General features: G+C 39.3%; 3 protein-coding genes across 7 annotated transcripts in view; 2 read left to right on the forward strand and 1 right to left on the reverse strand.

Annotated features, from left to right (window-relative positions):
• Positions 1-12,703, reverse strand: part of lhx3 (LIM homeobox 3) — a 14,993-nt gene extending 2,290 nt beyond the window's left edge. The window contains exons 1-5 of one of the 4 annotated variants that reach the window (XM_080875538.1): positions 6,219-6,505; positions 3,988-4,159; positions 3,659-3,858; positions 2,045-2,196; positions 752-923 (exon numbers count right to left, since the gene is read on the reverse strand). In XM_080875538.1, the coding sequence (XP_080731664.1) occupies positions 752-923; positions 2,045-2,196; positions 3,659-3,858; positions 3,988-4,159; positions 6,219-6,315 (793 nt within the window). In that variant the 5' untranslated portion in view covers positions 6,316-6,505. Of the gene's footprint in view, positions 1-751; positions 924-2,044; positions 2,197-3,658; positions 3,862-3,987; positions 4,160-6,218; positions 6,506-8,728; positions 9,177-12,589 lie in introns of those variants that run through there. The other 3 variants (XM_080875540.1, XM_080875537.1, XM_080875539.1) reach the window with 3 other exon arrangements.
• A 12,851-nt stretch (positions 12,704-25,554) lies between these two features.
• On the forward strand, positions 25,555-52,900 carry gpsm1b (G protein signaling modulator 1b). The gene is made up of 14 exons (XM_080864302.1): positions 25,555-25,799; positions 38,010-38,231; positions 39,701-39,836; positions 39,948-40,090; positions 41,196-41,319; positions 43,306-43,421; positions 43,648-43,803; positions 43,891-43,999; positions 44,090-44,204; positions 46,063-46,133; positions 46,227-46,397; positions 51,228-51,390; positions 51,558-51,763; positions 51,887-52,900. Exons 1-14 carry the CDS (start codon positions 25,738-25,740, stop codon positions 52,085-52,087), a joined length of 1,995 nt encoding a protein of 664 aa, XP_080720428.1. The 5' UTR covers positions 25,555-25,737; the 3' UTR covers positions 52,088-52,900.
• Positions 52,901-54,495: 1,595 nt separating this feature from the next.
• Positions 54,496-60,260, forward strand: ak1 (adenylate kinase 1). Of its 2 annotated transcripts, XM_080864742.1 has the most exons (7): positions 54,496-54,624; positions 57,821-57,855; positions 58,474-58,509; positions 58,616-58,779; positions 58,972-59,088; positions 59,179-59,370; positions 59,471-60,260. In XM_080864742.1, exons 2-7 carry the CDS (start codon positions 57,849-57,851, stop codon positions 59,534-59,536), a joined length of 582 nt encoding a protein of 193 aa, XP_080720868.1. In that variant the 5' UTR covers positions 54,496-54,624; positions 57,821-57,848; the 3' UTR covers positions 59,537-60,260. The 2 variants fall into 2 exon arrangements, with proteins under 2 accessions (XP_080720868.1, XP_080720869.1); XM_080864743.1 differs by lacking the exons at positions 54,496-54,624; positions 57,821-57,855 and adding an exon at positions 58,297-58,372.
• Positions 60,261-60,948: the final 688 nt, after the last annotated feature.

Raw genomic sequence — 60,948 nt, forward strand, 5'->3', positions numbered from 1 at the left:
CAGCTTCCAGTTAGCTAATGTGTTTGTTCTCCAGTTACAACAATTCATCATAAACATCCAGTCAACAAAGTACTTTCTGCAAGACGAAATTTTACTGCAGCACTTTGTGATGTGCCTGGAATATCAGACACTATATTCTTATTTGAATATCGTCACAGCTTCATGTATCGAAACGTGAAAGGAAAGCAGATTTTTGCTCTAAGTAAGCAAGTAAGACACATAGTCACAAAGCAGAGCAAAATAATAATAAAAAAAATGATGATAAAAATACTATTTTATTTTATCATCTGGTTTTTTTGTAAATAGCATTTGCAAAAGAAAGCCAAGTTAAACAGAAATGTGTTCAACTTCTTTTTAAAGGAGTCAGCTAAATGTAGCTGGAGTGGTAGATCTGGTGCCATTGTGTAAAAAGCTCTTCAATCTCATATGAGGAAAAATTCATTTGAGCCGGTCATCACTTTCCACTGCCTATCAATATTCCACAGTTCAACAATAATGATGGGTCTATTCAGTTTCCCTGCTTTATTATAAATATTACTCTTTACATACTTGCTCATGTGAAAACATATCATAGTAGGAAGGCAACAAGTGCATGTAATGAATTTAATTGTGAGCATGCTGGCTCACCTTTATGGCAGTTACACTTAAAATGAAGGAGCCATCTTTATGTTAGTAGTAGAAGTTGTGCTTTTCTTAGGGCACATTTAAAAGAAGCTGTCTCTTCTCTCAGTTATTGCATTGTTGACGCTACCTGTGAAGGACACCTCTGCATCACTGTCCATGCCCTCCTCCTGGATGCTGTCCTTGTCAGATTTGGAGCTACCCCGTGACCTCTTCATATTGCGAAAGTACTGCCCCCATCTTTGGCGCCCGGCATCTTTCTTCAGCCTTTTTTCTTTAGCTCGCCTGTTCTGAAACCACACCTGCAGGGTTAAAAAAGAAGAAGAAGAAATTGTTTTTAGTCAAAGTTGCGATACTTCATGATAAATCATTAGATACAAATACAGTGTCTGACTGATTAAACTAATTAAATCATTTTCAGCTTGTTTTGTTTCTATCATTTATTTAATTTTCTCAGTGTAAAAGACTTTGAACAAGTAGCCACTTTTTTTTTCATCGTTATGACTTCTAAAGAAGTCAAAGTCTCCTACATCTGATGTCCTCAGCTCCTTACGTGATGCACATACTATGCTTTAAAGCATTAAAGCAAAATTAATGTTCAGAGACTGTCCGGACACCACTTCACACCCACTTCAGCTCAGGTGAGAGACTTGAGCAGTGACACCGAACAGTAATCCTTTTTGGTGTTACTGCTAGTGTCCCCAGCATCAGATTTATCATGCATTTAATTAACTTCATGACAGCTACAAGTCGTCCTCAACTTAGAGCAGACAGGTTATCTCGCCGGTGACTTCTAATATTTGAAATTTTGTGGCTTTGCTTTTGATCCGCTCAAACTCTGGCTTACAGACAGCAGTATATGTGCAGCCGGTAGTCTTAATTTGTCTGTAATCTCACTGCCTTCTGGTGTCTGTGAAGTCTGATACTAAATGCAAAAACTTCTTTTTTCTCATTCATTTTATCTTGCACACAAAATGTATTCATTTCAGTCACGAGCACAGAAAGCAGTTTTACATTCTTGTTAATGATATTCCACCCTGAGTGAACCCTCTTCACCCCTTCGCTTTCACTGAATAATGAGGAGCATTTTAGTGGCTTCTGTCTCTACTTTTGTCCTTGCAAATAAAACAATATATATGACCACCACCCAGCAACCAGGAGGGGGCTCTTCAGCAGCAGACAATATGCGAGGGGCCCTCTTAGCATTGTTAACGAGCTTGCACTTAAACAGTGCTGACGTTCAGTCGGACTTCATTTTACTCCATCTAGCCGTAAATCCGCCCCCCACGCCACCCAGCAGGCACCCACACATATATGCACTTGTTCGTACAGTACACTTGTGCCAGGTCAGCTACAATTGTCCCTTGATAATGAAGTCAGGACACTAATGGAATAGCCTTTAATGGATAATAATGTACTCTACCTGCACAACCCGCATATCCAGACCCGTCTCTGATGACAGCTGCTCCCGCACATGGCGGGCTGGTTTTGGAGAGTTATTGTAAGCGTTCTTCAGTGTCTCTAACTGTTTCGCAGTGATGGTCGTTCGTGGCCTTTTTGCTGTAGAATCGGCCTCTGAAAGACAGATGGACAACATACAGTGTCAGCACTGGGCAGGCGTTTTTTTGAGATTCTATGTGGATCTGAAAAAGTAACAATATTTGTTACTAATATTTGTAAATGTGCAAAAATATTTAAAGACAAATTCAATATTTTTAACTGTACAACAGCTGTCAATCAATTTGCTATAAAGAAATAAGCTCCAGTCTAGTCCATCCAGCTAATTCTGTACAGACATCCTCAGTTGCCAACATTACAAACTCTGATAAATATACGTACTTATTACAGCAACCAACAGCACATAACCTGCATAACATCCTGTCTCCTAATTTTACATAAATAGATAAATTCCCTTCAGCTCATAAACCCTAAATCTGGATCCCTGTGCATAACTGCATCATGTCTGCACATCTGTTTGCCAGCACAGCAAAATACAAAGCCATCATCCAAATGGATGCTGCCCAAGTAATTGCACCCTGTCATTAGTAAAATAAACGTGTGTGTTTTTGGTGAAAACTTGTGTTCACTCACTGCATAAATCAGCACAGTAAATTCAAACAAACAGATGGGGAGATAAAAATCGGCCATGCCCACTCTGCCCTATCACGAATGAGCCTGCTGGGACTCTCAGTAATATGAGGTAAAGCAGAGCACTGATACAAAACAGAGTATCTGGTGAACGTGTTTTAGGCTGTTGGCCTGCGCCACCTCATATCATTTCAATGACTACAAGTCAGCTGTTCATTTCAAACCAGTATAAACACTGCATCTAACACTAAAGCTCAAATTAATCAGTGCCCCACTATATGCCACGGTTAAAGCAATGTTTTTTTAACAGCTATAATTGCAAACTTTTACTCTGAAACAGCTTTAGTGGTCTTGAAGCATGTTTAATTTTAATTATGGACTTTTTTAAAATCAAAAACTATCATGTAAGGGAATTATTTTATATTTATACACATGAATAAACGTTAGAAACTATTCCTACAAAAAATAATAAGTGGAATGTCAATTTGCAGCATTTGCAATGTAAAATTCATCCATGCAGACATGTATATATTGCAATGACTGTAGTGGAGAACAATTCCTGACGCCACTGTATATCATTTCCGTGCTGTAAATAATCCTGAAGCCCGCACAAACTCATACACGTGTATTCTTCTCTCACGGTCAGACATACATGCATCTCTCTCTTATTGAGTCTCTCCGCCCACTATAATAAGAGTTATTGAAAGCTGATCCTTTCAAGTGTAGAGTGCAGATGTAATCCTCCTGACCTGCGCTTTATGCAGTTTAGTATCGATCGGTTTGGAGGCAATGATGCAATTAGCGCAGGTGGGTCAAAGTTTAAGGATGACGTCTGTCATGGCAGGTTGCTTAAAACAAGCAGACACACAAAGTACAACATGCCGGAGCCTGGAGTCTGACCAACTGATTTGCCGACCGTTTCCCGATCTGTTACATATCTGCAGCTCACCTCTCTGCTTGGCGGTCTCGTAGTCGGCCTTGCAGACCAGCCTGCTGTCCTCCATCAAATAGTACTCGTCACCTGTCGCAAGTTGCCGCTTGCATACAATGCAGGCAAAGCAGTGCAGGTGGTAGACGAAGTCCTGCGCCCTCCTCACCACCTGTGTGGGCGGAATCCCCTGCTGACATGCTGCGCATTTGGTCCCGAATCTCCTTTTGGAAACAGAAGGTTGCCATCAGTATACATCTCATCCAGCAAGCCATAAATGGAAATTGAAAAGAAATAATTAATAACCAATGTCTTATTTAGCACTGGTTTATTTTCTGAAAGCTGCTCACTTGAAGAAATCGTCTTTGCAGTAGACACTGTCACCCCTGGTGAAGCACTTGTCCGCCAGTTGTGCCTGGCAGTCGCTGCACTTCAGGCACTTGCTGTGCCAGTGGCGATCAAGCACTTTGAGAATAAAGCGATCGACGATGTGTTGATTGCAGCCTGCACACATTGGGATTTCTGCGGGAGACAAGATGGAATCACAGCATTTTAGTCTGTTAAACGAGACGAGAAATGAAAGGAAAAAAATCACGAAGGGAATCGGTGCGCAAAATGACAGCCGGGCATGCTCATTGTGTTTAAAGAGACTCTGAATAATTATCTCCTAATGGACACAACTGTTTAATTATGCAAGACTCCCAATAAGAAAACGTCCCGCTTTATAGATAAAATAAAGAGCGGGAGGGTCAAAACACTGTAAATATAATGATAGTAATTAGATTTTTCATTTCACCTGACCCATTCTTCGCTTTTTAGCCCTTTCATCTATTTGTGTGTGTGCGTGTTTTTTAAAAGTATTGGCACATTTTTTTTAATAGCATCATTTATGTCCTGTTCATGCTTATGATCTAGGCCTAAAAACACTGGCAATCATTGATTTTATATATGTATTATTTATTTTGTTGTCGTATGAAATAACATAAAATTGAAGTCAGTTATTAGTTGTAAGCTAAAATTTAATTGGACAATTCATTTGGTAATTACGAGGATTAATTGTTGGCGTTTTACAGACGCCCTCTTTGTCTTGTTCACTTTTGAAAAAAAAAATTCATAGAAGTCACGGAAAAAGGAAAAAGGAGACTATAATTTTTCATGCATTAAGTAGTAAAATCGCATTTGAAACCGAACAATTAGGCACATTTAAAAACTGAATAATCAACGATTACATTAAAAGTGATGTGTTATAAGCTATAAAATGATAAGAAATCGGCTAAATATGAATGTTTTTAAACTGCTTTGTGAGGCACACGTCGACAGTTTGTAACAACATTCATTCGTTTAAGGTAAAACACACTAAAACTGAAGAAAATGTGCATGGATTGAGATGTGCATACACGCTAACAGCGATTGCTGGTTTGCCTGTAAATTTCCCATGTTTGACTCCCCGGATAAAAGAGAGGCCTCACATGACCTGACACTAAATTTTAAAGTATTTTTTATAATGTTCCTTCAGTGTACTTCCCACTTATGAAGCTATAAAATGAATAGATTTTAGAGACGCTTTAAGCGTTTAGCATTAAAACTGCACAAAGGCAAAATAAGGACAGCTACAATGGCAGGTAAAACCTTACGAGTCCTCTTTATTATTAATTAAAAGAAGCTCAACCACTTCATATTCCATCCGTGCAAGGAATCGCATTCCTATTGTTCTGTTGCGGGCTGCTCATAAAATATGAACGAACCATTTCTTCTGGTATCACCAGCAAGCTGTGCACAAGTGCGGTGGCAGCCACATCAAGAACAGGTGTATCCAGGTCATCATTAATTCAGAGAGCTCTGTAAAACTAGAAAGCTGCGGCCTGTAGTCTCACGGCACACACCAACATGGTGTCCAAGCAATTTGCTCACCTTGGAGGGCCCACTTCAAAATACTAAAATGATACACGAACATCCCAGCTGAAATTACACGCATCACGTCAGCAATCTGATAACTGATCAAAATGAACGGTCATAAATATATAACCATGTTCGCGCATTTAAAAACAAAAACAACAACTTGTGAATGTTTACAAGAAAAAAATGCCCAGTTTATTTCTGACTGCAAAATATAGAAAACATAATTAGAGATTCGAACGGTGGATAAATCTGAGTTAAACCGGATTTAACCTCCACACAGAGCATCAAACGAAATTTGAAAGACAGTTCAGGCAGATCAAAAGTTAAAACCCGGTGCTTACGATTGCTCCTGCAGAAATGTGGAGCAACACGAAATGACACGCTGTCAGTCCTGGAAGGTTTTATTTTCCAAAATAAAAGACTGCAGCTGTGGAACATCACCAGTTATGATAGCGCACGCTCAACAGACAGCAATCCCCGTGCAAGTCCCGTGGCCGTATATGACGGCCTTTTTAAAAGGTGTGTGTGAACACATGCCACACACACACACACACACACACACACACACACACACACACACACACACACACACACACACACACACACACACACACACACACACACACACACACCCAAACGTATGTGCAAAACGAACAATGTGATTATATTTTGCCTTGGTTACCTTTTTGCAACTCCTCGCTGTGAGCCAGCAGAGCGAACAGCATCTCCGCGTTATTTGGTGCCTCTTTTGGAGAGTTGAGCTCAGCATGTCCATCCATTGCTCATGATTAACACTTACATTAAATCAAACCTGCTTTGCTTGTGTCTATCCAAACACACATACACACACTCACACCGGACGTGTTGTCAAATTCGAGCTTGCAGGAGCCCGGGATTGAAACACAAACGCGCGAGAGTCCAGGAGAGCTCGCTTTTATGCTTCCCCGTGCTGAAGCCAGGGCTGTATTACGCTGCGCCGTTTCCTAGGCGACAGGGAGATGGATTAACATCACCTACTGAGTACCTTACCCCGGATCCGAATAAACAGGAGGTTAGGGGAGAAGCTAATAGCTCTTCTGTGCTCAGTGAGGCACTATAATGTTGTAGCCTATTACTTTACAAACATGAAGAGAAAAGATCGAAAAAAAGCACTTATTTTTATTGAACTGAAATCTATTTGTCTATATGATAGATAGTCATATATGTTTTCATGAAAAAATAATCATACAACACAATATTGTGGCAATAACGTTTGATATGTCTTCTTTAAACGCTTAAAGTTTTGTTTTAGGCATAAAAATATCGTAAATACTGAAACACCTGGAAACTTTTTTTCACTGGGTAATTGTAATGATTTAACTATTTCAGATGCTACAACTGCAAAAAAGAAAACATACAAAAAAAAAAAACCCTGCATGTGCAACCTGATCACATACAACGACCATAGCGGAGCGTGCCTAGAAAAGGTAAGTATACTAAGTCTCAGCTTTTATTTTTTTAGTAAGTTTTTTGTGTTTCTTCCAATTAATTACATTTTGTAATGTAAATTATTTATTTATGTATTTATTGGTTCATGTTCTCCTAAAAAAAAAAAAATTACTGTGATTAAAACTGCCACACGACTAAGTATACGCCTTAATTCAGATTCCAATGCATGCGTAAAAGAGAGAATAATAGCTTTTAACTAAAGCAATTCCATCTATTTCATAATAATAATAATAATAATAATAATAATAGAGTAAATTGTATGATTTCATGAGTGCTTTCTTTTTGCATTCCTCCGCTCGGTCAGATTTTTACATTCATTGTAAATATCTTACTAACTCACGAACACATGCATAACTGAGCACGCATACGCAATCTCCATGTCATGTTGAGTGTCTGCTTGAAGACAAGTGTTTATTCAGGGGAGAGATTGGCTGTTCAATAACATGTTGATCGGGCCAGCACCCCAATGAATTTTATTGACACTGATCTTTGGCACAAAAGAGCGCCTGGGGAAATCTCGGGTAGTGCCACAACCGCCAGGACCCGCTGATGAATCTAAAATCAATGTCCCATTTGCCTGTATTTCAGAAGTATATGAACGACGTTTTGGAGAAAGGTGTGGGGTTCATGTGTGCCCCTCTTACTTTTCAGCTTTGTAATAATATTTATGTCATATTGATCGCTCACTTTTGAGGGGGTGAGCCGACAGTAATGTGGCAACAAAGCCATAAAATGACTAATAAAGGTTATCTTATCAGAGAAGTGGCAAGTCGGTTAGGAAAAAGGTTGCAACGTTGATAAAACATGTATTTAAAAAAAAAAAAATCAAAATACAAATGTTTAAATCTGTTGAAACATGTGGCGGAAATCGGATTGAAAAATATTTTAAGATTTGAATGATTCTTTATTTCAGATAACATAAGTGACTAATGCTACAAAATTGTTCCAGAATCTAGCGAAATGAAGAAGCATCGAACATGAGACTTTTCTGGACACTAAATAACATTTCTAGACTACAATCTACTAACAATTCAAAGCCTAAATTCCATTTCCCCCCCCCCATAACCAGCCCCCAGTAGCGGCCTCAGGTGTCCCACCTGTCAGGGCAGGTGGGACACCTGTTGAGCATGTGTCGTGTTGCTGGGTCCGCTGGTGGGAGCGACTTCTTTCCTACTGGCAGTCTGTCGTGCGTCCTCACAGAGGCTGTTATTGCCACAGCGGGCCCAGTGCTGTCCCCATATCCGCTTCCTGCGCCATGAGCACGGGCGGTGTGAAATGACAACACGCGCATAACATCTGTTCCTGTGAGTCTCCAACAATGAAGACTCATTACGGATTCATAACGTCTCCCACACGCAGTGCAGAACAGGCGTCTCTAAACAGTCTATATGCACCACCGTGGGTTGCCCAGCAGTCTTCCTGCAACTTTTTTTTTAGTGCAGTAACATAAATGCCTTATTTATGTTAGGTTTTTTTATTTAATTTTTTTTATTTACACAGGTTTGCACCTATTTATATATTTAGCGTTACAGCGACTGTTTCATGCTTTCACTTAAATTAATTTTCAGTCCTGCTGTGCCGGACAGGATCGTGACGAATTCACGGACCCACGGCGCCCAATTAAACTGTATTTGATAGCTGTGTTTCTCCAAACCCTTTGCGTAATTTGCATCAGTTGTAAAAACAGGCAGGCTGTTTTCTTACCTTGGCCAGAATTGTACCGGGAGAAATTCCCGGTGTTTTGACAGCTTGATCCCGGGTGTTCAAGCAGCATTCTGAAGATGATCCAAAACGAAGACTCACGTCTGTGATTCAGCAGCAACAACAACAAAACCTCTAACGCGACACTGAGAATGTGGATTCAAAACCCCGCACTGTCCTGGAGACTTATCCTCTGGAGATGAAGCTGAGGTTTGTTCAACTCTGGATGAATTTCGGCAAAAAGTTAAAAAGAACTTCCGTGGACCTTTTCCCGTTCGACAGCCAGCAGGAATTGAAACTTTGAATATTCATCAAGTTGATCTTGAACGTTGTGTCGATACCATTGAAATGAGAAGTGGGAAAGTGAGCCTGCACCCTGCAAAACCTACTTCAGCTGAAATAATCAGCGGTCAGCGCTGCCTCTGTCCAGGGTGCTGAAAGGGGAGTTTCCCTAAACAGGCTCGAGGGGTGTGTGCCGCTCAGATATCCCCAGAGGCTATCTTTAAGCGCGCTCACACACGCGCGCACGCACACTTGCCCTCCCCCTCTCTCTCCCTCTCTCTCCCTCTCCTTATCTATGTTGTGTTGCACGTGCCTCTCTTTCAAGGCGCACAATGGGGCAATTGGGCAGTGCTCTTCTCCATTTTATTTGATTAAAAATAGACCGGCACTGCATTAGGTAGATGGAATGAAGATGCCATTATGTAAGCTTATTAAAGTAAACTCACTTTAAAAAAAATAATGCTTGAATTAAACACATTTTTCCTTCTGGGACTAGTTTACTGAAATAAACATCAATCGCCTAAAAACAGAAAACAATACATAAAATAATTCAACATGTTTTAATAAGCTGTTTTTCTCCTCCAGTGTAAAGTGGTAAAAAGGGGCATCGCTAAAATGAATTTTTTTGGCTGGTCTCGTGACTGTGAACTGGTCCCATTAGCACCATATGAGACATAACTACACTGAGCAATTTCCTACAGCTTTGATTCAATTTTCCTCGCCCAGCACCCCAGCCCCATGAGTGGTGTAAGCCAATTAGATTCACTACGCTGTTCATTAGTCCACTTGAGGCAATTAGTCCACACATCAAAACATCCAAAGAAATCAACAAGTTCCCCCCCACCCCCACCCCTCTCACATTCATCATAACTGAGCATCGCCACATCTCCTCTATAACCTCCTATAAACACTCACATTTATTATTGCATGACATTAAGCTCAAAACATGCCTGCTGGATGCTTGTTTTCATGGGTGACTTTTTGTTGTTTTGTGGGCAGTAATCTCTGGTCAACAAGGCTGCACGGATCCCTGTACAGATTAAGGGAGAACTGTAAATCTGGAAGGAGCTGAACGCAGTAACTAGGCTCCTAAAGCCAGTGCAGCATCAAAGGAGCTTAAACCAGAAGCACAACAACAGGGCTGCTTTCCTTTTGCTCTCATCAGCTGTCTTCTCTGATTGTGTTCTGCATTATAAAATTATGTAATTACATATTTATCACATAGGATATAAAACAGATCTGGGTTAGGAACAATTAATAATTGATTAATATCCCTATTAATTCTACAATTCTATTATTTCCGTATACTATAAGTGCACAAATTCTCTATTTTTGGAGGAATGTGAAGCATACACTCATGAGCGATTAGAAATCCATATCTAAATTTGTGTCACTACAGCTTTTTCCATGGGCACTTTCTTTTCTCTGCCAGTCTTTTTGTGTTATTCTATCCTCAGCTCCCTCACACGAGTATTATGATGATTATCCAAAAGATGCCGAGGCTCTTTTCCCTGTTTGTTTGGCTGCTGTGAAACCTCAAGTGTCATCACAGAAAATTGGTAAAGTGTAATACACCTGGGTCCTACTTAAGAAAGCAGCTGCAATCAGCTCCTAATGATTCCATATAAGACTCTGCCTTTTACACCCATGAGAACTTTATTTTTTTATTTTTTTATCATCTCACAAGTGCCACACAAATGAGGGCTACTTCAAAGCACACACAGGGTGCTTCACATGAAACCTCTGTTGTCCTTCAAGTGGAGGCACTTTTCTGAACAAGCGAGTGTTTTGGTGAAGGACACAAATTTATACTCAGATCTGTTAGGTTTCAAACGTAATAGAAAATCAACTTCACTTATACTTGAATTCTTTTCTCTAAAATGATTCCAGTTGGAGTGGTGGAAAACCCACCTCGCTCCTCCACTAACTATCTATCTATCTATCTATCTATCTATCTATCTATCTATCTATCTATCTATCTATCTATCTATCTATCTATCTATCTATCTATCTATCTATCTATCTATCTATCTATCTATCTATCTATCTATCTATCTATCTATCTATCTATCTATCTATCTATCTATCTATCAGAGCTTGTTTCCCTGAATAAGGATGATAATAATAATAATAATGATACTACTACTACTAATAATAAAAAGAAGACACAGAGTTGAAGAGCTGACACTTTAGATGCGAACTAATCATAAACATGAAGATTCTGCTGTATGTTGTATCACATTATCACCAAGTCACAACATATTTATATGCATCAGTTTGTGCTGTTTTAAACTTAATGTAATTTGTACTAAGCCCTTAATGGATATAGAAGGGAAAAAGTGCACTTTCTGATATAAAACTAGACTATTTTGATTAATTTGTGATCATGGATGTCGAGTAAGTTTAGCATCTACAGAAAGACAGCTGTAAAAGAGAGCTCCAGGGGAACTAGGAATCCTTTACCTCTTACTTACTTCTGAATTAGACAGAAGCATCACTGAATTTGTAAATTTTGCTTGTCCTACTAGTACTGCTATTACTACTCAACTACTCAAAAAATAGAAAATGGAATTTTAATTTTAATCAAACTATGTATATGATTTTAGTATGCTGTAAAGTTAAACAGAGATCAAGCCTGTTTGTTACATGGAGTAAATTTTGTTGCATCTCTTTCTTTTGTTTTGCTGTGTATAATATTTTATCACAGTAACAAACATTTATTGCATCATTTCTTGGCAGGGTCTCAGGGAAGAGTCTACCAAAGACAGAGAGAATATGCTGGCCCTCCTCACTGGAGTGGTGACACTGCTGCATCTCCAGAAATGAAGAAAGGATGAACCACATTTATTACAGTTTTTCTCGATTGGCTTGGCTCATTTCTTGAAACTGAGATGACATTCTCAAAACCATAAGGTCATTTGGCCAAACAGTCTTACAGTTCTGCCCAACATTATAGCTCACTAGCAAAATCAAATATCTTTCCCCAAACTCTTCGTCCATGCTTCAAAAGCAGATTCCTTTTCCATATAAAAGGCCAGTACAGTCAAAATAGCACAGATCCTTCTCAAGTGCCTTGGCACATGTGCATTCATTTAGTGCTCTTGTCAAAATAACCTGGATGGTTTAGCACAACACCATGGATCCCCTGCAAAAGCTCATATCTCTCCCAAAAGAGTTTATCCATGTGTCAAAACTAAATATCCTTCCCATATAAATAGTCAATGCCCCCAAAATGCATTATACCTTTGGCATTGTTTAAGCACTGCAAGTCAAAATGCTTAGACGTTATGTCACTGAGGCACAGGTCCAGCAACAGAATACCACTATGAATAAAACTAAAAGATTTTACAGTAAAATCAGCCTCCAATAAACCACTCATACTCAAGGAAACTGTCAACATTGTCATTCGTACAAAGAAATGTTAACATTAGAGAACATACTGTGAAAAGAAAACATATACAGGATTCTGTAAATGTGAACAGTTATAAACACAAACAAAAAACAAAAAAAGCACAAATAATTACAGTACTCTAGGCCTACACACACACCAACACTGAATAGTTCAATAGCATAGTTCTGTACCTGTTTTCCCTGCGAAAGGTTTGGATGATGGAGGAGACTGTGGACCGAGGCACATTAGGCTGCACTCGGCGACCTGCCTCTGCCATTGTGAGGCGATGGTTTATAACGTGGTCAATAAGGGTGGCCCGGATTTCATCTGGGACATCATGGTGCCTCCGTGCTCCTCAGCCTCTTCCCCCTATTCCTCCACGCATTCTCACTCCTCCTCTTCCTCTTCTTCTTCCTCCTCTTCCTCGAGCAGGAAGTTGCTGTTGTACTTGGCGAGGTGCTTCCATGTTCACACTGCAAATGAAACTGGCCCCAGGCCAAGCTCTGTCTATATACTTTTGGCAGCAGTCATAATCATAGACAACACCTGTCAGGTATCTAAAAAACCTGCTTGATTGGTCATCTGAGATGTGGGAAACTGCTCCTTCGTTAGTTCTAATTTCACCTGATTGATTGTCAAGTACTGTCATAACTTTATCAAATGTTCCAAGATATTCTTTCATGGTATTATATCTTTGACTAATTTTGACAGTTGAACAGACAATTGTGCATATGATGACTTACACAATGAAACCATGCTGATATGTTTTGGAGTGAGTAACCATTTCACTGAAAAATCAACAAATCAGTTTAGATCGCCAAGATCTATTTATTTGGAAAATGTGCTAAATGTGGGCTCATTGTGCTAACTGTAGCTACTTGTACATAATCATTTGAAAAGAAGCACAGAGTCACCTGAGACATGTACTAAAGCATTTGCAATTTGATAAAACCAATGAAAAATGACATTCTGTTGTGAACAATTGCAAGGTGGTTTGGAGATTTGTCCATGTTATTTTGAGAATGTCATCTCAGTTTCAAGAAATGAGCCAAACCAATCAAGAAAAACTGTAACAGGAACATCAACTGGAGAAGAAGTACGAAGAAAAGGGGGGGGGGGGGGGGGGGGGAAACACTAGGAATAAATGTGTGAAGATCTCCAGCAAAAAAATAAAACTGTCTATGTAAGCAGGAGGAGAAGAAACTGTAGGAGCAACTAAACACAGAGCTGCGGTTTGGGGAAGGCCTCGAAGGGGACTGGTGGTTGGTCCCGGGCCTGGTAAATCACCATGTACTAAATAGAAGTGAAGAAGTGAAAGAACTGAAAAGGGCTCGGAGGGTGGGGCACGGTGTATCTATGGTTATATGCATCAAATAGATATGGATGAATTAAAGGCAATGTTAGGAGAATTCATTCAAGTTCATCAAGTAACAAAAAAACTCCTGTTTGTAGTTTTGTTTTAGGTTTTCTCTTTAAATAATGTTTTAAAATCAAATCAATTCACAGACTTACAGCAGTATTTTTCACTTCTTTCCCTTCCTCACTCTGAAGTCACATTACATTCATTCAGCCAACTTGTGTGCTCCAGGCTGTAGAAGTGCATCTTCGGTTCAGCCGGTAGTATTTGAAACCCATCTTGGAAGAACCCTGTCTAGTAGCTTTTCTGTAAAAGACAGAAAACAAAAGAAACATGGATGACTATTTAATTGAGCATGAAAGTGAGAAGGCAGTCAAAAAGCAAAGATGAACATAATCAGGGACATGTGGAACTGATGCATAATGGGTTGTTGTGACTAAAATTTGCACTTTCCGTGGATTTCGGTGATTGCTAAAGCTTCCAGTATGTTTACATGCACAAGCAAACAAACAAACAGTAACAAAGACCACATTCACAGAGCAGAGTTGATTACATTTCAGCCAATAAACGTAGTTGTAAACTTCACTTAGCAGAATTCTTCCCTCGGTCATTTATAACTCCAGTAAGATTTGAAGTTAACAATCCTTAAACGATATCACAGAAATGCCTTTTTATAGTGATAGAACCAAGCTGTCAAATATTTTCCATATATTTGTAACAATAAAATTCTGAGTAGTTTTCAACACCACGAAAATTGATAAAGTCCTTATTCTAACTTAAAAAAATAGAGGTACAAAGAACTTAATATTTTAAAAATAAGTCTCTTTAGTCTTCTACCATATGCTGACAAAAGGCTTTTAAGGATTTCTCTGATATTTTTTGAAACTTTTGAGTTTAAAGAGGATCCAAAATATTCTCAGATGCCCTTATTGCAGCACACAATGCTTCTATGATCCTTTATTCAATTTTACATCTTTGCATACATCCAGAAACGTTACTCTGTTTTCCTTCCTTGTGTCTATTTGTATAACTACTTATGCACAGCTGAGTTGGGGGGCTGAGTGTTGCTGCAGGGGGTCCGTGTGCACCAATGCCACCCCTCTGACACCAGTCTGCCATTGTGCTCCTGTCATGATCGATCATGTCCTCCAAAGACTGGCCTTGTCCTGGAGGGAGGAGACCAATCACACGCCTCATTACCCAGGCTTGGTTACTCCTATGCGAAGTAGTCCCAAGACACCCCAGCCTGTTGCTGTCTGGAAAGAAGTAGGAAGAGTCCAAATGTGTGTGAGGGGTATAGAAAAAGAGAGAGAAAGATAAAAGATTAGCAGGATGATGTCAGGGAAGGCAGCAGAATCAAACCGGAAATTGAAAAGTAAGCCTTTACAGCGAATAACCCAAAAAGTTTCCGATTGACTGAGTAGACCCTAAGAGCATCTAAACATACTGAAAATAATAATTTAGTTAAAGTTACACTTTCTGTGCCCTCTGAGCAACCATCCTCTATTTTTCAACCACAGCCAGGAACTCTCATTGTTTTGAAATGGCTCCATCTGGCAAGGTTTCACTGACCAGGCGAGCTGAGGGTCGTTCCCCTAGCAGCTGGCTAAACTGCCCAACCGCTTTTCTGCTCAGCCCGGCGACTAACCGACACTCTCTGGTGGCTTTGCTGCTCAAACATACACAAACACGCACACACACAATGCTGCACAAGGCTAACTGTCCACTGGCCTGCCAGTCTTGAGGTCAGCTGGCTTGAGTTGAGTTTGGGGGGGTGTATGCTTGAAGGGTGGTGTGGGGCAAGATGGGTGACACCATTTAGCCCTTTGTTATATGCCAAAGAGAAGGAGTGTTACATGTGTACTGCAAAGAATGGGGGAAAAAATGACAAGTGCTTTAAAGCTCTATGTTTTGATTGATTGTGATCATTCATTTATATGGTTAACTCAACAGCTGGCCCTTAAGAACTGAATGCAGGTTTCATTATTTGTGTGTGAGGGTCTATGCTGCGCTAAAAAGCCTGCCAGTGCCGCCAATCAACCCCTTTGAATATTGATATGCTAATGACGAACAACACAGGGAACAATGCTTGAATGCTACCACTGGAAAGCGGTACAATGGCACTCCAGTCAGGCTCTGACACTTTTACCACCCAACATGTGTCCCTAGTTTCATGCTCAGACAATAAAGGCCAACAACTGTCTGTCCATTTATACAGGGGATTCTGTTACTCAGTGCGGATGCACTGTCTGGGGGTCCTGACTGGTTACATTGTGTTTTAGCTGTCTTTGTCCAAGATGGGAAACATAAGCATTGTAGAGCAATGATAAGCCACCCCAGAGGCAGACATAATGCCTACGAAGTCAGAGGTCAAACCTTTCAAGCAGAGCCGAAGCTTGACCTTGCGGGTCATTCCAGATGTTGACCTGCCTCAGGGATCTATCTGGTTTGTAGGTGGCATTTTTTGAGAGGAAATCAGAAGTTTTAAAGAGCTTACCAGTTATCTAAGCTTTAAAAGGGCAGGTTATGCCCATCTAATCAGGTTTGTTAGCCCAGATGGGAGATCCAAACTATGCATATTGATATGTTTTGATCAAAAGAAGCATCCTTGCTGCCAAGCATACCATCTATAATCCAAGGGTCCTGTTGGTAGATTCTTCTTTTTTTCTATCAGAACATCAAATATATCATGTGTGTGATGTATGTGTGACTGAGATTTGGTATTTTGTGCAGGGACAGGAGAAGCTGAGGATGGAACCAGCTGATACAACACCTGAACCACATCCTTATAAACGTGAATAGAGTACCACTTATTAAATCTCCTCACTCTATCACTGTCTTATCCTTTTATATTGCAATAACTAGATGGAAAGTAGAGAGTGAAACAGTGATTAGTGGCTATACGAGGCAACAGCGACCTTGGATGATGCTCGTAATCACTCTACTGCAAAACGAATGTATTTATTATTAGTAGTTTATTTGCTGATTAATTATACTCCATTTCAGAGCATACCAGACAGCCATCCTGCCATTAGTATTGCATGGGTCAGCCATTTTAAAGCTAGCATTTATCATTATGTCTCTGCACTATTAGTTGCTATTATTACTGAGCTTGTAGGGACACAGTAAATGAGTAAATGAGAACCAATTAAACGAACTGTTCAAATGACACATGATTTGCCACTCTTTCCTCAACCACTGCTTGTGTGTTTCTTCATATGACAGAGGATTTGAAACTGAATTCAGAGTTGCCTCTGACTAACAAACTAATGGTTAAAGATGGATGTTTGTATACCTCTTGTGAGTGGAGGACATAATGTGTTTTTCTTTTTTGGTCTTTCTTTTCCACTGAAGGGAGGGGGTGGGGTAGGTGCTTGTGGTCTAAACATTACGGATAAGGGCCCCGGCACACGCCTGCATGATGTTCGGTAATCCTACAGTCTCAGACTCATGACCCACTTTCTTGGAGAAACATGATGGAGCAGCAGCCTCCTCTTACCCATGAGGAGCCTCCAGACGCGGGGTGGAGGGGTGGAACAATCCCCCCTACTCTGTCAAGACAAAGGAAAAGGCAGACTCCTGTAAAGTCTCCCAAAAGCCAAATAAGAGGTTCAGGAACACTAATACCCAAACCTGATGCTCTTATTAGTTCAATCTGATGAATAATTCAGAGGATGTGCCACTTTGTTTCCAGTCCAGAAAAATAAAGGAAAAAAAAATCTGTTAGTTGAGGACTTTATATATTTTTAGGTGGTTCTGCTGATACGCTTAAGATTCTTTGTGAATATCATGTTTTTTCAGGAAACCTTTGTAAAAATGTGCATTTATGCAGACGATGTTCTATTTTACTGGAAGATTTAAAATTTAAGTCGGTCAGTGGACCAAAGTGGCAAATACAGCCGCTGAGTGATCTTGGCCTTCATGTCAGATGGTTCTTCTTGAGAAGATTCTTAATACTTCATGCTGATCTGCCAATTCAATGTAGTTCTTTTGTTAACTACATCAGGAAATGGGAAGACTTTAAAGCAAGGATCTCAGCCATTTCCTAATTAAACTACTGAATTAAGCAGAGATCATCCACCGATACAAAGGAAATGAAATGAAAAGAACAGCTTCTCCACTATTATGTCTCATACCTTGGAAACATGCTGACCGACATCATGGCACGCGCTGAAGGCAAATAGGTCAACAAATGCTGCATTATGCATTAGATCATATCACCACCATACTTCTTATTCTTTTTATTAACCATCACCACCCGCCCCTGCTCTTGCTTTTTTGTTGCTGAAAACACACAGCTCTTACTTCTCTCTTTATCTTAATCCCTGGCAGACTTTAAGTGTCTGGCATCGAGGCAAAATCCCAAACTGCAGAGGAGCGTGTTTGGAGACCTAATCCCCTTACCCATAGACTCGAGTTGCCCTCAATTCACCTCTCCCAAAGTAGGCCAAGAACAAGGAGCCACAACAGAGAGGCAAGCGGCTTCACGAGGCTCAGTATTATCACGCGTCCCGACAGACAGGCATGAATGACACATACGTTGGCACATGCACACAGACGGATACATGGACTGATGGTGTATAAGCTGGTATACAGTACTATATAGACACATATGTGACAAGCTGACACACAGACACACCCAGATGCTAACCTGAATCATTAGACTTCTTCGACTTCTTTTATGTTCTTCAACAGTCAGATTTCAGTGTTTCAATCATCCAAATTGAATCATCTCCATATTCTGTTTCAGCTGATTAGATGATGACTTTCTGTGTACAGCTTACTGGGTCTTATTCTTAGCAGAACAGGAGGGGCTCAGTATTAACTGTTTACACAAATCAATAGTGTTCCAGATCATATCCTGCATGCAAGCGACGCTGTCCACATAGACAGTAGGTGTAAATACTGACATGTCTGCCTTGGACAATTATTCTTTGTTATTCAGGTTATTATTGACTTAAACATATGCATAGAGGTCAATACAATACCTCAAAGTCCCCTAAAAAAGTAGATTTGTGACATCTGTAAAAAGTCAATGGTGCAAGACCTCAATACTTGAAATGTGCAATTCACTTGTATTTTTATTTTATTCCTATTTATTCTATTTATCCCCTTCGTATATTTTATTTATATCTGTCTCTGTATTTATATAAGTGTGTGTGTGTGTGTGTGTGTGTGTGTGTGTGTGTGTGTGTGTGTGTGTGTGTGTGTGTGTGTGTGTGTGTGTGTGTGTGTGTGTGTGTGTGTGTATATATATATAACATTCTGTAATTGTAACTTCTGTCGGTGCTGTGCTTTTTGGAAACCGAATTTCCCAGAGGAACCCACCTGAGGGATTAATAAAGTTCTATCTTATCTTTTTTTTTTTTTTTTCAAAACTTGTATATGTGGCTTTTTGCTATTTTATTCCCAGTGACACTGGGATTTGCAAATTTAAATATGATTTAAGTGATGGCAATAAAATAAACATTTAATGTTCTGTGAAATATGCACTTCTTTGTTCATGTAAATCAAATATATGGCAAATGCATGGAAGCTAATCATTTAGCTGTCACTATCCTCAAGCTGCATGCCAGTAAACAAATGTGATTCCTTTTTATTAGGCACAGGAAACCTGGAAGAACACCGATGGAGACTTATGCACAAAAGCGTGATTATTGTTTTAACATATCATGACTACAGTTTAATGTGGTTTGCAGTTTCTACCATAATAACTGAGTAAACTCAGACCTGAGAGGAATGAACAACGCTGCCACCCCTTGGCTCTTTGGAGTAAATTTACTCAGATGTGTTCGAAATCTAAGCAGTGGTATTGGCCGTGTGTGCATGCCTTATACCAGTTGACCACATGCTGCAACTTCAAATAAAGCAAATGAGTAAATATCAAACTATGTAAATAACAGTTGCCACCCTTCATGCATACATTATCTATAAACGGTATTGTCAAGATACAGTTGATGATTTCATGATTTTATAGAAATCACGTATGAAATAGAGAGGCTTATCGGTGTATTCTTCAATATCAGGTTCGGTGGAGACTAAAGAATTGTCTTGGTGTTCAAAGAGGTTTAAGAATGGAGCTAAGAGACAAGACGAGCTTGATTTTGAGTATTATTTAAAGGCTTATCCATCACTTTTCCCATTTCTTACATCCTTCCCCCCTCCTTTACTTCATCTTCTTTAAGTTCCCAGGCTGATTTCAAGAGATTATGTCAGATTTTCACATTATGTAAATTGTTTTATCCTTCTCATTTATCCTTCCTCACACAGTTTTATTAAAATAATGCTTTATCACTAGAACCAAACTTGGTAGAAAATAGGCAATTTACTGTAATGTACTAAGCGAATGTGTTGTGTTTGGGCAAGACACTAACTCCAAGTTGCACCTGCATTGGATGGCACTGAAAATTCGCCCACTTTTCTTTCCATCATGGTAGCTGAGATAGCTCACAGAAATGCAGACAGCCTAGAATAAGTATCTGTATTAGTGAATATGAACAGAAGCTCCTTCTTGGTGGCAGCATTTTTTGCCCCTTGAAGGGAGGGATTATGTAATCATTTCTGTTTGTTTGTTTGTCTGTCTGTCTGTTTGTTAGCAGTTTAGCATCCACAGTTGTGAAGATATTATTTTCAAATTTTGTGTGATGGTAGATGCCAATAACAGCTGTTAATTTCAGTGAAAATTGAGTCAAGGTCAAGGTTACACTAAATGTTTTTAAAAAACCCTCAATTATGGACAGTCTTAAAACCTCACAACTATTTAGTATGCCTTGCGGGACACGAGTACCTAGGTTGGCTAAGCATTTGACCTTGACAATCATTGTTAGCACCCAAGATCAAAGGTGACCTTGAACAAAATTTCAAGAAACCATATTGAGTAATGTATCATATGAAAGGGTACAGAGAGAGCTGGATATCACAGTTTTTATTTATTTTCGATATGACACCCTACACGGCACAAAATCACACACTGCATGAATATATCTTCCAATCTCACATTTTTACATCTTGTTCTTTCTTGTTTATCCAGAGCCCTACCACTGTGAGCAATGGCATGCTCCCTGCATATTCCTGTGACAGCACTGCTCCTATGTCTGGACCACTAGCATGTGTACCTATAGCGACTTGTATCTAGCATTTGTATCTGTTAGAGGGTGATATTAAACTAAACTTAGAATGTCCAAAGGTGTCCATCTAGACCACTTACTTTTCTCCTTTAATTGATGGACGGATGAAAAAAGCTTTTCACAATGGCTATCCCAACAAAGGTACCTCATTCTGGATCTTTGGCACTGCCATGAAGTGACTCAAAGGATGAACCAATGCTGTGTCTACACATAAAATACAGCAAACTAATTTTAAATTGTATCTTTACATAAAAAACATGTCATTTGTTGCCATTTCTTCAGTTGAATCTAAATGTAAAAGATGACATAGTGTGACAGGCATGAAATAGCATTTTTGCACAAACAAGGCCATTCCCAAAGAGCTATTAGTGGAAAACTTGGCATTTCTCTGTATCGTGTGCAGTGTGTTCTTAAAAATGAACACGTACATGACAAAAGATAACAAGGAAGAAGTAGCAGACCTAAAAAAATATCTATAGCTGAGCTGAAAATATGAAAGCGGTATCTGAAAATCATGCCCCTAAAGAAAAAGGAAAACATCCAGCAAAAATCAGGTGATTCATCTACTGTTCCCTGGAGCCTCATCAGGAATGGTCTCAGTGAAAAGATGGCTGTCAAGAAGCCATTCTTAAGCAGGGAAAACAGGGAGGAAAGGTTGAGGTGTGCCCAAATTACACAACATCTGGACTAATAGCAGGTCCAATACTGTGTAAATTTTGGTTTGGTTTGGTTATTTGGTTCAAATAGTCATCGATATGCATGAAGGTCAGGAGAGAGATACAACAGTGAGAGTCTACAGTCATCTGCAAAACACAGTAGAGCCGGTGATGTTCAGGATCTTGTTAAAATTGACAGAATTATGAACACAGAACACATGTAGCATCAGATTTTGATCCACCAGGCAATATCATCTGCAAATCATGTGACTGGTAATGACTTCATGTCCTTTTGGTACAGATTCACAACCTGATCCTACAACAATGGAAAATGAGCAGGACAGAGATAACCTAATATGTACAGGCATACGGTTTGGTTTGTTATTTGTTTGGCTGCCTTACTAAAGAGAAACAAATTTAAGTTGCTCCCTTTAAATCTAAAAATCAGCTTACCTCAATCTCATTGTGATTCTGTTGCTCCTTTTTGTCTGTAATGAGCTATTGCATGGGTGGCCCATGGATGAGATCCAACTGAGGATTAAAGCAAAAACACACCAAAAATGTAAAACAAGTGAGAACAGAAGAAAACATGTTTTTTGAGTGGTGAGAAAATGGAAATTAAAATAGCTTCCATGGGGAGCTTATTATTATCTGAACAGTCAAATGGCAATTCATTAAAATAAGTGGTTCCCACCGCCATAATATCAAACACAAACAAATAAAGCACACTCTGAAGATTAGTGGCTTTTCCTTTGTTCCCCAGAATCATTTTATCGCTCTTAGTTTGGCAAAGCAGAAATTTAGAATAACAAAATCTTTTGATCTAAAACTGAGATGACACTGGGCAAAATGTGTGAATTTATTCATAGAAAGTCATAATATTAATTGCATGATGACACCGCATCACCATATGATCGCAAAAAAAGTATTAAAACAATTTTCATCAAACGAGTAAAATGAAATAAGACAGAAATAATCAAATAGCAGATTAATCATTTAAAACAATATAATATACTTTATATAAAAAATGTAGGATTTGTCAGTGTATTCTTTTTTTTTTTTTTACACTTGCTTTATAGATTCAACAAAAAATCTGTAATCTCTGATGATTGAAATTATTTAAGATATCTGACATCTTAACATTTATTCTGGTGGTCAGAAATGCTTTTCTTTTCATGATGGATGAAGAGGACTGGATGTGCACAGATGTCTACACTCTGTATGCTGCTGTTATTTTCACATAGAGTTTCTAAATCTTCCTATAATTGTAATATTCCTCTTGGTGTATTAATATAATAGAAGATCTTTGAGGGGTGCACACCAACCAAATAACAGCACTGTAAACATCACAGCACAACAGCTGTAGGGCTGTGTTCAAAAGGAAATGAAAGAAAATCCCTCAATAAGACAGCTAAGTGAATAATATGATATTATCTTGCATAGCTTGTATATTACAAAGCAAATTGTTTACACACGCAGACTTAATCACATACAAAATTAGTTTAATATTGGAAAAAAAAAACCCCACATCACAGACTGACTACTGAATATCCGTCTGTGTTATTGTGCCAGCAGTATATTTATTATATAGAGTAACTGTCTAACTATGCTGAAATATCTTCAGCCATGTTAAAGATCACTGTTTTTTGTTGTTGTTTAATTGCATGCATTCTTGGTTTTCCTTGGGATATAAATCCAGCTTTATTCCTGCTTGTCTTTCACCAGTACAATGCTGCCCTCCTATGGTAAGGTTTAGTTTTTGCAGGGATCTTTGTATATTTGATACGAATCAAATTTATAACAAAAGCTTGCAGTGTTGAGGGATTTGCTTTTAAAATTCAAAATACATTAGACAAGACTAAACTAATATTTTACTGTTCTAAGCTGCTTAACAGAACACCTTATGCAACACCAGTGTACAAGTGTGTTATTAGCACTTGGAAGATTGGCATGAAAACCATACGGCTCTTACCTACACGGTCACATATAAAAAGAGAAAAACAATCATATTTTATATCTGTGACATTGACAGCAAAGTAATTTAACAGATGTATGTACGCTGCTATTGTTAGTTCCCATCAAGCACAGAAAAACAACCTCCCGGTCTTCTGCACGAGTATTGTGTGGATCAGTTTAATTTAATCTAATACTTCTTATTTCCTGTAAAAAATGACTCCCCCCCCCCCCCCCCCCCCCCCCCCCCCCATATTCAGAACACATATTTTGTGGAACATGAGGGTATTTGCAGAATTAGCAGGTATTCTTTGCGTTGTTTTCATTATTCTGTGTTTTCTGAAAAAAAGGGCATCATACCAGCAATACATTTAATGGTTTCCTCAGTCATATTTAGTGATACAGATGAAGGAGAACCAAATACATCCAGCCATCCATCCACTCTTCCACCCACTTTCTTATCCTGGTATCAGTAGGGTGCAGAGATGAACTTGCTGGCCATTGTCCTCAGGTTTCCCAAGATGCTCTAAGTCTCCTGCTCCACTTTTCACTCAGTCATGAACAACACTCCAAATTACTGAAAACCCTCCATGTGATGTGGCATAACATAATGTGGGCACTCCACCCTTTTCAGGCTAAAATCTATGGATTCAGATATAGAGGAACTAATTCTCATCCCATTTGCTTTTATTTTTACTGCAAGGATCACAGGGTGGGCTGTAGATCATGGCTTGTGGATCCCCACAGGATAAAAAAAAATCACTGGAAATGGACACCCTCTGGCCCTTTGTTACACATAAATTGTGTTGTGCTCATAAAAGTTGTGGTAGTGTCCACATGAAACAAGTCTGACTTGTGGAACAATCCTTGAACGGGTAAAGATCCTCCTAGTTGAAACCTCCTGGCTTTAATGATATTTTTAACTGAAAATCAACTGTTATAAACAAGTGCAACACACCACTACATTCCTGCTTAAAAAAATCTCGAAAGTATAGTTGGTGACAGAAAAACAACAGTGTGTCAAAATTTTACTTACAGTTTGGAGCACTTTTCACAACCATTGCCATTGGTGATTTTCTTCAAATTGCTGGGATACCTAACTGTTCCAGGGTTATACTACCACCAATTCAACTGACTGTGACACTGCATCAGTCCATTATCTGGGATTAAATTGTCTTGACTTGCTGTGTACAAGGTAACCAATGAGATGTTTGGATCTGTTAATGAGATGCAGTGACAGTTAAAATATTTCATGATGCGCTGCAGCACAGGAACCATGAAATCAAATAGTAAAAATAATCAAAATGGTTTTTAAATGAAATTAATTTATACTTTAATAAGTAAATGGTACGTGTACCTATTTAATTACGTATTTTGTAAATTATTAATTATTTATTTCCTACTGTAATTAAATGAGGACACATGCTAGTTTTATTTATGACACATTGGCACTTTTGGCGTTCAATAAGTTTGTTAGGCGACTCCTGCCTTTCTCACTGCAAAGACTGATTTAAAGCAAAGAGCAACACAAACATTGTGAGCCGGCTGACACTGCCCCCTGCTGACAGTACACATTTAAAACACGTAGACGCAGATCTGCAAATCTCTGGGAGACATTAGGACACGCCCATATTTACGCGTCATCCCCAAGACACCGCTTGACCGCGATGAACTGTGCATGCATGCTTGCTTTCAGGGTACTTGGAAAAAAGTATGGCTGTATAACAGGGATGACTACTCATCCGTGGTGGGCATATGTGTCTGCGAACTTGAGAGTGTGCGGCTTATTTTTGTACTTAAATTCTTTTTTTTGTTATTAACTGTCGTACAGGGATTGAGGAAAGACTATTAACTTTCCGCTGCCCTAACAGCCTAGAGAAGATTTGGTACATTTAGGTCTTTTTATGGGTGGGGAAATAATTTAACAAAAGTACTGTTAATATAATATTTATTATTTAATTATTTATTTTTTTAAATGTGAAATTAGTCCTTTCTCACCGGCGACACCACGAGCAGCTACGTGACGTCATTTCAGGGGGCGGGGCTTGGATTTTTTTCTGGTGTATTTGCAGAATACCTCACTTCCTCGGCTGCTGCCATTATTGTGGTGAATGAGGAAAGAAGAGTGGGAGATACGGGGACAGTGGGGGAAGAACGAGAGGGAGGGTGGTCTCAAGAAACAAGAGCTAGCTGCCTCTGGAGCATACAGGGAAGGGCCCTCATAACGGGCGCGAGCAAGCCAGGTTATGGCTCATTCGGCTACTAACGGTGTGGACCAGGATCTGGCCAGCAAGAGGCTGCACTCAAGGTAGGAAGCCTCGGAAGTACATCGGTATATCATAAGGGGGGTCAGCTCCGTAGCACGTCCTTGAATGCCGAAAAAGAGACAAGTAAGACGATTGAGAGAGAGAATAGCAAGGGCTGCCAGCTCACAGCTTTGCTTACTAAGGAGGAACTGGGCAGGGGGAGCTTGACCAGCAAGCTTTCACAGATTTAAAGAGCTCAAGACCCAGCCACAGCTGCAGCCAGAGCCCAGCTCCAAGCCTCATTCCTGGCTCGGGTCACTGAGCGGCTGTGGCTGGAATGTACAGACTGAGAGGAGCCTCATAAGATGCAGACGCGGTGTAACAAGGGGAGACTGGCTAAAGGGTGCACAAGCTGACAGCGCGCATGGTTTTTAAGGTGCGATGTGTGTGCTGAACTTCACCTTGAAGGGTGATGGACCTAAACCCAAATGCACACAGACTGGCTCTCAGAGCGTTGCTAGTTAAAACCCAGTGTTTAGATACAAATGTCACAGCCTCGTTCAGTTTCATTTGTAGTTTCTTTTAATCATCTTTGATGATCATCAGAAATATGTATACTTGCACCATTTGCCTCTTAATTAGCATAACATTTGACTGTGTCCTCCATGGCCAGGCAGTGAGAGTATTTATTAGTTTTTTGCATGATGAAGAACTCAATAATGACAGTGTTACCGAACTTTAGTTAAGTTTGACAAAACTTGAGCATATGTTATGTTGTTTGTGATTTATGATTAATCATCTCTATTTCATCTCAGATGATCCATTTGCTTATGAGAAATGTGATGTCTCATCATCTGGTCAGCTAGCTGACGGTGTGATTCAGCACCACTTATCACATAATTTTGACATTTTGTCCAGTGTCATGCATTGGACAAAACTATCATTAATCACTGTGAATATCAGAAGTATCCTACATTAAACACATTTATGGTAACATTGCCCAGAGAGCTGGGGTGAGGGAGCAGGCATGTTTATATATAAAGTCAAATCATGCTTGTATACTCTAAGTTGATACCTTATTCCAGTGGCTTTAAGGGATATGTAATATATATCTTAAGTGATTATGTTAGATACTTTAAGAAAACAACAATTAAACTTACTTACTATTGTCAAGCTGCAGGAGTGACATTCACAAACCCTGCAAGGTTATCATATGCTCTGCCAACATAAACACAAGATTCATACACACACACATGGGGTGGGTAGGACTGCTATTAGAGCTGTGATAGGTTTTCCTCTATTTAACTCAACACATGACCTTTGTACATGACGGTTTGGTGTGTGTGTGTGTATTATCTTTAAACTCCAAAAAGCTTAGGCAAGCACAAAGGGGACGTTATGTTTAGGATTTATTTGTCAACTGACCCATCCTGTAAAATCCTTTTGTTTTCTTCCTAAAATGAGAACGTGTCCGGCTATAGAGATTAGTATTTTAAAGCCTATTTGTCCACTTGTGTGTGTGTGTGTGTTTGTGTGTGTGTGATGATTGAGGAGAACAAAACAATCTTTATATCTTTAAAAAAGAAAGAAAAAAACAACAACAAAAAAGCCACAAAACATAATTAGCATTAATTCAATAAATAAATCTAAAAATAATAAGACAAGACTTACACAAGCTCTTTTTCAGTACCAAAGCACTTTGAATTAAACCCTCAAAAACAACTATTTGCTGCGGTTTTGTAAGCTTTGGAAATAGTACTGTTGTTTTTCCATAAACTTCATGTAATGGTATTTTCCCTGAACCTATACTAGATTTTTGCGACTGAAAACTGAAACGTTTACTAATACTTAAATTACAAATGTCTGACTCAGCACCTGTTGCCGTGTAACAAATGATTTGACTATAAAATTGTGACTTTGTGTCGTAAAAAAGCAAGCTAGAGAAAGGGATTTACTCTGAAATCTTTAAATCTAGCCTGTCTTTCTGTCAGTAATGACAGTAGTTACTAACTGAAATTCATCTTAGATTGACTAACATCATTGCCGTGTTCATTGCTTTGTTTTCATAGCCCCTGCAGCACTTGGTTCCCTTCGTATGGCCTACAGTGTGTGTGTGTGTGTGTGTGTGTGTGTGTGTGTGTGTGTGTAAGTAGCACTATTCAACCTGGCTCTAGAAAACAGAACATGCAGAGAGTAAAAATGCAGCTTCACAAGAGACTTAGACAAAGGAGAGAAGGAGAGAGTCTAGCTTTAACTGAAAGTGACATGCACTGAGGAAGGAAAGCATTCCTAGAGAGTTTCTCTTTGGTTTCCCTGACAACTAGCCATGGCACTCTGTAATTATGGCTGGATTACTGAGTGCACAGTTTCTTAGCTTAACCAAGATTCACAGTGTTGGACGTATAGGCCTTTAAAAATGAAATAAGAATCCATGAATTGAATTAAATCAGCTAAAACAAAAGTATAACTGATTTTAATGATGAAATATAATCCAAGTAAATTTGATTGCTGGCCATTAATTGGTTGAGATGTCACATACCAGTTGTAATTAAATACTACTCCGAAGCAGCGTGTATCCTAATGGGTTTACTGCTTTCCCAACTACATGCCTGATAAGAATCTCAGGTATGAGTGTTGAATAGCTATTTAAATTAGGGCTGCTCAATTAATCGAATTTTAATCACGATTACGATCTGGGCTTTCAACGATCATTAAAAATGACTGAGCCGATTATTAGCCCCTCCCTAATTTATCCGCGACACCTTAAAGGCCGGTCCGTGAAAATATTGTCGGGCATAAACCGTCCGTGGCGCAAAAAAGGTTGGAGACCGCTGATTAAGAGGACCCGAGGGAAGCTCGGAAAGCTAAGCAGAAGTTATTTGGAGAGGAGAGAGTGACTGCCGTTGGTTGAAAAGAGAGTTTAAAAAAAAAAACTTCAGTGGTGTTGCACACTATTTTATATTATTTTTTTAAAGTCATTGTTAACCCTTTAAAGCCGGTCAGAGCAGCACGCTCCATTTTGCGTAACTATTTTTAAATCCCTGTAGAACCTGAACCGTGTAAGCTAGCGCAATAATTTGTTTTGCATTATGAAACCGGAGGAGTTGTACTTACATCTTATGCCATCAGCTTGTCCTCGGTCACGGTTTCGTTCCACATATAGCTTTGCAAAAATTGCATAAAAAGCGCTTGCAGGAACAAAAACATAATATTCCAGAAACACGCTTTGCCGTTCCTATCAGCTGTTCGTAACACTTCCCACAGTGAAATGATGCACATGCTGTTTTCTTTGCAAATTTGCATCATAGGATTGTTTTTTGTTTTTCCTGCAGTATATAAAAATTGCTGTATCTCCAAAATAAAACTATGAAGACACTCAAAATAAATTTCCTGTTGTTGTAAACTATTTTTTGCAACTTTATTGTATTTAAAGTTTTGAGGGATAAGCCTCTTAAATTTCTCCAAGTAGAAATATATGTAAACAAAACAAAAGCGATTTTCAATTTTTTTTGTAGTTTATTGCACTTTTTTGCAATTTATGTAATTACTATGGACTTAATGCATACATATTATTAAAATATGGGCTATAACAGTTGTATTGATGTATAGCAACTTGAAATGCTCCCACAAATGGCACTACAGCATGTAAAAAAAATAATATAAGCTCTGGTGGACTTGGTTCTATAGTAAGTCTTAAAGGGTTAAATAAATATCGTCAAATAATCGTGATCTCAATTTCAGTGAAAATAATCGTGATTATCATTTTTGCCATAATCGAGCAGCCCTAATTTAAATGTCCTCCGGACTCTGCTCTGTACCAGGAGAGCAGCAGCAAAAGCCAACACGTGATCGAAGACAGCAGATGTGACACTAATGAAGTCAGACACAGCTTGGAGGTGGGCATGCTTTGAATGTACAGAAGTGAATCAGCTGCGCTATCAGCTGTGAGCAGACACTGAGGTCAGCTGATCTGCTGAGCGATTACCTGAAGTAACATTACACTCGATTTGGCCACTGAGGTTTTTTTTAATGTGGTCATGAAACAGTGGTGTCTGAAAGTGAGGGTGACCTTGTTGGATTTAGAGCTAGTAGTAAATGTTCAACGCTTGCTTTTACTGAATATTGTGCAACGAGGAAAAGGAAGAAGATGTCAGAACCAGGCGAGTCTATGCAAAGGTTGGTAGAGCTTATTTGCAGCATAACAGCTATTGTGAATGCAAGCTACTGTAGGTACAATCAATTCAATTCAATTTTATTTATATAGCGCCAAATCACAACATAAGTCGCCTCAAGGCGCTTCATAGATACAGAGAGAAACCCAACAATCATATGACCCCCTATGAGCAAGCACTTTGGCAACAGTGGGAAGGAAAAACTCCCTTTTAACAGGAAGAAACCTCCGGCAGAACCAGGCTCAGGGAGGGGCGACCATCTGCTGCGACCGGTTGGGGTGAGAGAAGGAAGACAGGATAAAAGACATGCTGTGGAAGAGAGACAGAGATTAATAACAGATATGATTCAATGCAGAGAGGTCTGTTAATACATAGTGAGTGAGAAAGGTGACTGGAAAGGAAAAACGTAATGCATCATGGGAATCCCCCAGCAGCCTATGTCTATTGCAACATAACTAAGGGAGGATTCAGGGTCACCTGGTCCAGCCCTAACTATATGCTTTAGCAAAAAGGAAAGTTTTAAGCCTAATCTTGAAAGTAGAGATAGTGTCTGTCTCCTGAATCCAAACTGGAAGCTGGTTCCACAGAAGAGGGACCTGAAAACTGAAGGCTCTCCCTCCCATTCGATCCACACCTCCAGGTCACACTATTAGGAAAAAGTTCAATCTGATCTCCGAATCAACAAGCCTTGCCTGTTTAAACTGAATGCCAGTTACGATTACTAAAAAGCATCAAGTTTGCAAGCCAAAAGCATGAGTCCAGTGAGACAAACAACGATAACACATCCTAATTTGATTGTTTTTAATGGACAGGAGGATTTATTACAGTCTGTTACTGTTACATTTAGGGCTGCCACGATTAGTCGACTAGTCACGATTACGTCGACTATCAAAATCGTCGACGACTGATTTAATAGTCGACGCGTCGTTTGAAGCTTTGTAAGATCACAAAAGACGCAGGAATAAGTGGCAGGATTTAAGAGTGTAATAACGGACTGAAACAGAAGATGGCAGCACTGCATGTACAAGGATGCCAGCTGCCGTTAAACCCCGAAGAAGAAGCAGCTGTGTCCCAGAATTCATAGCGCGGCCCAGCTCAGTTTACAACAATGGCGGCAGCTACTTAGTTTTAATATTACTCTTATTATTCTTTCTGGGTCACAAAATAAATGTTTAACATATTTTCAGGCGAGAATGTAGCTGTGTAAACCTCAAATATCTGCTCAGTTTATCAGGACACCACATATTTTCAAAAGCGCTCCGACATTTTCAGAGACGTCTGTTACCCACTAGCTCGATAGCTAGCCGGGAGCTAGGCTCACTAGAGCCGTGAGAACACCGGACTCCTGGCAAATCGTTTTCAAACCCACCGCTGTCTTTCGCTACTCAGGTTAAACATGATATATAAGTCACTTAGATAACTTAACAATGTTATTCTTTGGCTTTTTTTTTTTTAGTATTTTATTTGTTCCTGAGTAAATCGGTTTGGCTGAGATTAAAGTTATAGTTTTTACACAGCTGAATAAACGTCAAGCAGACAACTGATTATCAGAAGTGTGAGATGCTCGAGAATTTACTCCGGTGTCCCGTTATATTTTAGATAGCAAGGAGTTTATTAAACTTCACCGAAACAATCTGCAAATTTCATTAAAATTTAATGAACTATCATCTTGTCTTTATTTTTAGTTAGCACATACCTTGAACACTTAAAGCTGTAAGCTAATGATAGTTATATAAGAGCAGATGCTGCTGGTGCAGTAAGCTGTAGTTTTACGTCCAATGGATGATGATCTGATTAGTCGACTAATCGCAAAAATAATCTGTGACTAGTCGACTATCAAAATAATCGTTTGTGGCAGCCCTAGTTACATTTTGTTGCACAGAGGCTGTATCTTTGCACAAATCAATATGCTCTGTTTAAATCGTAAATTCCAAATGGACCAGTAATAGTTGTTACAGTACTGTGATAGTTGTGTATACTTACATTTCCGGGGGAGCTGCACATAAAGCTACAGCTCAGGCTATGGCGTAATGCGTGCTGCTCCAGTGCACCTACAGTGTACATTTAGTCTAGACTTACAACTCAAGCTTAACATCTGAGCTACTGCGCATTGTCCCCGTCTTTGTAGGCATTGTGTAGCCATGACCAGTTTATGTGTTGAAGGTCACCTTTCCATAAACCTCCACCAACGTAAACATTTGGATGTCTCATCTTTACTCCCCGTCTTTGTCTTCTGAGCTTTTTTAAACTTGCATTTACACTTTAGCCTAATGATGAAGCATTATTTCACATTTATATAGGTTATATCTAATTATTTGACAAATATTTATTGTTAGCATTATATTGTTTTCCACTGACATTGTTGCACTCTAACCTCACTTCTGCCTCTCTTACTTACTCTTGAAACCTGCCCAGTGTGCTACATGTACTCCTTGACGCCATGGTAACAGCGCTGGGAGTTTGTCTCTGTTAGACCACAAGCAGGCTATTATGAGATGAGTGTCTCCCAAACAGAACAATTAGAGGGGGTAATAAGAGGAGAGAATGGCCGACTGTTTGGCACAAATTCTTCTTACTCCGACCGCAACGATGGCAAGAATGAATGTCACTTTGTGGAAATCCTGCCATGAAATTTTGCTCTTTGTTTGCTTCAACTTTTCCCCCCTCTATTCTTTATTTTTTGTGTGTGAGTCAGCCCGCAGGCTGCCTCTTGAAGTTTAGTTTGCAGACTTTGATTAAAGTGAGTGAGGATGTGTTGACTTCCAACTTTACAACTGCAGAGTTTGGATTTTGCTCAAGCTTTTAAAAATATTGCGAGGCATTATTAAGGCAACACCCTTTTCCACAGCCACAGTTTTACAATGCAAGCCTTCATTGTTCGGCTGTGTTTTAACAAACTGAGGCCCCCGTCACCGTCTTTAACCAGACTTGCTGTCTTTTTGTTTTTCTTCTCATATTCTTGCACATCTGTGACTTCCAGCCATAAATTGAATTCTCATCCAATCACAATAGCACTGACGATTGGGTAGATCAACATTTTGGCTGGTGCCTCCCACCTACTCTTAGCATTATTTACAAACACTCTATATGCACAAATCCCTGCATAAGCAGTCCATTCAAACATTTAATGCACAAATCTGTGCTACATCAATATCTTCTTACATGAATTTGTCAACATTCTGTGATTAAATGCGCAAACATTTGTCTCATTACAAAGTTATTAACAAATGTTCACCAGAACTTCCTCAGACCATGCACACCAGTAGAGCAGGGCAATATGGCCAAAAATATTTATCGCAATATATATTTAAAAATTTGCGATAATGATATAACCGAGATATAATTGACTCGAGACCATAACTCTGCAACTTTATTAGTGCAAAAAACCCTCAGTGTATTTTCACTGAAACAAGCAGCTGTTTTTTTTTTTTATGCAAATTCCTTGCTGACAGTTTAACCGAAAGACATTTCCAGTGGAAACAGGCTGAGATATCCTCAGCATAACATGTATAATATCCACAAAACTTAAGAGGTTATACACACACAATACGGTAATATTATGTTGAAGCACAGTACATATTACTCCGTGATGCTCCCGACTATGGTAGCCATAATGCTCCGACAATCCATCAAGCGGTGCTCCTTCGTAGCTTGTCAAAGTTGTACTAAAACATCTTTTGACAGATTTTCGAGCACTGTGTACCACATAAAGTCGGTTCAAGGTTAGTAAGCACAACCAGGATTCATACACAAGGCACACCGGATTATAAGGGGCACTGTCGATTTTTCAGAAAATCAAAAGATTGATTTTAAGTGTGCCTTATTTTCTGAAAAACACGGTAATAGCGACGGCCCGCTTCCATGCTTTACCAAAAATTGTGCTTTTGTGTGTATCTGACGGATGAAAGCCAAACTAGTTCCACACCACTGAAGTTGCAGCATTTTTACGAACCAATTCTGGTTCATCTGTTTCATTCAACAATCCGCTTTCGCCCTTGTCATTCGCTTTTTCCACCATGTGCATATAAAAACAAAGGCACTGCACATGCGCGTTTTACCCATATTCTATCGCAATATTTCATTTTCTTATCATTGCCTAACAGTATACCGGTATTACCGTGAACGGTGTGATATGGCCCAGCCCTACTTTCACCTGTATTTTCATTATCTCTACAGATCCTATCTACTATAGAAATGTTGACGGGAGGGTGGGTGTTCACAGTGAGTCAAAGTGAGTTTGACATGCCGCTGATATAACTGATCAGCTTTAAGTAAATCGCCTCTGTATTCTTTTGTATATGCACCAACCTTATGCCTTTCATCCCTCTGGCTATGGCTGTTAGGCTCTGCTCCACCTTCCTGTTTGCACTGAAGGGTAGCCTTGGCACATTCTGATGCTGGTCTGTCTTTAAGCAAGTTGTTTAGCTATGGCTAGTGCAAAATTCATTTTAGGGCGCAAGGACTACAGAGCTGGCAAGTTTTCCTCCACTGTTGAAGAAGTAGCTGTTTTATGTATGCCAGGAAGATAACGTTATACACTTTCAAGGACTGTTATCTACGGTGGGAACTAGATTATCCACATTCCAGAGACTGGACTTTTGTTTGTTATTGTCAGCCATACAAAAAGGTGATGAGAGTCCCGCTTTTGCTCTAGCAGCATGTTTTTCTGCAACAACAGCAAAATTTGTTAATGTTAGCTGAAAGACAAAGAGCTGTGGAACCTCAACCAACAATACTTCACAATTTAATTGTTAGTAGTTTGCTAATTTAATGCATTTTTGATTTTTCGATGTCATCGAGGTTTTCACACAAAACCTTAATTTCTAAACAAGACTGGGTAATAGAAATGGACTGGTGACAGTGCTAACCACTGCATCATTGTGCCACCCTGTTAGTATTTGTATTTTTAGACCACTGATGACTTTGTTGCAATTCAGTATTGCACGTTCCAAGACTCTTCGATGGTTGGCTTTGCATGTTTCTCCTGTTTGTAAAGTAGTATCTAATTTCACAATGGGTACTTTCTAGTGAGCCACCTCCTAGCAGGCACGAGCAAAATACACAGTCTACCTTAAGAGAACAAGACTTATGGTTGCAAACTATATATATATATCCGACAATCCTGAACTTCCAATCCCTTGTAGTGGGTTGAGTTCTATAAGGATCTTGTAAAAATAATGCCACCAGCTTTTGAAAGATCTTCAGCCGCAGAGCTCCACTGAATAAACACTCTTTTGGTGTAAATTCATGGTTTAATTTTGGTTTCTACTCATTCTTCTCTTCACCTTCCTTTTTCCTAATATAGTTTATACAGTTATAGTGGTTGTTCCACTGCCCTCCACTTCAGCTATGAAAAATGAAATAATCATTTTCTTCCTGTTTACATTTTCCAATGAAAGTTTGTATCCAGTTGCAGGAGGAATTGCATACTGAAAGCAAGATTTCTGGGAAACTAATCAAAATCATTGAATTCTCTTTATTACATTGTGCACTGAGAATTAATATTAATACGTAATTTATTTGCATTCAATTTATCATGTTATTTTGCCATAAAAGGCAAAAATAGTATTTATTATATACATGTAGACGGCAAAAATAGGAAAAAAACCCGCTTAAATGTAAATTCCTATGTATATTTCCATGTTACTGTATAGACTGATATTTAATAAAAGGGGAAAACAACGCTGTAGTGAAGAGATCTCTTGTAAATCCCTTGTTTAGCTTGTATTTTGCTTGCTGCCCCTGTGACATTGTCTTGGTTAAGTAGGGCACTTGTTAATGTAGCTGTGCTTTCTGTGCTTTGAAAGCAGTTGGACATGTGTGTCATAGTGGCAAGATTTTCATGCAGGAAGTGTTTTTTATAGCTTTAAAATAAAATTAATCTAAAGATTAAAAACAGAAAAGCAACATGTGTTTCCTTATTAGTGAAAATAAGTTTATTTAATACGTCCCTTAGGTCTTATTTACTCACAGTGTCATCTGTCTCGGTTGGTGACCTAATAATGTTTATGCTAGTGTCAGCATGTAGTTGGATTTGTTTAGGCCACTCACTGTGCTGTATTGTCTCTACTGAGGAGGTGCAGGGCATTGGATTAGCCATCCCTGTCTCTCTCATCCTTTCTCTCTGCCTCTCATTGGGGCAATGGTCAAGCTTAGATATAAGGTATTCACTTTGTAATCATTGACTGTTCCTCTACTCTTGCCCAGAATGGTCTGTCATCATGCTCCCCTGTTCTTTTAAAACCTGATAGAACAACTGGTCTCCGGGTCAGACTTGAGGAGAAGTTGAAGAGGATTAGAGATGAGCACAATTTTCTGTTGGGAGTAGCGGGAACTGAATTACATAACAACAATGGATATCTTAACTTGATTAAAATCATCTGGATTAATAAAACATAAACTTGTAAACTTGTGACGTCTTAGAAATTCACTTGTTTTGGAGCTCAACGTTCGTGTGGAATGATCTCAAATTCCCTCTGGACTGTTTTGTCTGCAGGTTGCTTCACTGTGTAGTTTTGGAGCGATCTTGAGGACTTGAATAGCACACATTTTTCTCGGCTGGCTTTGGACTGTGGTTAGAATTTACAATTGGAGTGTGTCCAGGTTTGTTGTAATGTTGCTGATATGGTGGTTTTTATTGAAGCTGGGAAATATAAACTTTATAAGACCGCAGTTTGTTAAAGTGTGAGAGGAATTCTTAGTTGTAAGCATAGTACTTAAATGAACTCTACAGAGTTCATTTAAGAGTTTTCTGATAAAGTTAGTTTTACTTAACAATACCATCATGGCATCTGAGCCTTGTCCTCTGACTGGAGCAGAGAGAGCCGTGTGTAGACTTGTCCACTGTGGACCCCGACCTCAAGCTATGCTAAAGCCTTTACCTCTGGAGCTCCAGGTGTATGTGGACAAAACAAGGACCAAGCAAAAACACAGGTACTGTAAAAAAAAAAAAAACAAAACTCAAAAGTAACCCGTCAAGTTTTTACAAACCAAAATGACCTTGGTGAACACATACATTCCATATTAGGGCAATGTTATGAAATCTGACTAGAAGATAGTGTAATATTAGCTGCTTTAAATGACTGTTCACGTCAAAGTAAATCCTTTTTGCCTCAAAAATGACGATGCATTCGCGTCTTCGATTTGACAATAAATAAGCTGTAATGCAGAAAACTGCAAATGGTACGACTCTTTACCTTTTGAATGGAGCCTTTTGCAAAGCCTTTTGATTAGATGCAAGGATAATCCTTGCTTATCTCTACATTCTAGTACTTTATCTGGAATTTAGTGTTACTACTAAACTGTCTGGTCTTGTTTATCCTGGATTATGCAATGCATTTAGGGTGTATACTTCTGGATATAGCTCACTCATGAAGCCTTGTTGTATGCTTACAGTGAGTTCTGACTGGACACCACAGATGCTTTGCTGTATTTTAGCTCAGCAGCCAACTTCAATCTCTGAAACATAGTTTTGTTAACTTCAAGGCATGGAGTGCAACATAGGGCAAAATATTAACCCCCTTAGCTGTTCAGAAATACCAGATTTTCATAGACTTCATGCATTAACCCTGCAGAGGTCTGGCATCCTATCCAGCGTGTACCCCTGCTCTCATCAGAGACAGCTGGGGGTAGGCTTTAAGCTGCCGGAGCCCTGAAGTAGATAAGCAGTTAAGGAAGTGGATGGATGACATTGTCTCAAATTGCAGTCAGTAGAGAACCATATTGTTTTTCAAATGTTTTCTCTCTGGTGTGGGTGGGACACTCTGTCTCTGTCTTATTTTGTTTCATATCCTCATAAAAATCTCAGAACATGCAAGAGAACGGTACATCTTCGAACATCAGGCTGTTAACTGATTTAAGCAGTTAAAAGTGTATCACCTTTTCAAGGTGTTCGTCATCGAGCTCAAACTCAGTTACTAAGGCAACAGTCCACAGAATTTATTACAGACCTTGTTGTCATGGCGATACTGCGTCTCTGTGAAAGTATATTTCACTGCGACTGTAATGGTATCCATGTTTACTGTATGTCCTAATCTGTGATCGGGCTAATGTTTTTATTTCATTAGTTTCATGACTTTATTGTATGCGTGTATCGTGCAGGATGGAGGCCTCGTGCTTAGAATTGGCCTTGGAAGGAGAGCGGCTATGCAAGGCTGGGGACTTCAAAGGGGGAACAGCGTTTTTCGAAGCAGCCGTAAAGGTCGGCACAGAAGACCTGAAGACCCTCAGTGCCATCTACAGCCAGCTGGGCAATGCATACTTCTACCTTAAGGAGTATGGCAAAGCCCTGGAATACCACAGACATGACCTTACCTTAGCAAGGTGAGCAATGTGCACAAGCTATGAGTAAAACATTCACCTCAGCTTTGTGCTGCTTGTTTTGAGCTGCTCGGGAGTCTTATTCAACAATCTGTTTGCTGCACTGTAAATGGTTAATAAACTTCACATTTGAAATCTTTAGCTGAGAAGAACTGCATCTTTACGATAAGGGAACTTATACACAGATCAATAAACCCTGCATGCGTACTGCATCCATCACACGGACATATAAGAGGACTGTGCACCAGTATGCAGGAATCATATGCTATGTTCTGTTATTTGATGTACACACAGTTCAAAAGGAAAACAGCCTTTTCCACCCTTTTTTCTTTAGATGATTTGATGCATGGAAACCTTCATGAATTTCAGACAAAGAAATTAAAAAAAAAGTGAGGAGACTTTTACGTAGTAACAGTTGACAAATACCAACTGGATATTTATCTTGTGAGTAATCTGGTCTCCTGCAGTTAGTGCAGCTGGTACTCCTGCAGGGAACTGATTAAGAACCCTAGGGAGATTTACCTTGTTACATTACAGTCTCACCAGGGCCACTGGGGCTTGGTCCTCGGAAGTAGGCAACTGTTGTTGCAATATTTTAATGGTTATTCATTAGCTAAATGGATAACTCGTGGCTTCCTGTGGGTCATCTGGGCTGCCTGCTAGAGGACAATAACATAATGAAACAATGTGGCAGTAGCAGGTTCATAAGAGCATATAGTAACTGCAAGCACTTAGTGCATACCATCTTTTAGTTGCTCAGTTTCAAAGTGTGAAAGTGAAAAAAGGAGAACGACACAATGGGGAAATTATTTCTCACTTCCAGCATGAAGAGAAAGTAGGCCATAGCAACCAGAGAGGAACTAATCGTGTTGACAAGTTCCGATTCAGCGATGCATGATTAAGCCTAAAGTAATTAGTGGACATGGTGCTTTATTTAGTGCTTGTTATGCTTTATAATGCATTGTCAGTGACTCTCTAGGGTTGTGTATAACTTTACATGTATAACAAATAAAGGAAATCAGTTATGTTCAATAGCCCGTTGTTGAATAAATGTAATATAGCAGCAATATGACTGAATATCTTACAAATTCCTTGATGTGGATGGTCATTTTAGGTCCAGAAAAAACAGTCTTGGAAAACAGAAACAGTGACCAAAACCACAACCTTAAAGTGACATTTGATTTCCTTGATTCACTTTGTTTTCTTCACCAGATGACAGTAATCAAATACGGTCTGTTGTAGATATTAATTGCAGTGATATTTAGTTTGTGGTACACCAAGCTTATTGTGTATTTTTTATTTTATTTATTTATTTTTAAAATAAAAGCTGTGTAGATCACTGATTGATCTAAATGTTTAACTAGTGGGGTCTCAAAAAAGCAGTGATTTTGATTCTAATGGTGCAAGATCTCCGAGCAATAACTTGGTCTTTAACTCTGCCACTAATCACCAAAGATGTCTTTCCTCCACAGAACAATAGGAGACCGAATTGGAGAAGGAAAGGCCAGCGGCAACCTCGGTAACACTTTAAAAGTATTAGGGCGTTTCGATGAGGCCGCTGTCTGCTGCCAAAGACACCTGGACATTTCTCAAGAGCAGGGCGATAAGGTAAGATTATGTACATATATTTGGATATCCAAACAAACCAACACAAACAGAAATATGAAAATCTTCTCGGAAAAAGATAGTGGCAGCCTGTGTTTCTTCACTGTCCTGAAGGTTGGAGAGGCCAGAGCACTGTATAACATGGGGAACGTGTTTCACGCAAAGGGCAAACAGCAGTTATGGGGCTGCACCCAGGAACCAGGGGACCTGCCTCCTGATGTCAGAGACACACTGCAAAGGGCTACTGGATTTTACGAGTAAGTATGTTTTATGCCTGTAGAGCAAATGAATGTATAGAACAGCTACCAGAGTCACAGTAGTCAGTAGCTCTGACATACGAATGTTGCTGCGTTTTGTGGTACTATTGATGATTTTTGAATATTGTCAATTCCCTTTTTTGTCAAGTAGTGGCCGAGAGTTGGTTTGGCTGCTTTCTCATTTTAAACAGAATAACAGTGTACATGTGTGTAACACTGAATTTACTTTTGAGTCCCTGATGATTAAAAGCAACCGTCACAGCCCTCACTGTGCTACCGTCTTTATGACTGGGGTGAGGGTGACTTTGAAAAGATTTTTTAAATCTGTTTTAATACAGTCTTGGTACCACCACTGTGATAATGAAGGTTTCATTTTATTTTCACCATACTATCAAATATTTTAATTTCTACTCTCCTGCTGTTATTTTACCAAGATCTTTGTCAATAATATGCCAAGATAAGAGCAAATAAGTTAAATAATGTGTGCCAATCAGGTAAACATGATGAGGTCCTTGACCCGGTTTCTCCTCCACATGTTGAGAGGGTTGAATTGGGGCTAAACTGGCCTAAACTTATTGTAATGCAGGTTTTACAGCATAAAGTCTTCAGTTGAACTTTGATAAAGGAAGTGTTGTCTTTCAACACAAGAAGTACAACACACTGAGTATATTGCAACACATCATCTTATTTCTTTATAAATTATGGGCTGAAATGTTCACGGGCAGGCTGTAAATGACATTAAAAAGAAACCAAATGCAGTTAGTGCCAATTTGGTGTTTCTGAAAATATGGCCAATACATAAGAAAAAGGGTACACTGAAAAAACACTATTTTACAGATAGAAGTGTGTGCAACATAGCTCATCTTCCTGGGTAACTTAAAGAGCCCATTTGGAAAAAAAAAAGAATTAATATTTCACTTTTTTGGTTTCTTTCTAACTATAATGAATGTAGTAATTGCTTTATATCAACATCAATTAATTAGCTGTTGTCTCATGTCATACCTCGCATAGTAGACTCAATTCTGTTGATTACACATAAAAATGGGAATGCAAAAAAAAAGTTCAACAACCAATAACAACTAAATGCGTGTGCCTGGATGTGTAGGATGAACCTGTGTTTGGTCAAAGAGCTTGGCGACCGAGCTGCTCAGGGGAGGGCCTACGGGAACTTGGGCAACACCCACTACCTGCTGGGTAACTTTGTGGAGGCTATAAAGTTCCACCGTCAGGTAAGAAATCCACATTTCATCCACAAGTTTCAAGATCGCACTGCTGTAATGCAGAGGTGGGAGGTATCAGCCATAATGATTTCATATGAGCAGTTTTCCAGCTTGGACCATTCACTGTGCAGCTGTTCAGCAGCCGTGGCCTCCCATCATATAATACATGTGTGATACATACATATCATGTTTGGGTGAATGATGTTGAAGTTCTTAGGTGTATTAATAGATTGTAAATTAAGTAAGGAAACTCAATAAAACATATTTCAATAAAAATGTTTACAAGAATCGCGTTATTACACCAAGTCAAAGAATTTATAAATCCCATTTCTTTTTAGATAATGTGCTGCTCACTCGTAGTTCCATACTTGACCTACAAAGTGGAATGGAATACAGTGCTGTGCAAAACCAAAATGCTGTAAACAAAGAATGCTTTCAAAAATGGAAGTGTTAATCATTTATTTTCATCAATCACCAAATCTAAATCAAATCAATACTCGGTGTGGCCACACTTTGCCTTCAAAACAGCATCAATTCTTGTAGGTACACTTGCACACAGTTTTTGAAAGATCTCGGCTGGTAGGTTATTCCAAACATCTTGGAGAACTAACCATAGATCTTAATCATGTAATCCCAGACACACTCGATGATGTTGAGGTCAGGGCGCTGTGGGAGCCATATCATCACTTCCAGTACTTCTTGTTCTTTACGCTGAAGATAGTTTTTAATGACTTTGGCTGTGTGTTTGGGGTTGTTGTCCTGCTGCAGAGTACATTTGGGGCCAATAAACAATTATTTATATTTCTGAAAGCATTCTTTGTTTATAGCATTTTTTCACACCTGCCTAAAACTTTTGCACAGTACTGTAAATAGATAAATAATAATTCTAAAAGGAATAAAGCGTAGTTGCATATACGTTTGTTTATATTATGTGCCCTTTTTGCAGAGATAAAGTTGTTCTTTTCTTGTTTCCCTTTGCTTTTGGAAAATATTGCTTGTTTTGCAGTATTTTTGCAGTATTTTCAGACAGAAATAAAATGAATTAATGAACAAATGTTATTTGCATCTGGCTGAGCAAAAAAAAAAAAACCCCAAAAGATTTGAATGAAGCTCTTTCATTTTCCAAATTTGTTTCACAACATCATGTAAAAGATGAACCTAATGTTTTACATATGTTTTGCCTTGTCTGGTGTGGTTTTGGTGGCCTGTGTCCTTACTGTTGTGGCCTTGACATCCTGGATGTTTGAACTGCAGCACTGAGTGAAACTACATTTTCTTTATTTTAGCCTCCTTTATCTGTTAAATGCACCTGAGAAGTAAACAGGTGGCCCGCACCGAATTTGCTTTGGTGTTGAGATAAGATCAGAAACATTTGCATGACTTGAGCGTTTAGCTTCTAAGTTCAGTCAGAGTAGAGTACAGTTCATTTAATTTCAGTCAGTGAAGCAGATGGTGTTCCTGAGAGATGTTTTTGCTGGTCTTATCAAGGTACATGTGGTGTAAAAGTGTGTGTTTCAGTGCTTTGGTATCTATCTAAAGCTGCCCTAGCGGACAGTTTGCAGAGATTGATGGCTACTCATACAGAAAAAGGACAAAATTGGTTTCTTGGTGAATCAGCGGGAAGCATGGCTTCCGGCTTCCACCCTCCATTTTTCTATTGAAAACCAAGTTTTTCCACAAGTGGGAAACTGATTTCTCCCCTTCCTTCCCTGTTACAAATCTATCAGTATGCTGCAGAGGAGAGGTTTCCTATGGAGAGAATCAGAGGAGCTGATTTGATGCACCGCTGCTGCAGCATCACCTCTGCTTATGAAATAAGGTTTCCTACAGAGCTTCCAATATGAACTTGTGAAAAATCTCTCTGCCTGAGCACCAAGTAAAACAAATGCACCTAAGTAAAGCAAAGTGAAAGGAGGATTTAACTTGTTGTCATTAAAGTTAACAATTGAAATTAAAAGTCTTGATTTGTGAACTTGTTGCTGTCATCATTTACAGCGATTATCCATTGCCAAAGAATTCGGGGACAAAGCAGCTGAACGGCGAGCTTACAGTAACTTAGGCAATGCCCTGATATTCCTGGGACAGTTCAACACAGCCACAGAGTACTACAGGTGAGGAAAGAGTGCAGTCTGACATCTAGTGGATTGAAGGAGAAATGAAACAATTTTAACCACTTAGAATATCTCATGAATGCTTAAGTACATGTAGTGAAATAGCTATGTAGCTGTTTAATCATCATTCTTATTCATGTACCCTGTTTCTCGCATTCCTTTGTTAGCCTCTATTTTCTTCATTTTTTCCCAACCCTTATTTATCCCATTATTTTCCTTCCTATAGGAAAACTCTGCAACTGTCCAGGCAGCTGAGGGATCAGGTGATGGAGGCTCAAGCGTGTTACAGCCTGGGCAACACTTACACTCTTTTACAGCAGTATGAGAGGGCCATAGACTATCACCTCAAGCACCTGTACATAGCGCAGGAGCTAACAGATAGGTATTGTTTAAAAACAATTGAAAGAAAACCAAACAAATGACCACAGGAACAGGTTTTTTTTAATGTTGTGCGTTCACTTTTTCATAGGGTTGGAGAGGGCCGTGCATGTTGGAGTCTGGGAAATGCATATGTGTCTTTAGGGAACCACAAACAAGCGCTTTACTATGCCAGAAAGCACCTGGAAATCTCTAAAGAAGTGAGAAAGCTTTACAAGCGCAACAATATAAAAAGGCCGCTTGCATTTTATGTAATTTTTTTGTCTCTTTGTCCCTGATTTCATCCGCAGATTGGAGACAGAAATGGTGAACTGACAGCCAGGATGAACGTGGATCAGCTGATGGAGGCCCTGGGGGTCACTGAGAGCGACCTTTCACCCTCAAGTTCAGAGTTTGAGATGCAAGGTAGCACTGAAATTATTATTTTTTTGCTTTTTTTACATGAAAGGTAATGTGGTCATGCTGGACTTTGTGTTTAGGATATACTTTATTGATGTCGAAAGTTGGGAAATTATCGTCACAGTAGATAAAGCATGAAAAACAACCTGCTATGGTAACATGAATACAAGATCCCAAAACAGAAATAGCTCAGAAATATTAAAAAATATAATTGTTGATTAGTTTGGTCAGGTACTTTCAAGCAAAGGTCCCACAGAGATGATCTCTTGCAACAAAGTGTGTGTCTGGAATATGTCAGCGCACAAACTGTATCATGTAGCTTGTTAGCATGCTGTTGTTTACGCTCAGTATTAACTTCCTTGTTTTGCTCAATTGTGTGAAGACGGTGCTTCTTCTTTTCAAAGTATGTGCATATACTAACTTCTCTCACAGATAAATGCACCAATCCAGAACACAGGACCTTTCTCCTGCATTTACTCTATCGCTTCTCCCCAAATAAAACTGCTTATCGCTGATATGTAATGTGAACGTCCTCATGTGGTTTGCAATGTCTGTTTCTTCAGCTGACAGAAAAAAGGCAAACCAAGGCTGAGAGGAAAGGCTTCTTACACATATGCATGCATAAACAATAAATGGAACAGCATTGGATAGTGCTTATTATCACTAAGACACACATATATATATACATATATACACACATCTGCATTAAATTAATACATTTTTATGTTTCTTTAGTGGTTAATCTGCTAGCATGTGCAGACTGTGTAATCAAAATTATGTTTTTAATGGTAAAATGTAATAATAACCATCATCATCATTGTTGTTGTTATTATTATTATTATTATTACTATTATCCACAAATTTTTACAAAAAAGCTGGAAAAAATATTTGCTTAAGATGCCAAATCACACCTGTTTAACTTGCATTCTTAAACAGAAAATGTTAGTGATGAAATTATTTGGTTACTTGTTACTTAAATACACATAAATACACTTCAGCAAATTTGTATTTAATTTTTTTTTTTTTTTTACAGATTTCTAAAATATTTCTGTTTTGTTGTTATTATGACAGGTCATGGTTAAGCACTACATATATATAATCAAAAACAATCTTGTAAAAACAAGAATCATTCTGAACTTTGTTGAAGTAGTTAGTAAATGTGCAGTTAAAGGCTTTTCTCATCCGATTAGGCCCACACATACTGCACAAGTTCTGTGTGGTATGTGTGGGCCTGAGCAAGCTAACTACAATGTTTTATGTGTGCACAAAATTATAAATGCAAAACAAACTCCACGTGGGACGGTGTGTTAAATCTGCACTGAGGCTAAATGTGACAGAAAACAAGTGGTGTGTGCATATTTATGAGGTAGGATAAAGATACTTGTTTCACTCTGTGGTCCAGGAGGATGGGTTGTCCGTAAGCCATATCAGGCCTCGAGTAACAACAATGTTTTATTGAGTCCCCTCAAATGGTCCACCAGCTCACATAGACATCAGAGCCTTGTATAATAAAGTGAGTAGAAACTGTAATATCTGAACAGTTTGCCTGGCTTCTCTGTGATATTTGCTTTCATAAACTATCCTCCAGGCAGAAATTCACACCCATGTCCTACATTTCCCTCTGGAGCAGAGCTGGAAAACAGACTCTTATTCACTTTGCTTGCCTAGTGGTCGGCCTAAGCCTCATATCCACACCGAACATCATGGGACCACAGCCGAGATTACAGCCTACTGCGAAAATAAAAGATAAACAAAGGGCAGCTTGCAAGCTTAAATCGGCTCATAAATGGGATTCAAGACTGTCTAAGTGATCAAAACCCAAAATTGCAATATTAAATATTTGGGGGTTTTTTTTGTCCTGTAGGAGCAAGACCCAAATTCACCAAGAGAAACAGCATGGACAGTGTAGAACTGTGGAAATACTCTTCAGATAAGGTGATTTCCATTATTTGAACATGTCTCTAAACCACTGTAGGAAAATGTGCCTACATTGTGATCCACCTCTAACAGCATGCTCTGTTCATGCAGAATGGTGAGAACCAAGACTTGGAAAGTATACCGAGGAGATCTAAGAGTCACCTGTCGCAGCCTAGCAAAAGAAAAGGCTGTTCTGACAGCCAGTCATCAGAGGAAAGGCTGTGGTTTGACTCACCCGTGGACACTGATGACATCACTGTGCAAGTTCCACCTCCAGTGCCAGTAAGTGGCCTCAATGTTGCTGTTTTTATTAAATACTTATTGACTCCCGACCTCACATCATATCCTTATTGCCTCGTCACTGCACTCGTAACCTGATCTTCAACAAGTATCAAAAATTAAACAGTAGTTATTCCAGCTCCATTTCATGGAATACAAGTGAAAATTCTTAAAGTATAGGTGTGTTCCTGTGTCTCTTTTTGTTTTTAACCCCTCCCCCCTCTTTTTTTTTTTGCTGATAACAGCAAACAAAAAACTTAAAATTTAATTTCAAGCTTTACAGTTTCAAGAAGCCTAAAATGTCAAGGATTTTTCTTATAGGATTTTACCAGCACTTGAATAACAGTTTGTTTAAACTGTACACAAAAGCTTTATAAGCATAGTAGACATTTCTGTTTATGGACTCATTTGAAATAACAAGAAAATGTAGATATTTCTGTTACAGTATAACACAGACACTCATTTACTGTACATGGACTGATGAGCGTTCATTTCACCAGCTTCATATTTCTAAGATACACCTGAGCCTCAGTGCAATCTCTTACAGTGCATTTGAGTAAAGGTGGAGATAATTTTGTAGAAAGCGCGAGATGACTGTGAGATGGTGAATGTTTCACTTAACTTCGCTTTCTTATCTTTTCTGTTCATTGTAGCTTCTGCTTTAAAGCGAAAAATGAGGGAGAAAATACATTAATTTCAAATAACTTTGGTAAACGATGTCTTCTGCAGTGTAAAAGTGACTTCTCTGTTAATAATATAAACTAGATTCTTAATGGATATGTTTTTCCCCCCACAGCTGTTCTGTCTGACTCACCACAGCACCTAATCATGCCTTGTTTCTGTGGCACTGCTAATTGTTGTTATTAGTAATGTGACATGCGGGAAAAAAAAAAGAGTGAAAATTACAGGGCTTTAGGAATAACAGTTTATCACAGCGAAGTAGAAATAGAAGTACAGAAGTAAATGTGGGTGATCTTGAGTCATACCTATTTTCAAATCTAGCATTAAGACCGTTTAAGACCATTTGTGTATCTGTGAGCTGCAGATGTTACGACTTTTCTTTGTTTTTGCTACAAGTTAATGGCTGATTTTTGATGAAACCATAGGGGATAAAGTCCTCTGCTTCGGTTGCTAAGCATTTCGTGCTTCTGCTTTTTTTCCATGCTACATCTGCAGCATGCAGTTTGACATTTGATTTTGCCATAGCGAGTGTATCTAGGCAGATAAGCTAACTTTAGCTCTCGAGTCGGTTGAAAAAGCTGCATCGTGCTTAGTTTTTAATATTACCAGACGACTCGTTGCTTGTGTCAACTGCGCCTGCTTGATAGGGTCGGGATTACCCAAAAAGTACCGGCCAAGTTTTAATGACACTTGAATGGAAACTGTTTCACAAATTTAGCCTCACCAGTAGCTTGTGAACAGGCATGCCAAGCTCCATGCTTGGGGCTCGGGTTGTTAATGGGCCACTGAGGACTGACAAACTTTACTCCCTCCCTGTTAAGTAACCAGCAGATGGTTTGCAATGACATATCAGTAGAAAAACTCCTGAGAAAGGGGCCCTAGGTAGAGGGTGAATGCAATGCACACCAGCAGTGTAGACTATGAGAGAGTGTTGGGTCTAATTGGGATTTCAGTGATGTTTAGTGTTACTCCTTTGTGGTTTAAGTACATGGTGTGTATGTTAATTGGTGTTACGCTTTGTTCATGAATAAATCATTATGATGTTTGATCTGAGTGCTCGCTGTGGGGGATGTCTGCAGTGTCTGTGTCCTTCTAGTTTTTAAAAATCAGAAACATGCAAAAAGTAGATAAATGCACTGACAGGCAGTTTAGGCTGTATGTACCAGGGAAAAAGTTATGTAGAAGACACAGAACTCAATAAGCAGTGCTTTTCTTACATTGGTTGAAATCTGGCAAAGGCCTCCCTCTTCATACTCTATAGACAGGGGAAGGTTAACCCTGAAAGAAACCTCTCCCATCAGGATTAAAAAATTTCATCATAGAAAAAAGTTAATCACTTCCTTCTAAGGGGGGAAGTAGACCTAAACCATCAAGCAAAAGGCCCACCAAAGCATATCAAAGTCACCAGATCCCCCTCGCTTTGGGGGTCAGTGATTCAGGTCCTCCTTTCATTTTGTCACCTATCTATACTTTAGGAAGAACTTCCTTTTATCATTCACTGTCCCGGTCTGACAGTACTCCCAGTCTCTCTCTGCAAGCACACACATATCTTTACTGTCTATTCTCTTCCTCTCTCACCATCATCACGTGTTCCTTTCTCTCTTGTTCTTTCCATATGGCCTACTTGATTAGTTGGCCTATACAGAGAAGCAAACGACAGCATCCACATAGAGACAGAGAGGAAACTGCTTTAAGTCACATTGGGTGTGTGTTTATAGAGCCCAGTCATGTGAGTTTGTAAGAAGTAAGTGAAGATATTGGTGTTTTTTGCCATCTGAGAGTAGTTGACTTCTGATGGAAATGGGTGCTCGCATGCAGTTCACTCATAACTGTACTCCTCCACCCATCTTTCTACCCCTGCTGCCTCCCCCTCTTCCCCTTTGTCCATACCAGCCCTCCCTCTTAGCTGATAATGTGACCTTGATCAGAGAAGCTCTACTCTCCCCATAGGGTCAACCCCCCCCCCCCCCCCCCCCCCCAGCTCTCCATAATGAGTTGTTTTCCCACAGTGAGTGAACAGGACAAAAATGGCCTGCTGGAGAGCTGCACAGAGAGAGTAAGATAGACACAGAGGGAGAGAGAGAGAGAGGAGGCGGCAGTGGTTGGTAGAGATTAAAAAAACTCTGGAAGAGGAGAATGCAAGGAAATTAGAGGTAGGTAGTAGGAAAGCAGAGAGTGATGTAAAGGGGTGGGTGAAAGTAGGGGAGAAGGAGGTGTGAGCCAGACGTGCGGACAGCGCTAGACAGAAAGAGAGCTCATAAAGACATGAGACAGAAGGGTAGATAGAGGACAAAGAAGTGCTGCTGGTAAGTTGTCTCACTTTTTGTCTTGTAACTTGGAAAAATGGCTTCCCGCTAAGGTTTAGCGGGGAGTATTCACTTTCTTTTCACGTTTGATACCGAAGCGTGCCTTTATTTGCAGTTAGTGTGTTTGTCTTGCACTGCATGTAAAGATATTTTGCTGTTTTCACTGAGCAAATACCGCAGAGTTGGGAAAAAAAGACGTTTCTTTATGATCTATAGTACAACTTTTTGTGTATTTTAAACAACAGTTTGACTTTTTCAATGCAGAAGTTGAAAAACACGTGATTCTTAGAATAGAGATGCATGAAATCTGGTGTCTGCTGACCTACTTCACATATTGCTGTAAGGCAAAGTGATTTGAGCTCTGTTCAGTAGTCGGTGTTGAAGGTGTTCAAAACAGATTATTTGGAACAAGTCTATTATATTTGCTGCGCGTGGGAGAGGAATGCAACCAGAAAACTTTTATAAGGAAGACCCCATCAGCTTGTGTTGATTTTAGTGCCATTGACCCAAGTTAACCTGCTCTGGCACTTTTGTGTCACAAATATAATGCAGCGAATGTTGTCGATTGTTCAATGTTGAGATATGAAAAGCCAAACTTTTGAAAAAGAAAAAAAGAATTGCTATTAGGCTGTAATTTATAAACTTAAATAGATTAAATTCAAAATTACTGGCCGGTAACAAGTTTTTCAATATTATTCTGACAAATGTACAGTATTATATAGCACATATTTTCCTAGCTCTAGAGGGTCTAGAGAGTTAATGCAGCAAGTGTGATCATTTATGCACAAATGTTTATTTCGAAGTGCAGCCCACCACCCTTTTGCACGATTGTAGTTTAATATTTTGTGAAATATGCAGCTGAAAGTTGTTTCTCTTTTCAGTCTAGCACTTTGTGATGTGTTGCGTGAAAGTTGGTTTGTTAGCAGTTTTCCATCAGATGATCGCTGGATCAGCAGCTTAATTTTAATTTGAGATGGTGTTAACATCTCATTTCATCTGCTGCCATCCGGTCTGGCAGATAAGCTTTTGTTTCAGAGGTATGATATTGTAGCCCGACTGCCACAATATTTAGCAGCATTGTTCAAACATAATAAATTCCACATCTGCTTTGCTAGCACGGGGTATTTGTTTCACACATAAATTATCCACTTCACTTGCAAACTTGTGTGTATTATCAAGACTCTGGCTGTGTTTAATTAAAAGGAAAAAAAAGCATCATTCAGCAGGATATGAGCGAGAGAACCTCTTGGTGTTATCTCAGAATAAACAGCAGAAAGCTGTTGCTGGAGGACTGATTCCAGGGAAGTCAGTGTAACACAAAAATGGCATTCAGTCGATGTGACTAACCCATTGACTAGATCTGATACACAAAATGATGTTTAACAGTTCAATAATTCTGTGGCAGCTGCTACATTTTTTTTAAAAGATTTCCATCTGATTTTACTAGTTGATGGTCATTGGGCCATATGACTTGCTGCAGCTGATACTCATTTTATGTGCTTGTATCACATTCCGTATGTAGGTCAAGGTAGTCTCTTCAGAAGTGCCATCCCTTGTGAGTTAATCAGATTATTTTTCACCTCCGCGAGCTGGCTATCTTGAAAATCCTCATTATGCAACTCCTAATGGCATTGAGCTTAATTAAGTCACCTGCACATAATGTTTTTTTAATGTACGAGCAGTTCATCATAATCAAGTGCGCTTGAAATACTTTAGTTGCCTCACTTTCAGGAAGTATCTTTTCAGACAGAGCAGCAAAAAATAAGAAAATGAGAAAACAGGCACTCGGCAGATAAGACAGACGCTCTTTGTGCTTAAAGTGAGAGATTTGTTGTTTTCGTTGCAGAAGCTGGGCCGTGACCCCTCTGCTGAAGACTGCTTCTTTGACCTCCTCAGCAAATTCCAGAGCAGCCGCATGGATGACCAGCGCTGCCACCTCGATGAGCCACAGAATGGAGACAACAGAGAAGGCGCCGCAACCTCCATGTCATCCCTGAGTGAGATGATAGGTTTGTGACAACAGCATATGCCTTTTATGTCTTTTGTGTCCTATCTTAGGATTAACTGCTTTCTTTATGGCATCTCTGTTCTTGCTGAAAGCTCATCCCTGCAAAGGTTTGGGATCTACCAGATCATTTGCACTCACTGGGATATCTCCGCCCCCCTTTTTCTTTAGATCCTGCAATTACCACTTCCCCCCAGACAGAGGAGCTGTTTGATTTGATCGCCAGCTCTCAGAGTCGACGTCTTGATGACCAACGCGTTAATGTTGGTAACCTCCCGGGCCTGAGGATTACTCATAACAACCTGGGTCACCTGGTGGGAGAGGGAGATCATCAAGAGCCCAGTGATGACTTCTTCAACATGCTTATTAAGTGCCAGGTAATGACACATTAGCACACACATAAATTTGAAATGTGGTTGTTGTATTGTTTATGTAGGTTGCCTCTTTAGCAAATGTGAATCCTATATTAAATAATCTGTATGCGCTCTTTCTGGTTCTAGTCATCTAGAATTGACGATCAGCGGTGCTCCCCACCAGAAGCGGGCCCCCATGCCCCTACGGTGCCTGATGAAGACTTCTTCAGTCTGATCCAGAGGGTGCAGGCCAAGCGTATGGACGAGCAGCGCGTCCAGCTGCCCACAGATGACCAGGAAAGCCCTCCGTCCCCAAGTCCCGAGCCAGCTAGCGGATTTTCCAGCTAGGATTTGGTGAATAAAGCTTCATGTCAAAGAAAATGGAAGCAGGAAAAAAGGAAAGGATGAGCCAACATTTAAGGACAGTACTAAAGGGTGAACTAACAAGCTTTTTAATAACAAGACAAATTCAATGTGCAATAGATGTTGCCCTGTTAAATGTTGCTCAGTGTATTATGTTAAATGTGTGTAAATATAATGGCAAACAGGCAGAATTTAACCTCAGTGATGCAGAGAAGAGGAAAATGAAAGTGTGGGGGTGACATGATTACAAATATTAAATATATATTTAATCTAATGCCTTAATCAGCATTAAAAAAAAAAGAATCTGACTCAAGATTGTATTCACGGGTGTCAGATGTGTTTCTTCTAGAAGCACATTGTATAATATGGACATTTAATATAGATAGCTACAGTGGAAGTCACAAAGACTTATTTATAGAAACAGTGTTGACATTAGAGAATCTTAGAATCTTAAAAACATACCTGATAATGAAAATTTGAGACAGATATATCTGAAGTGCTCAATGCTGCTTTTATCATTCGATTTTCGTGGTCCCCACTGCTCATAGAAATGTGCTGTTATTTACAGTATTACAAACCCTATCCCCCAGTGTTATGACAAAAAATGCTTTGGTCAATTTGAACTTCTCCATTATTGGTAACTGCACTCCATCCACACGAAGTGATTATATTTGGTTAAATTAAAACACTGATTTAAGTCTGGTTTCCCACGAAAATGCAATTTATGCGAATCTATGCCTTTAAAAAGTGCATCTCACATGCTGTGCTAATGTTACTGAGCAAAAAAACAAAACAAAATCTGCAACATTTCACAGGCTCAAAAGTACGATGGTGTGATATTTAATCTCCAGTTTATGTTTCTGCTTGGCTTTTAAAGTGGTGCTATCTGCTGCCCTTTGTGTTCAAAAAATTCTGATAATGGACTACTGCTACTTACTGCCTTTATTGTTACTTAAATAGACTTAGAAGCAAATATATTAAATAAGAAATGAGACACGTGTGTCATATTTTGAAAATTCTAACACGGTGAGCAATGCTAACTCTGTGTTGCTACTATATGTTGCCTCTCGGTGGCCAAAATGTAGTATTACCTCTGTGAAATGAAGAGTGCAGGCTGTCGGGGAAAACAGGCTTCCCCTCTTCTAGAATATTTGAAGGTTTATATTATACCTACATTCTGTTCTGCACAAATTCTGCAAACAAAGTTATGCTAACCTGTACCCTAATTGTTACCATGATATATTGTTTGGTAAACTTTAAATTGCACCATTAAATCCAGGTACGGCCTGGTGCACTTTCCTGTTTCTTACAAACTTTTCTTGGTTTTTTCGCTAAAGGCTTGAAAATATTTATTGTACAAAGTGACTGCATCATGGCACCGAACATATTTGACCTTACCCAGTGGCTTGCTTTATTTTTAATTTTTTTTAATCAAAAGTAGTACCTCAGTGCTTACATGAACCTTAAACATACTGAATTGTGAATCAGGATGGATCATGTACCACAGTGCTTTATGTTTGGTCCATCTCTCTTTGATAAACAACACATTGGGAGCTAAGATTAAAAAAATTCTCTTCATGTTTTTTGTGAATTAACATTTTTTTAGACACTACACGGTACGCTTCGATTTGTCTTTGCCATAATTTGTATATATAAAGATATTTTGTATTTATGTTCCTTTTAAGGGCATGAATATGTCCCCTCATGCTTTTAATAAAATGTTTGAGATGTTTAGTTTGGACTTGTTTTTAAAAAAAAGCTTGCATGCATTAGTTCCTCTTTGCTTACACGTACACCTCTGTGCTGTATGAACCTTGCAATCATTTGAATGGATTGGATTTCTCAAGCTGTAATCTTTTGTGGAACATTTCACAAAAAGCTAATCGGACTCTGTTGGCCCACTCAAATATGGTTGCTCAACTAAGACTGGGTAGGAATGTGAAGAATTAAATATAACAAACATAAAGTTTCTTATTTGCATTTACACCACTCCCTGCATCACATCGGATAAACCTGCGGTGTAATTACAGCTGTTTTAATCTGCATAGTGTAATTACAAAGCACTGCAATTCTATTATATAATAATTAGATTCAATATTCGGTTAAAAAGCACCATTATAATGCATCTGTGTTTTTTAATGGTTACATATCACTTAATCAAACTTCCTCAAACACTGAGCATTTTTGCATGTCACATGTCCTCTTCTTCTCATCAGATATCCCCCAAACTTGCAAAGACACACTGACCACAAGATTTTAATTTACTAAGGGGGTGTGTTGATGTGCAGCTGTCAGACCATGCCACTCCGCTTTCCCCACTTCCTCCTGTCCATCATCCCTTCTTTCCTCCCTCCTACCCAGAATGCAATGCAAACTTGAGCAGGCTCAGGCGAACTATAAAAAGGCATAGAAGCGGAGAGGGAGGGCTGGCGTGCAGCAGGAACTGTGCAGTCACACGCACACGGGGATCCAGGGACAGCAGCCCCTTGCGCTGAGATCTAAAGCCACAACGCGAAAGAGAGGTCAGTACAGAGGACAAAGGCTCTATAGAGGAAAACAGGCAGGAAACGCCTCTGAACAGGGCTGGGTTTGTCAGAGAGGGAGACAAATAGAGGAATATCGGAGAGACAAAGTGGGCAGGGCTGTTTGACGGGATGGAGAGTGGGAATGACAGAGGCAGAGGTTCTTATGGGAACTGTCATGGGACCGTTTAGTCACACTTTAAAATGGTTGACATTTCTTTTTTTCTTTATGTGCCAAAGGAGCCAATCATGGATTTCTTTGCAGTGTAAAGGCATGCAGGGCTCGTCTGTCATTCACAGTGATGTTACTTAAGGCATTACATCATAATTATCCCCAAAACTATAATTAGCACTGATTGTATTTGCTTGTTTTGCTTTGACTTTTCCTTCTCTGGTTTCTTCTACTTTGATACCGTGTCAACATTCTCCTGAACCTGCAGCCATTTAAAAGGGCATTTTCATGCAACCCTGCGTAGCCATTAAAGTCCGCTGCAAAGCTTTCAGAGCCCGCGAGGATCATTAGCAGCTGATGAGGGCTGAGTGCTATTGATTCCTGTTTTCTACGTGCAATTTGGAGCACAGACACATTAATAACACCCACAGCAAACAATTGAATGTCTCATGCTCCATCCTTCCACAAACAACACGGAATATCTCCCACCGCACTGACGTCAAAGGGTCCCCTGATTTCCCTTAAAGGGACAGCGCTCTCAATTAAAACCGCAGAGCACCCTGGTAACCAAACGATTTACAGGGAGAATGTGCTGTTAGATCATCGCTTTCTGTGTTTTGCTTTCAGGGGCGGTCAGTCAGAGCTTCATCTCCATGGGCTTTTTAGGAATGCTTGACAGATAACCTTTAACAGCTGCACATCGGCTTGAGTCTTTTTTTAGCAGGGCCGCATGTTTAAAAACGGTAATTAGACATGAGGGTGGTGCAGGCAAGATGGACTGTCCCATCTTCCTTAGGATGGATGTAATGGTGATTGTAGGATCTGTAAAGATAGAATTAAAAAAATCTAAACTGCATATATGAATAGACCACCACTACTATATCAGGTTCTCTAAATAATTTCAGCACTTGATTGGACTGAATTGAATTTTCATATTGCAGGATTATATAAGGGACAATTTAGACACCAAGTCTCTGTTAAGACTCTCCCGAGGAAATGTAGTATGTAGTTTCCCTTCCATAATTGCAGACAGTGTTAAATGCCATGCCCACACCTAGGAGTTGTGCAATCAGGAGTTAGTACACATATGACGTGTCAGGACACAGAAGGTGGCACCATAATAGGCCACACAGAGACTCCCAAAACAGGTTCTGTGCTGACTCAGATGTCAGCCTCCGAGTGACATTTACCCAGACCACAGGGTTAATGGCTGCTGACATACAACTGGACACCTGAGAAGCAACGGCAGGGAGCACTGAGGCGTAGTACAAGTGAGAATCAGAGAACAAGCTGACAAACTTTTAATGCAAACCAAGAAGCACACACTAGGTTTAGGAATGTACAAGTTTCCTTCAGATTAAGTATACTTTAATGTATATCTTGCTTTTTCTGTCTGGCAGTTTAGCCATAAAATGACTCATATCGCACTGTTCTGCAAGCGTATTTTGCAACCTGGCACTATGCAAACTGTACTATTTGAATTGCAAGGGCTAGATAAAATGCAAACTGCTGCAATGTCACCAGGTCAGGTTTGTTTCAATTAATTTAATGCTACTCCTCGAGGTGTGGTTCTTTTAATGCATTCTAATAAAATCTTGCCACAGTAAAACAGTTCCTGGAGATCCTTGAGGAATATTTAACTCCTATTAAATAATAAATCCTAAAATACTGTTTTTTAGTTGTTCATTTAAATACACGGTCCACGATTACACTCAAAATGTCCAACACTGCACCTATGAAGATATTTGTCACCATATAATGTTTTTTTTCTGGTGTACAGTGTGTCCTTTCCTTTTTAGTGCCAATGCCAAGGCACTTGGAGGCACCAAGTAACCTGAGAAGTACTCTCTTGCCTTTTGACACACATTTAATTTGACATACAAGCAGCTTCTAAAGTTACTTTAAGACTATAGCTAGCCAATTTGTTTCATGTGTGTAACATAGTAACAAGCACAATAGCCAAAAAGTGCTGTATGCATAACTCCAAAGGCACACAAGTAGTGCAAAAACTCACCTCAGTGCACAGCAGCTTAATTTAGGAAACAATACATGACAACTTTGACAGAGTGTGTGGGCATATTTTTGACTGGCACTGCTTTAAAGTATTTTGTTTTTCAACTGTATGTTCAGACGGACATGCAGCTACTTGAACGTGCCTATTTATGCCAGCAACCCAGCCTTCTTCCTCATTCTTCAGACTTCTGTCTTTGAGTCAGCTAAAATGGACGTGTAAACAGGAAACAAACTGGCTATTGTCTTTTTTAGATATGCCCAGGTCTATTAATACAACACTAAAAGGTATTTTATTACGCCAAAGGTTTTGTGAATCAAAATATGCTCATACCAGCTTTAACACTATAGGAAAGAAAAGCAGGGTTGCCATTAACAGCATGCTGTGTGCTGTTGTGTCTGCTCAGTCGTGCTCAGTACAATGTACTCTCAATGACACACCAGAAAACTGGCTTTTCCTACATTATACTATACAAAACACACACACAAACAAACTGTTGTGACTTTACCAGGAATAGTAATATTGCCAGCTTTACCAAAACCAATTTCCCCCCAAAAGTTGGAATATTGTGTAAAATATAAAATTGTTATGACATCTACTCCAAAATTTTCTCTGCTTTTGTGTCAATTCCTTAAAGATTTCATATGAATTTTGTTAAACTTTTAATTATAAATACTGAAATATCAAAATTATTTTCAATTTTATGCTGGGAATTATTCTAAAATGAAATGAAATGAAACAAAAACACTATTTTAAATAGAGCAATTTGATCTTTTGAGCACACAAAACTGTCCTGTATTGCTTAAAGAATATGTAGAGGTGAAAACGACCCTGTTATGGTGATTATAGCCTAAATCTGGCACAGTAATTAAGGTGATCATGCATACATAATCCAAAGTTATTGATTTATACATTAAAGGGCTACCTATAAATCTATGCCTTGCTTGACCTTGCTTGCTGTATGTATCTTCTGTGAATATATTCACTTTTCTGTGTCCTTTTCTCTCTTTTAGTTGACCGAAAACACTCAGACATAACACAATGGCAGGTAATTAATACACCTGTTCAAGTATTATTATAAATGTCTCTTTATTGATGATAATGAGGTGGAACGTGTTCATTTGTGTGTTTATTATTAATCTAATGGAGTAAAGGAAAGCAGACAGACGGTTGCGTTTCCATGGACTCTACTGCCCTCTTTTGGACAGTTTGGATAACACAGGGAAGGTTTTAATATGTACATTTTAAAAATATTGCGCTCGGATTCTTTGTCGTGATATTGCATTTAATGAAAAACCCAGACACGATCGCAGAATATGATTAAGAACAAATGGAAATGGCCTTATTGGCTAGATTTGCAATTCAGACTTTGTTATAAGTGCCTGGGAACACTTGGCAACAAAACAAGGGATAACAACAGTTGCCATGCCAACACTACTTAAGCAATAGCACTAAGCTAGACATAAACAAGCTCAGTCTAAACAGCCTGTTGCAGCAGTTAAAAATGGACGTGTTTTCTTCTTCATCATGTGCGCGTCTTTCCTCCACATCCGACTATCCAGACGGTTTGTTACAAAAACGTTTTCCTTGTGATTTGAACTTTTGCTGTCAAGAAAAACCTCCCGATTCACGCATGTATAACTTTGTCTGTGCCTGCTCATTTCAGACAAGCTCAAAGATGCCAAGATCATTTTTGTTGTGGGTAAGTACCCTGAGCCGCTCTTAGCACTTTAGCAGTAGCGCATTTAGCTTTTATTTGCCTTCATGCCACATGACTGTTTTTTTTTTTGTTTAATCTTCTTTTAAAGGTGGGCCTGGCTCTGGAAAGGGCACCCAGTGTGAGAAGATAGTGGCAAAGTACGGCTACACTCACCTGTCATCTGGGGATCTGCTCCGTGCTGAGGTGGCTTCTGGCTCTGAGAGGGGCAAGCATCTCCAGGCCATCATGCAGAAGGGAGAGCTGGTACCTTTGGTAAGAGAGGGCACTATAACTGAAATAATTGTGGGTATGCATAATTTAAAAGAAAACAAAAGGTTTCATGTTTTTTTTGTCCAATACTAAATGAAAAGACAAAATACAAGTGTCAGCTCTTCTAAGACAGCTTTTTTTGTCAGTGCCATATCATAGTGAAGATTGATCATAATGTTTTGGGGCTACCTGCAGGACACAGTCTTAGACATGATTAAGGAAGCCATGATTGCCAAGGCTGATGTCTCCAAGGGTTTCCTTATTGATGGCTATCCCCGTGAGGTGAAGCAGGGGGAGGAGTTTGAGAAGAAGGTATGGGCTTAATTCATCTTTGCAGCAATGATTTAAAAAAAAAAGAAAGAAAGACGGAAGCTTAAATGAACAAACTGTCTTTGATCCCAGATCGGCAAACCCTGCTTGCTGCTGTACGTCGACGCAAAAGCAGAGACTATGGCCAAGAGGCTTTTGAAACGCGGTGAGACCAGCGGCCGCTCTGATGACAACGAGGAGACCATCAAGAAGCGCCTGGACCTGTATTACAAAGCAACCGAGCCAGTGATTGCCTTTTATGAGAGCCGTGGTATTGTCAGGAAGGTGTGTGCGACTGCTGCGACAGCGGAAAAACAACATTTGAATCTCACGTGAAACGTCAACATATATTCTAACGCATCCATTGTCATCTTATTTTGCCCAGGTTGACTCAGAGCTGCCAGTGGATGATGTCTTCGGCCAAGTCTCCAAGGCTATTGATGCTCTGTAGTAAAGCAGCATAACTAGATGGGCCTGTGTCTGATTGTTTATTTTCAAATTTCAAAAAAACAAACTAAAAAAACAAACAAAAAAAGCCAAATCAAAAGAGAAACAATACACTTTCAACTCATTTGGCCATCAGTCTCAAAGATGTCTTAACTTTAATCCTAATCCAGCAATAAGAACCTAAAGTTTTAAAGTTACACAGAAATGATTCTGTGTGAAGCAACTTTAAAAAATATCTCTATATGTACAACGTATAAGTCTTGTTTCCATTCTATACTTAACATTTACAGATATGGATGCAGGCCTGTCTACAACTCAGAGGTGCTGTATACAAGAAATATTAACCACCTTCTAACCTTTAAGGCCTACACTTGGTCAAACACGCACTTTACACTCCCCCTTTTTTCTCCTCTTAAGTGCTGCCGTATTAGAACCAAGAGTTAATGACTTCTTTATACATTGTGCCATTAAATAACTGCAGAGATCACTGTGGACAAACTGGTGGAACTTCATTTTCATGTTCGTTGATGGAGCTTTTAAATTACAGTTGCTGACCGCTTTTAACTTCACACGGTCATTTCTGTTAATCTATTTACCGTTACATTTAAAGCACAAAAATGTTCAATTTCTTTTCTATTTTTTCATTAAGATATACACATGTTACATGTATTTCTATAATGTGGTATATGTAAAAATGAAAGATTAAAATAGCCTATAATAAAAAACAATTTGAGTTATTACTGGTGATTGTGTTACCATTGCCCTGCAGTCTGTAGTAATACTTAAAAAACATACTGTCTTCTTTACAGTGTATAAAACAATATAAAAGTCATATTGTGAGGAATCCTGGACAACAACAAGCGCACCTAAAAAGGGGACTTTGACCAGGCTTACGAGTTCAAAAGGGGAAATGGTGGTGTTGCTGAAGCTTGTAGACACAACAGGATGCAGAAAGCTGTGAGCCAGTCCTCTCCTGTTATAAAGTTTTCCCTTAAGACCTTGGTGACCACCTGGTCTTCACTTGCCTCTCATCTTCCTCTCTCTCGCACACACAAACACACATTTCCAGCTGGCCAAGCAAACACTGCGGCAGGTATCCGGACTACTCTCAAAGGAGAGCTCTGATCATGACCGTGTGCTGCAGGGACAAGGAAGAGGAAAACAACCTCTGAAAGGTGCACAGGATGTGTCCATTGGAAAGTCAATCAGGAGACGGCGTCTCTATGCGCTTTCATGAAGCCATTGAGGATGCGGCCTGAATGCTAGGAATGCTGGTCTTACTTAATAAAGGTAGAAAACAAAGGGAATGACCAGAGGTCGCAGTGGAATTTATCACGTACAGCAGAGAAAGAAAGACAGAGGCGCATGTCTCTGAATGGGGGAGAGAGGTGAGAGGGAGACGGGGGTGATAGCAAC

The sequence above is a fragment of the Rhamphochromis sp. 'chilingali' genome, assembly GCF_963969265.1.
Source record: "Rhamphochromis sp. 'chilingali' genome assembly, chromosome: 2".
In the NCBI taxonomy this organism is placed as follows: Eukaryota; Metazoa; Chordata; class Actinopteri; order Cichliformes; family Cichlidae; genus Rhamphochromis; species Rhamphochromis sp. 'chilingali'.

What these genes read in the sequence shown, in the direction of transcription:
- ak1 (XM_080864743.1), top strand. Translation starts at nt 58,312, where the DNA reads ATGGACGTGTTTTCTTCTTCATCATGTGCGCGTCTTTCCTCCACATCC. An exon ending in CAAGATCATTTTTGTTGTGG is followed by an intron (nt 58,510 to 58,615) that starts GTAAGTACCCTG and finishes CTTCTTTTAAAG; the next exon opens with GTGGGCCTGGCTCTGGAAAG. An exon ending in GGGAGGAGTTTGAGAAGAAG is followed by an intron (nt 59,089 to 59,178) that starts GTATGGGCTTAA and finishes CTTTGATCCCAG; the next exon opens with ATCGGCAAACCCTGCTTGCT.
- gpsm1b (XM_080864302.1), top strand. Translation starts at nt 25,738, where the DNA reads ATGGCTCATTCGGCTACTAACGGTGTGGACCAGGATCTGGCCAGCAAG. An exon ending in CTCAAGAGCAGGGCGATAAG is followed by an intron (nt 39,837 to 39,947) that starts GTAAGATTATGT and finishes ACTGTCCTGAAG; the next exon opens with GTTGGAGAGGCCAGAGCACT. An exon ending in ACCTGGAAATCTCTAAAGAA is followed by an intron (nt 44,000 to 44,089) that starts GTGAGAAAGCTT and finishes TTTCATCCGCAG; the next exon opens with ATTGGAGACAGAAATGGTGA.